This window comes from Sinohyriopsis cumingii, chromosome 6 (genome assembly GCF_028554795.1).
Source record: "Sinohyriopsis cumingii isolate HCF-2022 chromosome 6, ASM2855479v2, whole genome shotgun sequence".
In the NCBI taxonomy this organism is placed as follows: Eukaryota; Metazoa; Mollusca; class Bivalvia; order Unionida; family Unionidae; genus Sinohyriopsis; species Sinohyriopsis cumingii.
Genome location: NC_142966.1, coordinates 91713229 through 91785317, shown reverse-complemented (window position 1 = coordinate 91785317; position 72089 = coordinate 91713229). Strand labels below are relative to the sequence as shown.

The 72089-nt window shown below is 35.4% G+C and overlaps 1 protein-coding gene across 4 annotated transcripts; it reads left to right on the top strand.

Annotated features, from left to right (window-relative positions):
* The first annotated feature begins 11841 nt into the window (after positions 1-11841).
* LOC149797443 (ATP-dependent DNA helicase Q5-like) lies at positions 11842-71221 on the top strand. Of its 4 annotated transcripts, none has more exons than XR_016421821.1 (13): positions 11843-11997; positions 17876-18531; positions 21547-21764; positions 30600-30762; positions 32444-32526; positions 35502-35723; positions 39673-39802; positions 47446-47568; positions 50083-51108; positions 56693-56851; positions 63778-63853; positions 64721-66834; positions 68652-71221. XR_016421821.1 is itself a non-coding variant. In XM_089962253.1 (12 exons), exons 1-12 carry the CDS (start codon positions 11883-11885, stop codon positions 64804-64806), a joined length of 3057 nt encoding a protein of 1018 aa, XP_089818379.1. In that variant the 5' UTR covers positions 11843-11882; the 3' UTR covers positions 64807-71221. The 4 variants fall into 4 exon arrangements, 2 of the variants coding, with proteins under 2 accessions (XP_089818380.1, XP_089818379.1); XR_016421820.1 differs by having other exon boundaries at positions 66885-71221; XM_089962253.1 differs by having other exon boundaries at positions 64721-71221.
* Positions 71222-72089: the final 868 nt, after the last annotated feature.

The following is a 72089-nucleotide window of genomic DNA, read 5'->3' as shown; positions in this document are numbered from 1 at the left end:
AATGCAGTAACCTATAAATTATCAAAGACGTTATGAATGTAATCCCTTTTCGTATGCACATTTTTACGGCTTCTGGAACACACATCTATGAGTTCAGTAGCAAGGAAAGTGGTCCAACAGTAAAGTCATAAGACATGGCAGTGTCTTTGTAATTATACAGTAGTAAAGAAAGTGGTCCGGCAATGTTCTCATATAGGCGTACGATGGTGGAACTATTGTTACTTATTATTTACGTAGAAGTAAGCAATGTAGTCCGGCAGTGAGTAGGTAGCAAATTGGAAAGGTTAAATTAGAAATAATATGTTAATCATGTTTTGTTTCATTTTTTGTACGTGGGCAAGGCCAATGACTAAATTATCTTGAGTATTTTGATATTTCAGAAGCGGTCCAGAAAAATCATTACCAATCGACTGCTAATTATGGCGAAGAAATATTTTGGGGAATGTTTTAAAGAATATAACTGCATACTGTTACATAACATCAAAGTCTCCTATCTCGTCATTATATATTCATAGCTTAGCAGCTAAGGTCGGTGCATGGATAATTAATTGTAAAAACTAAAATAATTTCAAAAGTACAATATCTCAAAATGTAAATGTATTTTAAAAGGTTCCTATCTAAATCACTCCATGCATATTATAGCAAATCAAGCTTTAAAAACAAAGACCCGAATACAGGCTGAAATGCATTTACAAATCAAAAGATGGTGATATAATGGGGTGTTTAGGACAAAAATATCTCATATCCATCGATATTAAATTTATTAGAGGTACAAAAGTTTCTTGTGAGTTGAGATTGTTTAATAATTACATCAGATTTCTACAGATCAAGAATTATATTCGGACAACAGCAGTGTTTATCCCGTATGAGATAATGTGTTTACACTTCATGAACTTTTAAATGCATCCTCCCAGTCAAACAAGGGAACCAGTCCTAACACTTACCTCTTAATGCTGAGCGTCTAGCAAAACAGTTGTTAGTACAACTTTTATAAGTCTTTTGTATGACTCAGCCGGGTTCGAACCCGCGACTTCCCACATCCGAGGCGGACGCTTTTACCACTAGACCACTGCTGGTAAACTATTTCAACTTTTGTGCAAAAGTATAATTATACCTGTTTTTAAAAGTCTTCAAACTAAAATGAATAAACTGTGTGTAACGCATGCTGATTACACGGTTGTTAAAAATTACAAGAAGTATTTAGTTCCTTATCAATATATATTGATTGATGGAATTTAATGGTTAAGACATAGAAAACAAAGATCGTGGTATTTAGAGATGGTTGTGAACTAAATCCAAGGGAAAACTTGTAGCCAAGAGAAAACTTGTATCACAAATAGGATATTATCGAAATTCTCGATAAATTTTCTTTTTTAAACCTGACTGTATGCTATTATTGTAAGACTGGTGTAGCTATAATGATTTCGCATTGCAATGAAATGAGTTATCGTATTATGTTCGCAACAACAAAAAATTAAACGACACTGAAACCAAATGTCATTCCGTGATACTTGTTCTGGAACATGCTTGCGAAGTTTGGAGTTTTAATCATCTTCCAGATATTGTCAGATAAACTTTGTTGATTCTTTGTGACCATAAAATGTCCACAAATAAAACTGGACGTTTGTCATTTTTTTAATAAACAGAAAACGAGAATGTTTGATTCACACTTATTGTTACTAATATCTGTGATATTTGTATTATACTCGCAGTGTTAAAATTAGTTACTATACATCAGTTGACAAAAGTCGTAACGAACAATATTTGGCTAAAAAATAAAATGAACTTTTGTTACAGTTTTGTCAAGAAATGCATCGACAGATTTTTGCGAGATATGAGTAAACTTTTCTCTTTTGCATCAAAATTATTTTTGCATTAATCTCACACTGACATTTTGGTAATAATTATTATTTAATGAAACCCAAGGAACTGGATTTTAAAGGCTTCAGTGTACAGTGCGTATTTCACCAAATGGCCTACTAACAAAACATGGTTGCTGCAACAGTATTCCATTAGAAAATAAGCCTTGTGAGGATAATAGGTTGTTCAATTTGAAGACGAATATGATTTCATTCTAGAAAGCAGAAAGTATATGGAATTAAGAGAATAATAGATGAAACCATGCTTCTGGAAACAGTCAGGTGGTTATAAACTTGAAAAATTTATAAATTTATAAAATATTATGGATTTACCATACTGACTGATAAAAAAAATGTCTGTAAAAGAATTTACAAAATATTCATTTGTCATAATCAGGAGCCAGCCTATATAGCAAAATGGAATAAAGAATTTAAGAATTTAAATAATAACAGATGGTATACGATGTTTTTGCTTGCCTTACATGATAAGCATATGTTCAAGGAATGAAAATACAATATGACACCGTTTTTTGTCAGCTAATAATGTTTTCAAGCATCTGGAAAAGTCTCGAGTTATTGTCTTATATCAGGACATTCGAGAATACTGGAATTCATTCACAACAGTCTATATTATTATATTTTAATATGACATTTAGAATCATTTTTGATTTGATTCACAAAACTGTAAGTGTCTTTTGAATTTTCATTTTGTATTGCAGCGAGAGAAATAATTAGTTGAGTTTGCTTAAACTGTTGGTCTCACATCATTTTGTTATATATTTTATGACCCATTGTAGTAACAGAAATTGGGGCTTGTCCGGGTTATGAGTTTTGTAAAACCTTTCAAAATAATAAAACGCGTTTTTAACATTTGAAATGTACTCATTTCAGATATGTCCCGGGTAAAGAATCTAATTTTAGTTGAGAAATCTTTAGTAAAACCAGAGAACATTTACAATGTCGTCTAAAGTCGACACCTTTGCTGCAAATAATACCAGGATATGATAGAGTTGCAAGAGCTTCCCAGAAATTATGATATTTTTGAAGGGCAAGCATCATTAACAAAGCAAAAGATAATAAATATTTTGATTCAGTATTTGTTGGGAAAGGAAACTTTGGATAATAGTTGTTTTGGTTTTATTGGAAAAAATGAAGTCAGATTTAAAATCCCCAAACTGTAATAAAGAAAGCTTCAGAATGAATTGATGTAAATGCAAAGTCAGGGAGAAGAAGACAAGAATGGAGAATGAAATGCAGATTATGGCTTTGAGAGAGAGAGAGAGAGAGAGAGAGAGAGAGCATTTCCACTTCTTTCACCTGCATCTTTATTCCCCTCTCTCTCCAAAACCTTTGGACACATTTATTCTTGTGCTTAAGCCTGTAACTTTGACCCATAGCCTATCAATACGTCACACATAAACTAACTCATGAATTCTTAGCGGTGAGGACAATGTTCCCATCCTTTGCACCGTAAATGTGTCCAAGGTAATAAACCAACAAACAAAAATATTAAGGTTGGTCTTACACTTAGTGACAGAAAAGATGGACAACCAACAATGTTTTCCCCCATTTTTTAAATATAAAAATCAACATATAATTTCCTTAGAATACAAAGTAAAAAGTAGTACGAAGAATTTATCGATGTGTTAAAAATTCCAGTTCAGTATCGGGTGACCGTTTACATCTAATCAGTCTGTAGAAAACGTAGTATATTCATAACAATTGGAATTATTATAGGATACCTATTATATAATGGCTAATTGTATCATCCAATCAGATGAAGACTTACACGTTGTCATTTGGGAGACTGGGCAGTATGGCAGAAGAGCATCAATGTGTGCCGAACGATGTGATTCACTTTCAAATTTTTGAAAGGTGTATTTCCATTGGTTACTTCAAATGTCACATGACCCTTAAGCGATCACTGTCATATCTTCACGTAGAATAGTGGAGATCTGATTTTAACCAGATTGCATTTAGAGGAGTCCTTTCCTGATCAACATCATTTTCTGGAGCTTTCTTTGCTATGGCTCTGATAACTGCACAAGCTGGTTATAAATCAAGAATTTAATTTTCAATCGGATCTATTTTCTGATGCAAAAAAGGCTTATAAGTTACAAGTGGATTAACCACAACCTTATCTCCAGTTAGATCATTGCCTAGTAATAACTGAATATCGTAGATGGGTAAATATGTCACTGGAACGGGTACTAAGACTAAGTCTGATGACACATTTACATGATGGAGAGGAATATTAGCAAAGACTTCTCAGAAAAATGCAAAGTACCTTATAATAATATATTCTGTGACGCTCTTGTGTCCCTTAATTTTTTAATAGGGATAAGATTGGCAGAATCATTAATAAGTGACCTATAATCTTTCGACATGAATGATTCGTAATTCTCCACAATAAAATCAAACTTGTGTTCAATACTTTACCATGACCTTGACCTCTATAAAATAAGAACATTTGGGAAATCTCTATCCTGATTCTGTTGCTTATTTTTCAGTCTGTTATAATGAGAAATAAGGTGCGTTTTTTCTCGCAATAGGTGCATGTAGGAAGAGATATGGATTTCTGATCACTCTTATCAAAAACCTGATTCCCATTAGTTGTGTCAGATTGAGATGTAAAAGTCTCGCACGAGCCTGAAGTATCATTTTTACCAAAAGACTGCGAAATGGAAAACTTACTGACAAAGTAAACTATGTGAGTCAATGAATAATCAGTATCTGTACGAGCAGCATTATCTAAAGTTTCGACCTTTTGCTCATCTACGTAAATCTTAACGTCACTGTGGACGCAGTTCTTGAACTCTTAAATTAATATTCATTATCTGAGGTTATCATTGCCTTGACCAACCTTCGTGGATGAGCACCAAATAATTATTATTTTTCTCTTGCATATTAGACATGGGTCTGTCCAGTGTTTTTGACAGTTCTTAAATCTTTGTCTAGTGGCTTCAAAACTTTATTGCCTGAAATCACTACAATTCTAATTTAATGTTCCAGTCCAATACTAGTATTGATAAGCAATGTGTATTTCCAGTGAATAATAATTCGAATAAACACCCAAAATGTAAAACTGAGCACAACATATAAAACTGATTCTGCTTCAATATGTTAATGCAAGAATGAATAATCCCAAAGTAAACAAGATCATATACCCCTCTACTTGGGCCAGTCGCTATTTCCCTTATCTGACAATACCGTCCTTAATGGAAACTTGCATTCCAGACGTTTCTAGGGTCAGAATCAAGACAATAAACATGTTCGCCATTAATAATGCTCTGACTGGTTAATCAATAATCATAGAGAAATGACTATAGTTTGAATATAATTTCCCATTTATTTGTACCCCACTAAAGATTTAAAGACGAAAATTACAAATGAGATAAAAGATGCACTGAACTTAGTTCATTTATTGATTTATTATTTAAAATCTGTTTATGCATTGATGGGACCCTAACACCGTTATCGTCTTCGCGTTTAATTCCAAACTGAAGTTTTCAATGTAAAAGACGACCCTGTTCGCCAGTATTTTCATGTTCCTGAACAAGTCCATTTTCAGCGAAGTGGTGTATGCGCGACTAGACATGTATGCACGTAGAAGTAAAATACTATGTCGTCTGCTTCCTATATTTACAACGTCGAATCGAGCAAAGAAGAAGAATGACAATCACAAATTTGTCTTTCACGTGGAATTTACTAGCGGTGTAATTCCTAAGTACATATGTACAAAGGATATAACTCTAAACTCTCAACATTATGGTAATTTACAGAATTATTCGGCAGTACCGAATAAGATATTGTCTGAAAAAATCAATTTGCCCATAGTGTACGCAACATAGTATGAAAATTCCGTTAAACACGAAAGGCGCAGAGAATGCCAGTGTTAGAACCACTCTAGTCACATTCAGGTTAGAAATTATAAATCAACGAATTGATCAAGTCCTGCGTACTTTTAATCACATTAAAGATATCTGTTATGGGAAGGGGGAGGGGTTTACAAACAAGCTGGGAGGTATAGTCAGATTATAGCTATGTATTATGTTGTTTGCAAAATAAATGTCAATGGTCAGGAACACCATGAACTTGACTTTGGACAAGGCCAAGTACAAAATACTGGTATGTATAAGATACATTCATTAAGAAAACCTAACAAATAATACAAATTAAACATACATAACATTATCGACACAAGTAGTAGTTTGCTTTTACAAACACATACAACATATATGGAGCCTACGTGTACTTACTGCCCTTTGCATATCCCTTTCTTTCATTTTGCATTTGCTAATGAGCTGTGTGAAAACTATAGTGTGTTACCTGTGTTGGTTTTGCTATGTGACATATACACATTCATACCGTTATAAAAAATAATAACTTTACCACTTTCATCCATTTTTCTCAATGCGTACTCAACAATGTTCTTTGATAAAGCGCTAAATGTTCGGACAAATATATTTTATTTTGAAGAAAATGATATGCTATGCTAATTAGTCGGCTTGATTCTAAAATTTCAGCAGCAACAGGACATACCATGTAGATTAGCAGCTGCAGACTGTGAACCCAGATGCTGTGCAATCGATGAAAAACAAAGTAAACAAATTCCAGCAGTATTTTTCTTTTCATGTAAATTCATCACTATACAAGAGATTGAAATCGTTCAATGGCCTTCCACTTTTTCTTTACAGAGGTGAGAACTGTATATATGTATTCAGTGAGATGTGTTTTGCAGTTAACCATAAGTGTTATTATACATACATATATGTATCCATGTCAATACAGCAGAGTGCTGAATATGATCTCGTTAAGGAATGCATCTTAAAGGGTAATGACATAGTCCCCGAGGCTTATTGACAGAAATTCAGGAACTATAAAAGAAGAAGCTGGACAAACTCATGTCGAATTTGCCATAGACAAAGAGCAGTTATTTGATAGGTGGTGCCAAGAAAGTTGATCAAGGTTACGAAAATATCGGATAACTCGTATTCCTTGAAGAGTTCAAGAACTGGGTCCATAGTGACATTAAGACTTGTCTTCATGAGCATCAGGTTGAAAACTTGGAAAATGCTGCTCGTTCTGTTGATGAAGTACTTTTAGCTCATAAAGATTCTTATTTAACGGAAGTCTTCCAGTCGGCAGTCTTCTGGTAGGAAAGTATTTCAGCCTAATGCAAGCCCTTCCAAAATTCAATCTGATTTAGAAATCACGTTTTTGCTAAGAATGATCAGAAATCCTTATCTCTTCCCACGTGCACCTATTGAAAGAAGTAAGAGCACGTTATTTCTGATTGCTACAAATTGAAAAATAAGCAACAGAATCAGACAGGCCTATCCAAATGCTCTTATTTCTAAGAGGTCAAGGTCACAGTCATGTATTGAAAGCAATACATTCGTTGGGTCTAATAAACCCCAGTCTGATTTTATTATGAAGAATTATGAACAATTCATGTCGAAGGGTTCTATATCACTCATGAGTGATTCAGCCAGTCCCGTCCCTATTCAAATTGTAAGGTACACGGGAGCTTCTCAGAGTCGTTTATTATCAGGTACTTTGCCTTTTTCACATAGGTCTTCTTCTAATGAGAGTGTTCTTATTCTAGGAGTAGAGTACGGCTTTGTTAATGTTCCTCTCCATTGTGTAAATTTGTCATCAGACTTAGTCTCAGGACTCGTGACAGTCTGACTAGTGTCTGTTTTACGGGTTGAGGGCATTCATTTATTACTAGGCAACGACCTAGCTGGATATAAGGTTGTGGTTAATCCACTTGTGACTGACAATCACTGCTTGGGTCAAAAAGTCGATCCCATTGAAAAATAATTCCCTGATTTATAACCAGCTTATGCAGTTACTAGAGCTATGGCAAAGAAAGCTCTTGAGAATGATGTTGATCAGGAAAGTATTCCTTTAGCTGACACATGTATTGGTCAGGCTTTTGATAAGGTCACTCTCACTCCTTGTTTCAATCAGTCAGAAGGTATTGATCACAGAGATCCTCTTTTAACTACTCATTCTCTTTATTCTAATCAGGCTGACAAACAACAATCACTTGTCGTCAAAGAGGAAAAAGACCCAGAGATCTCCTCTTTGTTTCAAAGAGCCATCAGTGAAGCTGAAGCAACATAAGTATATGTCTGTTATTTCATTAAAAATAGGATTCTTATGAGATAATGGAGACCTATTGAGGTACCTGCTGGTGATGAGTGGTCAGTAAACTATCAAATTGAAGTTCCAAAAGCATACAGACAGGATATTCTTAGTCTGGTCCATGATTTTCTTTTGGCTGGTCATTTAGGGATTAATAAGACATCACAATATCTTTACTCACTTCTATAGTCCAAAAATTAAGTGATGTTTGTAAATACTGTAGATCTTGTCATACTTGTCAAATGGTAGGAAAACTCAGTCAGAAGATACTCAAGGCTCATCTTCAACCTATTCCTGCATTTGACGAACCATTTAGCATAATAATGGTAGATTATGTTGGTCCCTTATCTAAGACCAATTCAGGTAACCAATACTTGTTTGACCATAATATGTGTGTCAACAAGATTCCCAGAGGCAATTCCTTTCTGGAATATTAAAACTAAAACAATAGTAAACGCTTTGATAAAGTTTTTTAAATTCATTTTGGCCTTCCTAAATCTGTCCAATCTGATCTACGGTCAAATTTTATGTCTGGAATATTCCAGCAAGCCATGTACGAATTAGGCATCCAACAATTAAAATCTTCTGCCTATCGCCTGAGAGCCTAGGGGCTTTAGAAAGCTTTTATCAAACTTTGAAAAATATGATTCTGTCATATTGTTTCGATACAGGCAAAGATTGGGATGAAGGCGTTCATTTACTTTTGTTTGCTGTTATGGAATCAGTTCAAGAATCTTTAGGAGCCAGTCAATTTGATCTAGTTTTTGGACATGCGGTCACTAAAACAGATTCATTTCCATTACCAAGAATCGAAGACTGCATTGATAAAATCGGAAATGACAAGTATGCCACCAAATTTGACCTACTGAAAGGATTTATCAACTTCCACTGACGGAAAGGGCAAAGGAAATTTCGGCATTCCTGACTCCAGATGGACTTATTAATATAGAGTGATGCTGTTTGGGATGAAGGGTTCACCAAGTACTTTTCAACGTTTAATAAACATGATTGCTTCGGGTCTAGATAATTCTGATGCTTACATCAATGATGTCATCATGTACAACGACACCTGGAAGAACATTTAGCAACAATTAAGAAATTCTATGACAGACTCACTGATGCAAGTTTGACAATCAGTTTATCCAAAAGTGAGGTCTGCCCTGCTTGTGCAACATTTCTAGGACATAACATGGAACATATACAGATTAAACCTATAGATGTTAAGGTCAAAGCTATTTCTGAATCCGCTGTACCTATCAGTAAAAAGCAACTGATGCGACTTTTAGTTGTGGCTGGATAATATCGGAAATTTTGTTCCAATTTTTCCATAATTGCTGAATCCCTGACAATTTTATTGAGCAAGAAAACCAAGTTTCATTGGACTGAAAACTGTCAGAAGGCCTTTGATAAGTTAAAAGCCATACTTAAGAGTGCACCGGTTCTTAAAGCCCCAAAATTTAGCCAGTCATTTAGTTAAAAGCCATGCTTAAGAGTGTACCGGTTCTTAGAGCTCCAAATTACAGCCAATCATTTAAACTGTCTGTCGATGCAAGTGATGTAGTGGTTGGAGCAGTATGAATTCCAGAAGATAAAAATAGTGTTGATCATCCAGTGTGCTATTTTTTTAAGAAACTAAATAAGCACCAGTTAAATTATTCTACAATCGAGAAAGAATGTTTGGCTTTGATATTGGCATTACAACACTTTGAAGTTTACATTAGTTCGGCTCCTTCTCAGATTATTGTGTTTAGTGATCACAACCACCTTAGTTTTATTGGCAAGATGAAGAACAAAAACCTGAAATTGTTGCGTCATGTTTTTTGTTACAGGAATATAATATTAACCTCGGGCACATCAAGGGAAAGGACAACTTAAACATATGCATTTTCCTGTGTATAGAAACATATTATTTCATGTATACTTTGTATGATTCATAAGATTTCTTATTATGTTATTTTCTATATGAACCACATGCATAATTAACCTATGGTAAAAAAAAGAGCTTTATCATATAAATCTTTCTTTTTCTTTTATGTGGGAAAGTGTTATGTATATTTAATTTAACTGCTTGTCTGTTAGCAATAATTTTTTTATTCCATTACTTGCTATTACTGGATTTGACATTGTCCAGAATAGAAACTTTGTATCTAGTTCCTGACCTTGTTCCAAAATCAGTGACAGTTTTTGGTAAATAACTTTGTTCTTTCTCAGAGTAAGAATCATTAAGTTGAGTCAAAATCATACCTGGACTACGTAATATTTATCAAGTAACAAACTTCTATTTTTTTCCCAGAAGAATGAACTCTTGACCTCTATTCGGGAATCTGTTTTGAGTTTTATTTAGACTTACAACTGGTGTTATGATAAAGGATTGCCAGTCGGACTTAAAACATTTGACACATTACGCTTTATTATGTTGTGACCAGTTCTTGCTGAATTTTTATTTTCTTCAAATTATTGAATTCAAGTGATTATTTTCTCTGGAAATACAAAGTGCTTTGAGATAATTCTTGGATAAAGACATTTATTGGAATTTATAAAGAATTCAAAACTGGAATAATTTTTTCTGTGATTCAACAAGAGACTGTTGACTTATTAATACAACGCTGACTATTACTGACGTCATCCCATTCCATCTTGAATTTCATCGGGATTTGAACTGAGATTCACTTAGAACTATTCATTGATAGGACTTGTGTTTTTGTTAACTCTTGGATTATTTTTGGATTTAACGGTAAGTTCTTTTTTTCATTTTTCACTTTGTATTCTAGGGAAATACATTTTTTTTTTTAATTTTACAAAGCTAGTTTGTCTTCGCTGTTTTTCTGTTACTTATTTTAAGAGCACATGCTCGTAACAAGAGAAGAACATAAATTTATTCCGAGTTTTGTTACAACCTTTCATAACACTCTGTTCAAGCATGAATATTAACGTTCTCATACTTTTGAGTAAAGTAATTTTAATCTTTTCACTCTTGTCTGGAAATACACATTTTGAACCGGATATTTTTCTGTCTTTCGATCGTTTTTGGTGATTTAGTTTGGTACAACGCAGAAAAGTCAATGATGGCTTGATGAATAAAAAAAAATATCTCAGGAGTAAAACAGGCCATATAATATGGTCGTGTGCCTTTAAAGACGGAAATAGCAGAAGGAAATCGAGGGTAATGGATGGAACGAAGTATTTGGAAGTTACGTACCTTCTCTCTTATATAGTATGATAGAGAGGGTCCTATTTCAGAACGGGTCATGGGGGTAATCTTAGGTAGTTCTGTCACTCTGTATGATTTTTTTTCCTTCAGATTATTGTTGTGTTTTTTTTCTCAACATCATGCTCGCGTCGAGCACCTGTGCAAATTTGTTTATTTTTTATGGCACAGATTTTTGTTATCAGGTATAAATTTGATAAAAGAAAATGAAATTGAAAAACAATCTTTAAGTTGATTTTGGATTCGTTTCATGCTCCGGTAAACTATGTTAAATCATTTTCACATATTTTCTCTCTTGTGTACTTGTCTATGAGTACCAATGTTTCTTCTTGGATGTGTTCGGATCCTTTTGGCATTGATCGCTGTTCAAGAAAATTGGTATCCAGATAAGAATAAAATATGAGAAGAAAGAAAAAAAAAAAGAAATGGCCATCCACAAGAGAATATCTGGCAACTATTTTTTTAGTTTGGTCGGTCTTTACTTAGGGGAAAAAAAACCCCCACAACAACAACAACAGCAACAACCGCCGTCAAGTTCTTATGTTCATCCATCAATAGTTTTATAAAGTATTTTGATGGATACCTGTCATTTCGAACAAGCGAGGCTACCAGTCGAACATATACATATACTTTACCGGAAGTTAGATGATCGTCGTGTCAGCATGGAAGGTTATACAGAGAGTGATAACAAACTTCGACATATATTGTCGACTGTTTTTAAACACAACGACTTTAAATCAGACATACAAAGAGAAGCAATTGAAACCATCAGTAGAGGTAAATATATTGATAGATATATATGGGATATATTTATAATAATGACACGGCATGACTGCTCGCCAAGAACGATTACATACCAATTTGAGTAGCTTTATAGTCCTAGAATGTAAGACATCGACCTTGATATTTATGTTTTGGGGTCGACCCACGAAACATAAATATCAGGGTCTTACATTGTGGGACTAGTAATTCGTTTAAAAAAAAAAAGGCAGTGGCAAACGTGAAAAGTGTCAGTTACTATTGCATGCACTCTGTTGTTGGTCAGATTGATACATAATTGTTGCCACATGGGTTCGTTACAAAGAAAATTAGGAGTATCCGTCATTGAATCAAGGGATGGGGCGTCTAACCTGTAGCAACCGCTCCGGTAGCTTAGTGGTTAGAGCGCCCGCCTCGGATGCGGGAGATTGTGGGTTTGATCCCCGGCCGAGTCATACCAAAGACATAAAAATGGTAATAAACAGCTGCTTCGCTTGATGCTCAGTATTAAGAGGTTAGTGTTAGGACTGGTCGGCCTGGTGTCAGGATAATGTGACTGGGTGGGACATCATGCTACATGTCTGTGGCATGATGCCCCAGTGCTAGACATTACTATAAACTGCCACACTGCAGACATCGTAGCGATATGACTGAAAAATTGTTAAAGCTTCGTTAAAAATCCAAATCACATACACACACACACTAACCTGTAGCAATATTGTTACAGGTTAGACACCCCCCACCCATCCCTTGAGTCATTGACGGATACTCCTGATTTTCTTTGTAACGAATCCTGGTGATTGTTGCTATATATTAATAGATTTTTATCCAGCTATATTAACTGCTCATCAGATTTTTGCTGTGACTCATCTTTTATAGTTTGACCCATGATTTTGGGGTGTAGGCTTATTCAGGTATGGCTGGACCAGTGTGTTCATTAATTTTACAAGTATTAGGTTTGTCCACAAATATACGATGTGCTTTTATATATTTTTGTCCGCAAAAATGCTTATTGAGTTACTGAATATAGGCAGGTGCTAATGGCAAAGTTGCGGGGTAAATTCATGGACCCAGGCACCTAAATGACAATACTATCAACATAAGATCATTTAAGTTTGCTGGGTCCTCTAGGCATCGAGCTATCAGAATTTTATGACTTCGCTATCTGGAATGGATCTTCATGCCAAAATGCTTTTGTTCTATTTTCCACTTGCTAGTAATTAATAATTTTATTTTTTGACTGACGGTTGTATGAAGATAGTTAGTGAAATCCTGCTTCTTTTGACCCATAGCATTAAATCCTTCAGAACACATACTTTCTTTGGTAATAATCCCTATCAGAAATGAACACGTGTGTCCATCAGCTGTTGGCCCTTTTTTGAATGGCTGATGTATGCGTGGATTTCAGCATCATCCCAAGGTAAGAGTAATGTGTGCCAACCATCTAGTGAGGACTATATCACTAGGAACTACTTGAGTTACTGTTACCTTAGGGCAATGCTGCCTTCCATGTATGCCTCAGCACTCTACATTTTGGCTGTATGCATGTGTTTTATATTTGGCAGCATGCATTTTATATTTGGCAGCATACATGTGTTTAATATTTGTCACTATACATGTGTTTTACATTTTGGCAGTATGTGTGTATTTTACATTTTGGCAACATGCATGGGTTTTACATTTTGGCAGTATACATGTGTTTTATATTTAGCAGTATGCATGTATTTTACATTTTGGCAGTATGCATGTATTTTACATTTTGGCAATATGTGTGTATTTTACATTTTGGCAGTATGCATGTGTTTTACATTTTGGCAGCATGCATGTGTTCTATATTTGGCAGTATGTTTGTATTTTACATTTTGGCAGCATGCATGTAGTTTACATTTGGCAGTATGTGTGTATTTACATTTTGGCAGTATGCATGTGTTTTACATGTTGTCAATATGTCTTTCACATGTTGGCAGTTTGTCTGTTTTTCATTTAAGCAGAATGTGTTTTACATTTTGGCTGTATGTGTTTTTTTACATTTTGCCAGTATGTTTGTTTATGTTTGGGCAATATGTGTGCTTTATGTTTTGGCAGTATGTTTGTTCTTTGTTTTGGCAGCATGTGTGTTTTATGTTTTGGCAGTATGTGTTTTTTATGTTTTGGCAGTATGTGTGCTTTATGTTTTGGCAGCATGTATGTTTTGTGCTTTGGCAGTATGTGTGTTTTGTTTTGGCAATATGTGTGTTTTATGTTTTGGCAGCATGTATGTTTTGTGTTTTGGCAGTATGTATGTTTTATGTTTTGGCAGCATGTGTGTTTTATGTTTTGGGAATATGTGTGCTTTATGTTTTGGCAGCATGTTTGTTTTGTGTTTTGGCAGTATGTGTGTTTTATGTTTTGGCAATATGTGTGTTTTATGTTTTGGCAGTATGTGTGTTTTATGTTTTGGCAGTATGTGTGTTTTATGTTTTGACAATATGTGTGGTTTATGTTTTGGCAGCATGTATGTTTTGTGTTTTGGCAGCATGTGTTTTATGTTTTGGCAATATGTGTGCTTTATGTTTTGACAGAATGTATGTTTTGTGTTTTGGCAGTATGTGTGTTTTATGTTTTGGCAATATGTGTGGTTTATGTTTTGGCAGCATGTATGTTTTGTGTTTTGGCAGTATGAGTGTTTTATGTTTTGGCAGTATGTGTGTTTTATATTTTGGCAGTATGTGTGTTTTATGTTTTGGCAGTATGTGTGTTTTATGTTTTGACAATATGTGTGGTTTATGTTTTGGCAGCATGTATGTTTTGTGTTTTGGCAGCATGTGTTTTATGTTTTGGCAATATGTGTGCTTTATGTTTTGACAGCATGTATGTTTTGTGTTTTGGCAGTATGTGTGTTTTATGTTTTGGCAATATGTGTAGTTTATGTTTTGGCAGCATGTATGTTTTGTGTTTTGCAGTATGAGTGTTTTATGTTTTGGCAGTATGTGTGTTTTATGTTTTGGCAGTATGTGTGTTTTATGTTTTGGCAGCATGTGTGTTTTATGTTTTGGCAATATGTGTTTCATGTTTTGGCAGTATGTGTGTTCTATGTTTTGGCTATGTGTGTGTTTTATGTTTTGGCAGTGTGTATGTTTTATGTTTTGGCAGTGTGTGTATTTTATGTTTTGGCAGTATGGATGCATTTTGTGATAAAATACTTTAAGTGCTTTTTATACATATTACTGATGCTTTGCTATAACATCACTGGAAAATTTAACACTTAAAAAATGATGCAGGAGCAATAAAATATTGAACATGCATTTTGCAAGTGTTAATTTCAAGACCTAACAGCAACTTGGAAATCCTTGGACATATTCAGCATAATATCATACCTTCTTATAAAAGACTTCATTTGTAGAATTGTATGAAACACGGGGAACATCTGAGCAGCTTCACATACTGTTATGCCTCTAAGTGTGAGAAAACTATCTGACAGAATTTGTTACCAGCTCTGTCTCACTCCTTGAAATGAGTGCCACAGAATATGTTGCAATCACACAGACTTGCTTCTAGAAATCAGTGTAAAACAGAATTTGTTACAATCTCAGACTCCTGGAGATGAGTGTTTCATAGGTTTTGTTTCAATCTCACAAACTCCAACCTTGAGATCAATATGATAAAGAATTTTGTACAATCTAACAGCCTCTCTCCTTGAGATCAGTATGACACTGCATTTCTTATAATCTCACAGAATCACTCTTGAGATCAGTGTAACACAGAATCATATTTGTTATGCAAAGATCTATTCTTCCATGTAATCTTTTAAACCAAAAGAAAATCATTTTCACATTAAGATAATGTTGCTATTTTGACACTAAGATACAAGTTTGAGTAAAACCTGTTATGATTGTGTTGTTCCACCAAATCTAAATTACTAACAAAATACATATTAGGGAATTCAATGGCCAAGTTTTGTGCATTTAGTGTCAGTGCCAATACAGTGCATGACTTCTAAAAAACATCCATATCTCACATAATTTCATGATCTCAAAAGTCAAAAATTAAATCTGAATAAACATTGGTTTTCGATCACCATGACCTCATTGCTGGGGTTGTTCGTTGAGCAAACAGTTTTTCATATGTTGTGTTGAATAAAGAGAAACATGTACATCTTTTTGTAAGAGACACAAAAGTAGACATTGATGCAGATTTGCCCATTGTTAATTTTTATACAAGCATTTCTCTTTCTAATCAGGTATGGCTGTGTTTATATTTTGTATATTCAGTAGGAAAAATAATTATTTTATACTATAGTTTTGAAGATTAGACCTGCCTTTTGTGGCCAATGGGTTTGGTTTTTTGGCATCCTTGCACCAGTCATCTTTCATAACAGTTTGAACCCACAGCAATTCGTGAGACATTTTTCCACTGTTACTTAATTTTCCTTACAACTTGAAGAGATGTATTCTCCATCTCCTTACAATTTGTTACCTACTTTCTGTTGCTTTTTAGTGTGAGAGCCAGAATGATCATCACTGGCAGGTCATTTCTGAGACTGAGACAGTAAAGAAAGTATATTCTTATTTGAGTATTTATGATTTAACTGTTCACAAATATATCTAATATTAAACAATTCCATCTCCTCATTCAGAGGGGCCCCGAGTGGCAGAGTGGTCTAAATTGCTCTCTGTTACGGATCACTGCCATCTCACCTCTGTCTGCATGGGTTCGAGTCTAGGATTCGGCCAATGTGGGTGTTTGAGAAAGCTTGCCAGTAGCTTCTCGTGGGTTGGTGGTTCTTCCCGGGGTTTTCCCGGGTTCTTCCTCCAGCATTAATACTGGCTGCCATGCATAGCCTATCATGTGCTGAAAATGGCATTAAACCCCACAACAACAAAAACAACTCCTCATTCAGTTTTTTGTACTTCCAAATCACAAAATAAATCATGTTAGTATAATATGATGTCTGTTAAATTCTTATTGAATGATACACGTACATGAATCAAAAGACCCAAGTATTTAAACATTTCACCAGTTGAAGCAAGTTAATAACCAATAAATCACAGTTTTAGCTTGTCCATTTACCTTTGATATCTGGTTTTGTGAGTGGCCATATTTTTCAGTTTTTTCTAATTGACTATGATTTATGGGCAATTTAACAAATGCTGATATTTAATCAATAGTTAATATAGTCAAGTCATGTAATTAATTCCCTATTCCTCTATCATAGACATCAAAGATAATCTCAAAATAATCTAACCTTGATTCAGTTATGCCCACCTAAGCATGAAACTAGTGATCTGTTATCTTAGCCCAGTTCGTATTGGCTATACATAGGTGCATTATTATTGGCTGATAAGATGTAGTCTAGCAAATGTCCATCATTAGCACAATCATTAAATTTGTCGTGAACATTGTGCACTCGGTAAGAAATTATGCCTGAGATGAATCAAAGGAAATGAAAACTGATACTCAGGCTAGAATCAACTTGTGTCAGAAAATGTACGGGTTGGATTTGCTGTTTATCAGAAATGGGTTACATTTAAATTTGAAGTGTCAAAACAGAATTGAGAACCATGTGAGAGATTAATTTTTAGTAATTATATTTTATTTCATTGATGACTCTAACAATCAGTGGGACGTGACCTCATATTGGTGCCGGTCAGATCTATTTATAGATAAGAAGATGTTGATTTTAATCAGACTGTAAACACAACATATTTTTATCATACAAATTAGAGTTATTTATTGACGCGTGTTCTTCGACCCAGAAGCTGTCTGTTAAGCACTTACTATTTCCAAAGGCACTCTCTTGCCGGTAAAATAGTATTTATACAGTATACAAGAAGGGAATATATATGATATTGAAACTTGTGCCAAAAGAAATAAAAACTAATAAATAGTATAATTTCTCTATTGATCTTTCTTACAGGGAAGCAAGATGTCTTTGTTTCCATGCCAACAGGAGCAGGCAAATCCTTGTGCTATCAGCTGCCAGCAGTTGCAGCAAGAGGACTTACTTTGGTTGTCTCCCCATTGATAGCTCTTATGCAAGACCAGCTTGATCATTTACATTCCCTTGGCATTCCAGCAGAGACCCTAAATTCTAAACTGTCTGCCACTGATAGAAAACAGATTCTTTCCGATCTTGAAAGTGACAAACCTAAAACCATTCTGCTTTATGTTACCCCAGAGCTTATTGCAACAGATCATTTTAAAAGTCTGACTGAATCATTGATGAAAAAGAAGATTTTGAAATATTTCGTGGTTGATGAGGCTCATTGTGTCTCACAATGGGGTCATGATTTTCGACCTGATTATCTAAAACTGGGGAAGTACCGAAGAAAATATTTGAAGCAAGTGCCATGTATTGCGTTGACCGCTACTGCAACTGCACAGGTTGTTACAGATATTGTTCAGCAACTTGGTCTTCAGCAGCCACTAGCAAAGTTCAAGATAGGCAGCTTTCGTCCTAACCTATATTATGACATTAAGATGAAAGAACTCCTCGAAGACCCATATGAGGACCTGAGGAGTTTTGCAGTAAAGGCATTGGGTGGAGTGGTGGAAGACAAAGGTGACAACTGGGTGAGCTTTGCTTTTGCATTGTTGATGATATAGTTAGGACCATGCATGATAACTAAGTCTGTAACAAGAAAGATAGGGAACTATTGTTTGGTTGGAAAATATTTTAACTCTCATGTTTTTGATACATGGCTATCAGAAGCAGTGTTGTACCTTGAGGGATTCTGAAGAAAATTTTTCTACTAAATTTATCAAATTCATATATCATAATCATTATATGGTAACCAAGGTACATAAACTGTCTCCTGGCAACAAAGGCAAGGTGCAACACCGCAGAACATCAATCTAGTGAGGAATGAGGATAATTCTGTTTTATTTTTTAAATGAGTTAATCATCATCTGTCTCCTTGGCTGTCAAGATTGTGCCATTTTAAGGTTGTATAAATCTTTGTATCTAAAATTGGAATTCTAGATTAAAGATTATTCACTGTGAGATACTGCTTTTGTATCAAAATTGTTTCAGTACATTGTTATGTTTATTTAATTCATGTTGTTTGTTAGTTATTTTTTATTTTTTTTTATGATCTGTGTGGGTTATGTAGAATTGTAATTTTTATAGCTGACCTTGTTCAAAATCAGTGACAGTTTTGTTAATAATTTTGTTTACATTTTTTGGACTGTAGGGTAAGTATTTGGATTATTTTCTGTACCATGTTCTTTAATTTCAATAAAATACCTTCTTATTTTAACTAAGATTTTATCTTGTAAACATTTGGAACCTTTGAGAAGTTTCTATTAGGTAATAGTTTATTTTTTAAATGTTTATTGTGACCTAGGTCAGGTAGAGGAGAATAAAATCTTGTTTATTGGAAAAAATTATTAATTCTGCAATAACATGCAGAAATAACTCATTGTTGTGTTCGGTCTTTCATTTGGGCTGGAATTTATTTATTTAAAAATTATTTATTCACTGGAAATTAATGGGCTTATCTAAAATAATCTTGGAAATAGAGACTTGGATTTATAGTGAAATTCAAATAAGGATATATTCTTGGATATTTTTATTGCAATTCAACAAGGGACTATTGGCACATTGTTACTATTCAGGCCATCACAGGTACATCAAATCTTTCAGCATTGCATTATATTGGAATACAACTAAAGTTTATTCAGAACTTCATTCATTAAGACTTGAGTTAATAATCAAGGATTATTTGGGATTTCATTCACAATACCATAAGTTCATTTTTTCTTACATTTTCACTTTGTTTTCTAGGGAAATAAATTATTTGTTGAATTTTACAAAACTTGTTGGTTTTCTGTCATTTCTTAACTTTGTATAAGACCACAGAGTTATAACAACATGAAGAAATAAGTTTGTGTCTCAAAAAGCATTCTGTGTGTAGATTCCTTGGTGGGTGTATTGTGAACTAATGAAATGAATAATTGAATACATCCTAATACCATTTAAAACAAGATAGGAAGACAAATATTATTGTAGGACAAATTGGAATTAAGTCACTAGATGGTACTTGGTGTATGTATTTGCACATACCTGACATAATTTTTAGCTCACATGGCCAGGTGAGTTTATGGCATGGCCGTGTATCCCAACAACTTGTAAACATTTACTGAACAAAATTTTACCATATATGATTAAAAGCATTCTGGCATAGCTAAGATAAATTTCAGATTTGTACAAGTTAAGCCAAATTGCTGTCAGTAATGGCTACTGTTACTAAAAAAGGAAAATCCCATTGGCAGGAACTTGGCAAAAACCACTCAGCAGAATGTGATCTAATTTGACAGCATACTAGCTTGAAAGCTTTTCACTTTACACATAATATGTTAATCTGTCATCGAGATATAAGGTCACTGTTATTACAAATTGAAAAGCATTTAGACAACACTATTGAAAGAGAAACAAACAGAACACATTTCAACCAGCTTTGATAAAATCATCATGGCTTAAAAGCCTTTTGAAAATGGACAGATACTGTTGATGTACCTTCAAATATGGGTGAAGATACTCTTTAATTTCACTATTAGGCAGAAGTGGGACATGCTGTACAACTTAAAAGGTCGCTTCCTTGCACTGGATATTCATGATCATTACTAATTTACCATAATTCATGATCATTACTAATTTCCCATAATTCATGATCATTACTAATTTCCTATACTCAGAGCATAAATATCTTATGAATTCAAAATTTTCAGCAATGAGGTTAAACAGCTATCCAAACTTCCAGCAAAGCCAGAAAACCCCACCACATAACCAGGATTAGCATAAATAGAATCAACATTGGTCTGCCATATACCCATGGTATATCAGAAGTCCTATGCCATATACCCATGGTATATCAGAAGTCTTATGCCACATACCCATGGTATATCAGAAGTCCTATGCCATATACCCATGGTATATCAGAAGTCATATGCCATATACCCATGGTATATCAGAAGTCATATGCCATATACCTATGGTATATCAGAAGTCATATGCCATATACCCATGGTATATCAGAAGTCCTATCTAGAGTAGTCAGAGAAAATGTATGACACAAACCATACAACTCTTTTAAGACAACTTTTACATGTGAAGGACAAAACAGAAAATTTTTAAAAAAATGGGGTGTCATTTAGTATATCAGCTGTAATGATTTTGAGAATGATTACATTGGGGAAACAGGTAGTGGTTTAGAAACAAGGATTAAGGAACATATCAGTTAAGAGAGTTATCGGTTATGTGATATTCCATTGTTCCTGATCAGACCAAAGTCATCACATTAAATGACACCATAGGAAAAGGAAGGTGAAGGATGTGATTGAAGCCAACACTAAACAGATACAAGTGACTTGAGTAACCAACCATCTACACCAGTCTCGTATCACATGACCATTATAAGTCATGTGATCAACATTAGCTGCTGATGTAGGCAGTATGATATTGCCAACAAATTTAAATTTTTAAGATATTTATGCTCTGAGTATGGAAAATTACCAATGATCATGAGGCATGTTGTGGGTTTTTTCTTTAAATCGATCAGTTGCACTCAGTCTTTTTTTAACTCTTAGAACAAACATGGTTGTGGCATCGTGTACTGTCGGACACGTGATGGATGTGGTGAGATGGCCAACCAACTGAGTCAAAAAGGGCTGCCTGCCAAGGCTTACCATGCAGGTCTGAAGACTGACATACGAGAGCAGGTTCAATTGGAGTGGATGGAAGGAAAGTTTCCAGTCATATGTGCCACCATCAGTTTTGGGATGGGTGTTGATAAGCCCAATGTTAGGTTTGTGATGAAATTATTATCCTCTAATAGGATCTAATTGTTTAACAGATATTTGCTCTTTGAATATCCCTGTAGATAATTAGCAGTGGGAATAGTATGCCGTGAGATATGTGAGAATGCTGGAAAATATATCAAATTAGGGATACCAGTCTTGAATTTGGGTATTTGATGACATTGTTGGTAGTCTTTCTGTCACAAATTGAGGTTGCCTGCAGCATATCAGCAGAGCAGGTGAAATGGATTGTAACAGAAATGTCCACAATCTCAAACCTTTCAGTCCAGTGTTGTTATCTCCATTCTAGGAATCATGCTGGACTTCAGACTGAGTAAAATGACTTCTCTAGTTGAAATAGAGTGATGTGAAAATAGGAGAAGAGGGTTAAGGCTGGATATTTTTAAATGGCACAATAAGTTCTTAAAAAGAGCTGGTGTTTTACTGGCTCTGCAAGTTGCAGTGATACCCCACTATAACACAGTAAACAGGGTCCACACAGAGCTATAACACAATGATCAGGGCCCACTTAGTGCTATAACAAAGTGGTCAGGGTCCACTGAGCACCACTGTGCAATTTAACACATTGTAGTAGCACAAGTCATTTAGCAGAAGAAAATTATGCTTGTGTATCCCATAGCCCCAACAAATAGGAGGGGGTGGGGATATGGGGGGGGACCAAATATATATGCTTTCATTGTTTATTATGGGCTGCATCCAATAAAACAAATGTAAAATATCACTACATTTAATTATAGACTGAAATGTGTGCATCTCAAGCATACTAAATAGAGTGCAGTCATTTAAGAGTTTAATGTTGCTTTTAATGATTTTATCATGGTATAAACCGTCAGTTGCCAAATCACAGAGCAAATAATGCTCGAAGGCATTATGTAAGTTGTGTGAGTTGGCAGTTGCCAGTTTTACAATGATAAACTCAGAATGTTAAACTCTTATAATTGCAATTCTGTATCATTTTATTTATTTTTTATTGTTATTTTCATTTTTTAAAGATATTTCCTGTCAGTTTTAGAGCATTGTTTAAGCATATCAATTGTTGTTGAGGGCCTTAGCTGCATACTATTTATAGAACAGGGGATTCTCCATCTGCAATGTATTAGCTACATCAACATGAAACAAATAATTCTACCAGTGGTTGGTGATCCACGGTTTTGAACATTGCACAGCAGGGCCATAATCTTTTAGCTAAATTGGCATATGTGATCCAAGTTCAATATTAAAAGTAAAGGATATGTTCTTTTGCTTGACATATGAATAACTCATGGATTTGATGCTCTCATGAGTTCATTGTGACTTGGCCAAACTTTTTTTGACCAGACACATGAGTAATTTTGTATTCTTTAAAATTTATCTTCGTGTTCATTGCAGTGTAGGCAACCTACAGGGGCTACTTCCAAAGAAGTAATTATCTTCAGAAAATTTATAAAGATTTGTTATTAGATTCTGTCAAATCAGTTTATTAAATTTTCTAAATAAAATATAAACCCACCATTTTTATTTCATTTCAAAGGCACACAGTGTGTATGCCTTCCGATTCAGTGTTTACATTTGTTACTTTGCACATGACTCTTTTTATAGAAGTATAAAGTTATAAAGTAGTTCCCTGTACAGTTTATACAGAAATAAATGCAGTTGGGTCTGATCACATGGTTATGTTTTGACCAATGGAAGTCTTTCCTACATTTATCAACTGATGCAACTGCAGTTATTACCACAAGCATGTCAGGCATTCAGTTTCATTGACTGACAGAAATATCTCCCAGAACTTGCTTAATTTGGACACAAATCAAGATCAAATGGTTGTTGGTTATTGATAGAAAATGTAAAAGGAAAAGTTGATACCTTCAGCAAACACATGTCTGCAATTTTTTCCAGTTTAGCTTAGAGGGAGGAAAAAAATGCAGACTCAGATGGCCAAAAATAGATTCTAGAAGGAAATTTATTAACCATTACTCACTCATGAGGACTTTCAATCTGTATATAGATTGCTCATGACAGGGGAGTCTGATAGTGATCACATGCAGTCAGGTTGTGTATTTATTTATTAGTTTCTGCAATAAATATTCATGTTTCCAGCATTCTATATACTGAATATGTTGTTTGATCAGACATTTGCATGATTTGCTAATATATCATTGTCTGCTAAAATAACCATGACTTCACCAGTGGACATGGTTATTTTAGCAGACATGAAAAATGTCGAAAATTATGCTGTCTGACTCTATAATAACTTCTTCAAAACATATAACATTTATTGCATTAATTAATAAATTCACCATACAGTTGCCTGTGCTAATGATATTTATTGGAAATTCTTGAAATTAACAAGACAGATACATGTGTCTCTGTCATATGGATCATTGAATTCGTTAAGTCCATTTCCAGCAGGACATTGATTTCAATGAGAGAGTTCATGAAACTCCATGTGACCCAATGCAGCAGGATATCTGATCCCGCTGGGCCACCTTTATGTGTGCCCCATACAGATGACTTTGCTGAATCGATGGTGCCCTTTTTACAGTCTACTTGAGCGTAAAGTCAATATCATGAAGAAGGTGCAATCATTCTTGTGTCAGTGGTGCAACCACTGTTGGCCAACCAGGAATTCCTCTGGAGAAACTCTAGCTGGAAATGGCAGTATATGCAGATGCATTAATTACAGTTGGGGAGCCCAGTTGTTGCCAGACTTTGATAGGGACCAAGGAACTGCATCTTCACATCAACCTTTTAGAAATGAAAGCTGTCGTAAACTCCTTTTAGCTCGGGAAGTACCAACTCTGCAGGAAGTTAGTCCTGATTATGCCTGACAGTTCAGTAGTGGTGACTTACCTCCTCAAACTGGAGTACCAAATTTCCCAACCTGTGCATGCTGGCTTGGCAATATTTTCCCTGGTGTTATTTGTTATGACTGTATGGTCATAAGCTAAGTAACAGGAAGGTGCGAAAACCAACAAGTTTTCTAAACTTGAACAATTTATTTATTTCCCTAACATAGAAGTGAAAGATTAAAAATGACTTTGAGCATGGTTAATGAAATATTAAATAGTCTTAAAGCTTTCATCATAAGTTCAGAAGTATCAGTTATTCCAGATAAATTCCAGAGTGCTGATGTGCCAATAGTCTTGATGTGTCACAGTGATATAATTCAAAATGTCTTTACATTAACCAATCAGAAATTAGGTAACATGGTTTTCCAAGGGAAAATCCCATCAAATTTGTCATCAAGATTTCTTTTACACCTTCCTTGGTCAAAAGGCTACAGTAACATGTTTACCAATTGAAATGACCTCATCAGAACGAACACGGCCACTATCTTAAAGCTATGTAATGTGCTTACTGAAATGACCTCATCTTAAAATACAAACTCACAACCATAAAGAAAATTAATATTTAATAGATTATTTACTAAGTGACCCTTATAATCTATTATTGTAAAAATTAATACACATAAGGTAGATATACATATTTCAGATCAACATGCAAATCAGATACATTTTTGGTAGATTCATTGTTCTGTGGGATGTTCTGTACAGACAGTGTGACAAGGTGTAACTACTAGCTTTATGGAAAGTGGCTTGTTTTCAGGGCTGGTGTAGAGTCAGTAGCATCATCCCTTTGAGTAGCTTGACACCTCATTTGGCTGACTTTTTTATTTGGCTCTATGAGGAGAAAAAGTTAATCTTTAGCAGGGACAAAATCTGGTGGGTCATGTGACTGTGTCCCAGAGGACCACCATACCTAATTACTGTGTCCCAGAGGACCACCAGGCATAATTAAATGAACACAGCCTCTTAGCTTTGCTGGATTTTCCAGTTAATTTTGATAGGATGATTTCATTATTAATCTGATAATGCTATCACAGATCACATAACCATAGGTGTGTTACTTTAAGCAGGAGACCAGGTTATTGCTCACGTAGGGAATCCAATCTTTCTTCCCTAGATGGATACCCAAGGTGTAGGTTGGATGCTTAGCATTCCCTGCTCCCATTGCCTATTTTCCTAATGTTAATGTGATTGGGGAATGTATTCAAAGGACAAAGCAAATTTTATATTAAGTTATGAATTACTTGAGCACATGGAAAAACATTTATTATAATAATTTGTGTCCCAAGAAAATATGATAGTAGAGTGCAGACAGCAATGTTAAGGATGGCAAAATTATCGGAACAAAATAGGTTGTCTCTTTTATTTAATTGCTACTATAGTGCATTGAGTACTTCTATTTTCCTTGCCTTGTCCCTTTAAAATGTTTTCTGAGGGTGTGTGACACTGTCCCTTACCTTTAGTATTCTAGGTGCAACAGTCTATGTACATACACTAATCACACGTAAGCTCGTACTTCATTGATTTTTTGACAAAATCACTGTCAATCAAGTCTCTTTATACACAAATACGTTTATCGTGTAAATAATCCTGAAACTTAAAAATTACACAAGCCCAGCTTTCTCAGTGTTGCAGATCTTTCAGATAATTTTTCACAAGTTATGATTGTCTTTTTTGCATGAATTGGCTTGAGTGTTGATATTTTAATGTCCACTGATAAAATGCATTGATCTTTTTTTTCTTCTGCTTTCTCTTGTGGTCTCCATGACCTTTCTTACATATCAGTCATGGAAATTTAATTTCAGTTTTCATTATGCTTTCTGTCAGATCTAATAGTTGGAGTTTGTCCATTCCCAAAACATGCTCTTAGAAAGGAATAGTTCCATTGTTCTTGAGTTTTCCATGCTCAAAACATGCTCTTAGAAAGGAATAGTTCCATTGTCCTTGAGTTGTCCATACACAAAACAAGCTCAAAGAAAGGAATAGTTACATTGTCTTTGAGTTGTCCATACTCAAAACATGCTCTTAGAAAGGAATAGTTCCATTGTCCTTGAGTTGTCCATAGTCAAAACAAGCTCAAAGAAAGGAATATTTACATTGTCTTTGAGTTGTCCATACTCAAAACAAGCTCAAAGAAAGGAATAGTTACATTGACTTTGAGTTGTCCATACACAAAACATGCTCTTAGAAAGGAATAGTTTCATTGTCCTTGAGTTGTCCATACACAAAACATGCTCTTAGAAAGGAATAGTTTCATTGTCCTTGAGTTGTCCATACACAGAATGTGCTCTTAGAACGCAATAGTTTCATTGTCTTGAGTTGTCCATACACAGAACGTGCTGTTAGAAAGGAACAGTTTCATTGTCCTTGAGTTGTCCAATAACAGAAAGTGCTGTTAGAAAGGAATAGTTACATTGTCTTTGAGTTGTCCATACACAGAACATGCTCTTAGAAAGGAATAGTTTCATTGTCCTTGAGTTGTCCATACTCAAAATATGCTCAAAGAAAGGAATAGTTACACTGTCTTTGAGATGTCCATACACAAAACATGCTCTTAGGAAGGAGTCCCTGAGTGGCCCATACTTGAAGCATGATCAGAGAAAGGATTAGTTCCATTGTCCATGAGTTTAGTTACACTTTCTTCACACTTTTATAGCTTTGTACACTGTAAAGACTGCCTAAGTCTGATGTGCATTAAACTGTTGGTCACATGTTCAGCTCATATATGGAATGATGACATTATCCACTTAATAAATTTTACCACTTTTAAGTAGATTTATTAATGTCATGATCATTGGATTGTACTGATGCTGCAGAAGTTTTAATTTTAAGATTGACTGGAGTCTCTCAGATGTTATTCTTGGTAAGAAAACTTGTACATTTTTCATTACCCACGTTTTGATGTCATGTGTTGCATGACTGTCAATTTTATTACCATTTTATCTTGAAGGATAACCATAGTAAAGGGAGGATGCTCAGCATTTCTTCCTATTTATTCTCTGGATGCTAATGTGATTGAGAAATATATTCAACAGAGAAGTCAATCTTTTAGTCCTGTATATACTCACTTATAATCCGAATAATTTAGGAAAAAATAAAGGCCTGGAAGAAGGAGGTTCAGCTTATCCGTGGGCCAATGTGTAAACTTGACAGTTTTTAGGTCTTTTTGTTGACTACTGTAATGGCTGTACATTTTGGGACACGAAACAATACTTTTTTCCTTGTTCTAAGACATAGGCATGTATAAAAAAGGTAATTTTCGGTGACCCGACAATGACTAAACTGTCATAAATTACTATGATTGATTTTGTTATTATTTTGCATGTGCATATTTTCTGATTTCTCCAACACGAAGTTAAATAAAGGTAAATACAGACTTCATAATTCGCGGGCCAGTTATTTTGCAGGGAGACCATGCTGAACTATAATGTATAGTACTTACACAGTGCAAAGCGTGCTTAGCATCACTTAAATCCATATATATTCCCAAACATAGATGCAGATTTTGCTTTATTCATTGCTTCGACCAAATTGCATTCTTCCAGATAACATTTCAGCTAGTCCTTAATAGCTGTTTTATTTACATTGAATCACGCACTCATGAGTTACTCATTTTCAATGATATAAGTGATCCTACAAACTGGGTAGTATTTTTAAAAATTTAATTTACATGTTCACGAAGAGTGGTCATAATAAAGGCTAAAATTCTCATATATATCAACAAAGATCAACATCAATCAGTTATTGTTTTGTGTTTTAGCTGAACAGACATAACTTTCCACACAATGGAAAGCTTGATGTTTCAGCGTCTCCTATGTTGATAGTCGGCAAATTTGTCTTTGTTTTGTGACAGCAGCACAGACCAGTCAATCAGTAAAACCCTGAATTATTTTGTGATAAGAGGGAATTTTGACCGGTAACTATACCAGTTCAACATTGGTAGTTAGGGTAAAATAAATGCCATGTGTTCACTCATGTAAGTTTCATTCATGGGAATGGAGCTATAACATATGGAGTTACAGCATTCGTAGTGATCATTCTTGGATTAAAACTAATTGTGGACAATTTTATTGTTCTTTTTTATTTTTTGTTCAGGTTTATTTTTTTATTTTGTATTATTATACATGTAGAGATAAAAAAAAATCATTAATTTACATGAATAATGTTTAAATGTAACATTTTATTTAGTGAAGAACCAAATTCTTTATACTAAAAGAATTATTTCGTCACAACAATAATTCACAGGTGATACAACAGAACATATAGGACTTTTCTTGTTTAGAAGAAATGAAAATCGATGACATAATGTAATAATCAGGAGTTCTCTGCAAAAATCAGAAAATATTATGAAATTGGGAGGTAGGTGTGGAGTGACCCCAAAAATCGAGAGTTTTTTTTCCTCTCACGGCATGAAAGTTGACAGGTATTGTGTAAGGTTGCTTACATCAAAGCAAACTACAACTCAGCTTTTATGGTATTAGCATAATTTTCGAAGCATTATTTCTGAAACTTTATTATTGTACTTTGGAGATATCATAAAAGTTGAGTGCAGTGGTACCCATGATTCGACTCCAAAGGATGTACTCAATTCAGAGCATAATCAAACCTACAATGTACATGAAGTGGAACCATTATGTAAATACGTTAAGTAGCCTAATTGCGAGCATTGAATCGAACCATATTGTTTGTTCATTGTGTTGTCATATTGGGATTACATTTTAATGAGTTTAGATATTTACAATTTCAAAGCAAAGTACATGTACAAATATAATTACCAATGCACTGATATAAAATGTCTAATGCAATAATGCATAAAAAACAATAGTTGAGTCAAAAGAGATAGGTAGTGTTACAGGAACTCGTGATTGCTAAATTCTTGTCATCATTCAATTAAATTATACACAGATTTAAATTAGGCAGAAACAATAAGAAAATAGAAAATCAAATTACTTTTCAAACAAGTTTATACCATTTCTTTTTAATAATCCTGCACGCCAACTTCGAGATAATTATACTTGTAATTTTTTTCAATACAAGTTGCCTAAATAAATGCATTTAGAACTTACCTCGTGCATCTTAAGATGCCTCAAAGTTGTAAGTCAGCTAATACGCGGGTCATACACTTTTTAGTGTCTATGGCTGTTCATTTTGGGGGTTGGCTTATATGTGAACATGCCAGTAGCTTCTCGTGGGTTGGTGGTTCTTCCCTGAGTTTTCCAGGGTTCTTCCTTCACCAGTTATACTGGCCGCCATATATAGCCTATCTTGTGCTAAAAAATGGCGTTAAACCCTAGAACAACAACAACAACAACAACATGTGAACATGGCTTATACACGAGTATATACGGTAAATTAATTTTTGCAGAGAATACTTATCCTATCACTTTACTATAAGGACCTCCCACACCTCCTAGCAATGCAAGCATTAGGACCTCCCACACCTCCCAGCAATGCAAGCATTAGGCCCACCCACACCTCCCAGCAATGCAAACATCATCATTGATTTGTCATTCTTCTTTAACTGTTGAATATCTGGTATACAGGTCAATGCAGTAGAAATGCGAGGATTTTTAGAAGAGTTCTTCTCTCAGTCTCTTGAATATATAGACAGACAAGATGACATTTTCTTTCTGAGAGGGCAGGATTTGAGAGGTAGAGGAGTTAATTAATGTTAGTGTTAATGTCATTGGGTAAATATATATTGTTTTTATATTCGCAAAAAAACCATAGTTTACAATGTTTGCCTTACAAATGGTTTTGCATTGATTTTGATGATCATTCCTAACTGTTAATGACATTAATATAGCTTTTTATAACATTGATTCATCTTTAAATGAAAATATTAATAAATATTACCAATTTAAAATTTGTTAAGCCTTTCTTTCTTTTCATGTAATTGAAAAAGGGAGCTCTATAATATTTGATATTAGCTGTAATTTTAGCAGCTTCACTCTCACACTACGGTAAACTTGCCCTTGTTATGTTTCTCAACAACAGATTTGTTGCCCACTGGACTCTGCCAAAATCAATGGCAGGGTATTACCAGGAGTCGGGACGTGCAGGACGAGATGGTAATCCATCATACTGCCGACTGTACTACTCCAGACCGGACAAAGAAACAGTTGATTTTTTTATCCAAATGGAAACCAGCAGATACACTGTAAGTTACATATTGTGTATACATTTATTAGGGATTTATTTAGTCTTTTTATGGTGGGTCCATGAGCATTTGAAATTGAAATTTTTGTGTAACAAGTCTAAATTGAGACTTTTTTATTGATAAAAGAACTGAAAAATCATCAGGGTCTCTTACTTTTTTAATTGTTTTTGTAAAAAGATTTGTCTGCAGTTTATTAAACATTTCAAAATCATTGTCATAAATGTTTCTTTCCTCTTTTATGATGTCATATTTAGATGTTTCTTTCCTCTCTTCCGAGAACGTGCTGCACTTACCATACAAATCATCCCTAAAATATAATCCAGTTTTTAAGATTGAAAATGTAGGTCACTGATACTCATTTGTTTGAATATATGTGTCTGCACATATACTGAGCTCTAAGGTTTAAAATTTATGAACTTGATATATCTCTGGCAACAAAGAGATCATGAGTCATAAGTGACTTAGGATTGAGTCTGTTGTTGTAAAGTTCTTGTCACCAGGGGATACTGCAGTATTTTTCTGTCCATCCATCTGTCCATAGCTGTATCTTCTTCCAGATGATTACTTGGTAATTCACCACACTTTGTACATAGGTTGAACATGCGATAACCACCTGCATGGGGGGTATCGTTTGGTTGGCCCAATCCCAGGTGTCCCAATGAGTTTTTTAGAGGTCAAATACACAAAAACTCCAATAACTTTTACAGTTACATTTTCAGCTCTTTTGGTCATACACCAGAAGAGCTTTTGGTATGGCTGTTGTCCATCATCAGTATCAGATACCAGTCTGATCCAGAGCTCACTTGTAGCAACAGTAATCGGAATAATAGTGAACTTCATTGGATACATCAATTACATACTCTACGGCCAATAGGGATCAATATCTTTGTTTAAATGGGAGTCCAGGCATTTCAGACTTGGTCACCTTGTATAGCCTATCATGTGTTGAAACATGGCATTGCACAAAGCCACAAACCATTGTCTGTCATCCTTACAGCCTCTAGCACCAATTTGTCCTTGCTACATTTCCTAAACTACTTGGAGGATTGCAATTAAACTTTACACACACTTTCGGACCAAAGTCTAGTTGGCCGTAAACAAAGAAGGTGATGCTAAGACATTCAGTTTGGCTGACACAGTTATGATCTTGAAAATCTTATAGCTGATGCAGTTCCTGAAGGGACAGTCATATTAACATGCTCTATTACTAACCGAAAAGAATTTCCAGGAATGCAAGATGAAACCATCTCTCCTTTTTAACTGCTGGGTACTGAAACCATGTGTTATATTTTTAAACAATAACAAGATTTTCAAATTAGCCACTATGGCAGCCATACTGAATGGAAGATTAGCACTGTTTTCATTTATGATCAAATAGACTTCATTAATCAGAGTTACTGCCCTTTTTTAAGTAGAGTCAATCTTCATATTAACCTAATATTTTGGTCATATTGAGTTTGAAGATAGAGAGGAAAAGCCCCCGTAGTCTGAATCCAAAAAGAAAATTTACCCAGGATTATGATCACTGAGTTAAGAGTGTTTTCAATGTTGTTATAATTTTGAATTGATAGTTTTATAAATGTTGATGAATATTCAGATTGTAAATTGTGTTGAAATATTTGCAATAAAGTTGAAATAGGAAAATTTGGTATTTGTTTCAGCTCTAATTTTTATGTTCTAGAGGGATAAAAAGGTAGCAGAGATGAGAAAAAAGTCAGCCCAGGAGAGTTTTGAGGCCCTAGTCAAGTTCTGTGTAGATGTCAAGTAAGAATTTATCGGGAAACACCTATGACAAATACAATAGACTTTCTTTTTCTGACGTCTGACTTATGTACAACAGACGCTTGCATAAATTATAGTCATTTTAAAAGAATAATTATTCAGATTAGATACAATCCTTATTTCTTTGTTAGCTATGTTCTTTTCAAGGCTTTTGTTTTGATTGCAATGTCATGGACTCTTTCCTAATTACAAATTACCAGAGTCATTTAAAAAGAACAGTTTATCAAATGTTCCCATTTTTTTTTGTTAGCTATGTTCTTTTCAAGAACTTTGATCTGATTACCATGTGAGGGACTCTTTCCTATCTCGAAATTACCAGGGTTGTAATAGGTCAAGGCCAGCATGCTTTCAGACAGTTTTTGTTCAGATCGAGGAAAGCAATCTCCTATGCATCAGTTGCAGTGTTTGCGGTAGTGACAATATTTTCTTTAGGCTTTGGTTAAAGTCGTTCATTTCCTCTTAATAGAATCTTGTCATACTTGGCCTCAACATGAATATTGACAAAGCTAAGACAACTCATTCTATGACATGTTTGTTTACCTTGTGGTCAAGGTATCAGTCATACAAAAATTTGCATTCAGTTTTTGGTTATTTGCTTATAAACTCCTTGATAGATTGTTTTTCATATTAGTGATGAATTATAATAAAATTATTAGAAATTGAGACAATTAATTCTGACTGCTCTGGTGGTCCAGTGGTTAGAGCGCCCGCCTCGGAAGTGGGAGGTCATGGGTTCGAACCCTAGCCAAGTCATATCAAAGACTTACAAAATGGTACTGACAGCTGCCTTGCTTGGTGCTCAGCATTAAGAGGTTAGTGTTAGGACTGGTCGGCCTGGTGTCAGGATAATGTGACTGGGTGGGACATCATGCTACATGTCTGCGGCATGATGCCCCAGTGGTAGACATCACTATAAACTGCCACAATGCAGACATCATAGTGATATGACTGAAACATTGTTAAAGCTACGTTAAAAATTCTAATCCCACTAACAATCCCAATTAATTCTGCAACAGATACTCTTGCTTCTCTGATGGTAAGGTCAAATTCACAGTCAGAGAATTTGTTATGCTTTTGGTTAAAGCTTTCGGTGATTGTGTTTCCTTACGCCATGATAGATTTTCTCATGATACCTGCCAGGAATGATTTTATAGTTAAGATAATTCAGTTTATGACACACTTGTTTTCCCTATGATCATAGTCTTGTTCACTGTGATACAAATTTACATTAAGGGTTTGGGTTTTCACTTATGCTCTCCTTTATGGATTTTCTTCGCACTTGGGATAAATCATTATGATAATAAGGCAAATAATTCTGGTGCTTGTTCTCCCATCCCTTGGATCTTAAGGTCACAGTATAGAAAATTTGTGTTAGGGTCTTGGTTAAAGTTTTCTTCATTTGCTTTTGTTTTCTAGTCTCCTTGATGTAATTTCTTCATACTTTGAATTAATTATTATGAAGCTAAGACAATTCATTCTATGACATGCTTTCTTAACTTTTTGATTTTTAGGTCAAGGTCATATGTAGCAATGCTTTAATTATTGGGATCGATGTGCAGACCTGATCTGCCTTGTTCAAATAAACTGTGTTCAAAATGCTCATAACTTATCCCAGTCATAAGTTAGAATTAACACATTTAGAATGCTATAGAGGTTATAGAAAGTGTAGGGTAATGTTACCATGCATAACTTCTAAAATATTACCAAATACATAGGAAATAGAATTAATCACATTCGATGATAACCCTTTGCCCACTCCTCTTTACTTACCACATTGAGAATGAGTGACTGAAATCAAACTGCACTACAAAGACTGAATTCATTATTTTCTTTGGGTGGTTCCCATTTTGTATGAATGTCATGGTTGGTAAAAACCACACAAATACTGTGAATTGACTATTTTGTTGTGATACCAATTCTTTATGGTTATCATGGTTGATAAAAAGACCATACATTTAAAGCCCCAACAAACAGTGATTTTTATGTGGAAACAGTGGGATCCCCATTTCTAATCCATGAAATTAAGTACGAATGAAAGTGATATATTTTGTACAACCACAAAAATGATATCCATTAAAATAAGTGAATTTAACAGTTTGTGAAACTTGATAAATTCTTTTTTCCCATTGGTTAATATTAGAATATAAGAAACTGTGACAAAAATTATCAGCTAAAGTACTCTATTTTGAAAATAAGGTCATCACATAAACTGTGCACACTTTCCCAGATAAGTAAATAAAAGCAAGTAGCTAGAGGAAGTAATATTAGCTGCCATCAGAAAATTGATTACTGTTTATTTATTCATTATTTTATTATTGCCACTTCATTGGTAACTTTTAAAGGCAGAGTTTCAGCACTTCAGTGCCACTGTTTTCAAACAGGTTTAGCTTTAGCATATAGTATTTTACAGATACACATTTTCAGTTACGGATGGGGACAAAATCAAAGTGAAAGTAATGAATAAATAGAGGATATCTACATTATTTTAGAACATATAACAAATCATTATATTGTCGTGAGTGGCAAAATCCCAAGTCATAATACAAACTGTTTCCACTTCATGAACAAAATATTTTTTTATATATACTCAAAAAATTTACAGTCTCTTTCGATTATATATATTTTTTAAGGCAAAAACTGTTGATTTGCATAGATTATTTTCTCCATTGCACATAATGGCTGTATTGCTGCATTGATGGAAAGAAGTTTGAAAATAGCAATAATGTTAGAATAGCAACCTTGTACAAATTGAGCTTTTACAAATAATACTTCAAATTATGCATTTTGTCATATAATAACTGTTTTAAAATGAAAATAAAGAATGTTTTTCTTCTTTTTTTAAAAATTTTTGTTAACACATTTATTATGCAGATTGTTACAATGTGTGTGTGTGTGTGTGTGTGTGAGAGAGAGGTACTGTAGATTTATGTGTGAAAATTAGTGTTTTTCTGATACAGATGCCGACACTGGTGTATAGCAGAGTATTTTGGGGATCAGAAGCCAGACTGTGGATCCCAGTGTGATGCATGCAAAGAACCAAAAAGTGTTGAGAAAAACTTGATAGACCTTCAGAAGGGCTTATACACCTCCATGAGCCAGAGGAAAGGTGCAAGGATTCGCTGTGTGGAAGCTGGGGATGATGATGACATGTATGGAGGGGGACGCACTGGTGCTAAAAGGTAATACGGTACCCCATACTTAAAAGGTCACCTACTTACTTAACAGTATTTTGCGTTTAAGTCACTGATCTGTCATAGCCACAAAGTGTTGCAAAGAAACTGATAAACCTTTAGGAGGCCACATATACCTCCATCGGCAAGAGGAAAGGTGGAAGATATGGATGATGATGACATGAACAAAGGGGGACATATAGAGTTATAAAGGTCTATATAGGCCTAACACGAATGGAGGGTATTGTATAGATGCCTAAAGGTTATACCATAACACAGGCCTAAGATGTACAGAGGGGTGTATATAGATGCCTAAAGGTTATACCATAACACAGGCCTAACATGTACAGAGGGGCGTGTATAGATGCCTAAAGGTTATACATTAACACAGGCCTAACATGTACAGAGAGATGTGTGTAGATGCCTAAAGGTTATACATTAACACAGGCCTAACATGTACAGAGAGGTGTGTGTAGATGCCTAAAGGTTATACAATAACACAGCCTAACATGTACAGAGGGGGTGTATCAATGCCTAAAGGTTATACAGGAACACGGGTCTAGCATGTACAGAGGGGGGTGTATAGATGCCTAAAGGTTTTACTGTAACACGGGCCTAACATGTAAAGAGGAGGGGTGTATAGATGCTTAAATGTTTTTACAGTAACACAGGCCTAACATGCACAGGGGTGTGTATAGATGCTTAAAGGTTTTACTGTAACACGGGCCTAACATGTACAGAGGAAGGGTGTATAGATGCTTAAATGTTTTTACAGTAACACAGGCCTAACATGTAAAGAGGAGGGGTGTATAGATGCTTAAATCTTTTTACAGTAACACAGGCCTAACATGCACAGGGGTGTGTATAGATGCTTAAAGGTTTTACTGTAACACGGTCCTAACATGTACAGAGGAGGGGTGTATAGATGCTTAAATGTTTTTACAGTAACACAGGCCTAACATGTAAAGAGGAGGGGTGTATAGATGCTTAAATGTTTTTACAGTAACACAGGCCTAACATGCACAGGGGTGTGTATAGATGCCTAAAGGTTTTACTGTAACACGGGCCTAACATGTACAGAGGAGGGGTGTATAGATGCTTAAATGTTTTTACTGTAACACGGGCCTAACATGTAAAGAGGAGGGGTGTATAGATGCTTAAATGTTTTTACAGTAACACAGGCCTAACATGCACAGGGGTGTGTATAGATGCTTAAAGGTTTTACTGTAACACGGGCCTAACATGTAAAGAGGAGGGGTGTATAGATGCTTAAATGCTTTTACAGTAACACAGGCCTAACATGCACAGGGGCATGTATAGATGCTTAAAGGTTATACAGTAACACAGGCCTAACATGTACAGGGGCATGTATAGATGCTTAAAGGTTATACAGTAACACAGGCCTAACATGCACAGGGGCATGTATAGATGCTTAAAGGTTATACAGTAACACAGGCCTAACATGCACAGGGGTGTGTATAGATGCTTAAAGGTTTTACTGTAACACGGGCCTAACATGTAAAGAGGAGGGGTGTATAGATGCTTAAATGCTTTTACAGTAACACAGGCCTAACATGCACAGGGGCGTGTATAGATGCTTAAAGGTTATACAGTAACATGGGTCTAAAATGTCACCCATTTGGCAGTAATCTGTCCTAACAGCCAATTATTTACCAGTCACATTCACTTAAGACCATGTCTGTATTTTGCAGGTTTGCTACCTGACAATAATTTGATGCTAATTCCATGATCTATCATATCTTTAAAATATCCTAAACTAGCCAGAGGAACTGACTTATGAGGACATACGGTAGTCTGCTTGAATACGTTGTAGCTCTATAAAGATTTAACAAATAATGTTCTTTTCATATTCACAAGGACTTTTAGGTGTTCTCGTAGGTCAATAATCTGGGCCCCAATACAATTAAGAAATGTTTCAAGATCTTTTGGAATTCCCAGTTTTACTGATTTATTTTTGAAAGTTTTGTTTTGAAGTGGACTTTCTTAATCCAACTCAGAAAATTTATCGGCCCAAGTTCCTTTTCCATCATTTTAGAAACATTTCTGATTCATGAAAAACATGCAGTAGTGTTCATTGCCTTCTGATATTGATAATAATCTCCAGTGAAAATCCATTGCATAAAGACATCTCTTTAATGTGAAAAACAGTACTCGCTATAATGCTGTCCATGGGAGCCGTAGTGTCACAGGCAGATAACTGGTGGTCATATATTAAATGCCATATTTATAAGAAGGAAGGCTGTACATTGTCTGAAAATAAATACCTGTGAAAGTGATTATTTTTCCAGGAGAAGCCAATATATAGGTAAAATGGTTGCAATAGCAGGTTTGAGCCTACAACCATTTTCATTTTATCACTGTCATCACATGTACTACTGCATGTAAATGGTGAAATCTCACAGGCCAAATTTTTATAATGAACTGATACACTGGCATTTTTCTCAAATACAACAGCATACCAGTGGCATCATTTTAAAAGTTTCCTCTTAGATTGTGAATAGGCTGTAAGCATATTTTACCGGTCTTTCCATGAACGCATGGTAATTTGGGCAAATTTTAACACTGCTGTAACTTGGGCAAATAATAAAACTGCTATAACTTGGACAAATATTAACATTACAGTCTTTCCATGAAAGCTTGGTAATTTGGGCAGATATTCACATTACAGTCTTGCCATGAAAGTAATATGGGCAAATGTTAACATTACAGTCTTTGATTGAATGCAGGGTAATTTGGGCAGATATTAACATTACAGTCTTTGATTGAAAGCATGGTAATTTGGGCAAATATTAACATTGCAGTCTTTGATTGAATGCAGGGTAATTTGGCAAATATTAACATTATTTATTTAGTCTTTCCATAAAAGCATGGTAATTTGGGCAAATATTAATACTGCTATAACTTGGACAAATATTAACATTACAATCTTTCCATGAAAGCATGGTAATTTGGGCAGATATTCACATTACAGTCTTTGATCGAAAGCATGGTAATTTGGGCAAATATTAACATTGCAGTCTTTGATTGAATGCAGGGTAATTTGGGCAAATATTAACATTACAGTCTTTCCATGAAAGTAATTTGGGAAAATATAAATGTTACAGTATTTCCGTGAGAGCAGGGTAACTTAGGCAAATATTAATATTACACCCTTTCCATGAAAGCATGGTAATTTGGGCAAATATTAATATTACACCCTTTCCATGAAAGCATGGTAATTTGGGCAAATATTAATATTACACCCTTTCCATGAAAGCATGGTAATTTGGGCAAATATTAACATTACAGTCTTTCCATGAAAGCTGGGTAATTTGGGCAAATATGAACATTACAGTCTTTCCATTAAAGCGTGGTAATTTTGGCAAATATCAACACTACAGTCTTGCCATGAAAGTAATTTTGGCAAATATTAACACTACAGTCTTTAATTGAAAGCATGGTAATTGGGGCAGATGTTAAAATTACAGTCTGTGGGAATCCAAGTTGCTGTATGAGTCCATGACGCATACTGCCTTATAATGGAATATATGATACATATAATTTTAATATCGCTTAATGAACTTTAAATTTGTTCTTTTTTAGCAGCCACAAAATTTACTAAAACTTATACACTTTAAATAAGTATATATTTAAAGGTTATTATAGGTTGAGTCCAACTGCAAACTGCATGGACCCAGATCTGCCATTGCATAGTGTAAAGGCAGATCTGGGTCTTTGAAGTTTGTTATGAGCAATTGGTAGAACAAACAACACAAATACTGATCTGCCAGTGCATTATGTGACAGCAGATCAGGATCTGTGTTGTTGCAGTGGGACTTGACTTACAAGTTATATATATATATATATATATATATATATATATATATATATATATATATATATATATATATACTGATTGTTGCACTGTTCCATTGCCAAATGTTGTTTTTGTTAACAGGGAGTGGAATGATGGTCAGGGAGATGAAGATAGTGACGAGAGTGAATATTACACTCAACAAGCAAAAGAGAAGAAAGAAAAGCAGGAGAGACACAAGTTAATCATGGACGAATTCAAGAAGAGGAGAGGTGTATGTGAAATTGTGTCAAATATTTGTGCTTCTGTCTGGCTTATCTGAATTGCAATAACAATACGTTTTGCAGGGCATAACCCATCTGTTGTCTTACCAGCATAAGCATCGTGAGTTATTGGTGTCACTTTACTAACAGTAACATCAGTATGGTGATGCATAAGTATCACTTTTCTGACAGTGACATTAGTATGGTGAGACAATGGTATTATTTTTCTGACAGTGACAGCAGTATGGTGAGACACTGGTATCACTTTTCTGACAGTGACCGCAGTATGGTGAGAAACTGGTATCACTTTTCTGACAGTGACAGTAGTATGGTGAGACATTGGTATTAATTTTTTGACAGGGACAGCAGTATGTTGATACATTAGTATCACTTTTCTGACAGTGACAGTAGTATGGTGAGACATTGGTATTATTTTTTTGACAGGGACAGCAGTATGTTAATACATTAGTATCACTTTTCTGACAGTGACAGCAGTATGGTGAGATAGTTTATTGCTTTTCTCACAGTGACAGCAGGATGGTGAGACATTGGTATCATTTTTCTGACAGTGACAGCAGTATGGTGAGATATTTTATTGCTTTTCTGACAGTGAGAGCAGGATGGTGAGACATTGGTATCATTTTTCTGACAGTGACAGCAGGATGGTGAGACATTGGTATCATTTTTCTGACAGTGACAGTAGGATGGTGAGACATTTGTATCATTTTTCTGACAGTGACAGCAGGATGGTGAGATATTTTATTGCTTTTCTGACAGTGACAGCAGGATGGTGAGACATTGGTATCATTTTTCTGACAGTGACAGCAGCATTGTCACAGTTGTGATTATGTGTCAGAGTTTAACTATAAAGTATTTGTTAATCAGATCAAGAGGGAATATGTCATAGCTTGGTGTACAGATGACACACTGTTTTCCTACAGAGTTATTGTTTCTGATAAATCTTTGAATTTTAAACTTTCATAAAACCTATAATTTTTTTCTATGCCTGCACTGCAACAGTGGAAAGAGATATGTTGCTTTGCCACTGTCCATCCATACATGTGTTTGCAATGTTTCAAACTTATTGGACTTGGAGCCATCAAATTTGACACACTTTATCATGTGTAGATGACCTGATCATATTTTCAGGCCATGCCAACAATTTGTTTCAATTTTTGCACATATTTGAGACTTTTTTCCAAAAAATTCCATTGCACATTTTTATAGAATCCTTGTAAACACAATGAAACAAAGACCACTTGAGTTAGATAAATTAACTTTTGTAAACATATTTATATTCATATCTAACTAACCTTATTACATTGGCAAGTCATTACAGTAATTATAATATTTTAATTACTTTTTTGAACTTTTTGGAATTTTTATTTTAAAGCAAAATCTTTGGTATACATATTTGCATAAATTACACTTTTTATGGCAGTTTTTCAGATTTTGCTGCGTTTACATTTTTTAGATTTTTATTTATTTGTCTGCAATGTTTTACAAGCATTTGTTTTCATAGAACAGTTGGTGTGTGATTTAAGCATTGACAAGACAAAATTACAATATGAAATCCTTGTTTTTTATCAGACACACATGAATGGAATGTGAGACAGTCATTTATTGCACCCATGTTAATGGAAAGTGAGACAGTCATTTATTGCACCCATGTTAATTAAAAGTGAGACATATTCATTTATTGCCCCCCTGTTAATGGAAAGTGAGACAGTCATTTATTGGATCCATGTTAAAGGAAAGTGAGAGATAGTCATTTATTAGATGGATGTTAATGGAAAGTGAGACAGTCATTTATAGGACCCATGTTAATGGAAAGTGAGACAGTCATTTATTGCACCCATGTTAATTAAAAGTGAGACATATTCATTTATTGCCCCCATGTTAATGGAAAGTGAGACAGTCATTTATTGCACCCATGTTAATTAAAAGTGAGACATATTCATTTATTGCCCCCATGTTAATGGAAAGTGAGACAGTCATTTATTGGATCCATGTTAAAGGAAAGTGAGAGATAGTCATTTATTAGATGGATGTTAATGGAAAGTGAGACAGTTATTTATAGGACCCATGTTAATGGAAAGTGAGACAGTCATTTATTGCACCCATGTTAATTTAAAGTGAGACATATTCATTTATTGCCCCCCATGTTAATGGAAAGTGAGACAGTCATTTATTACACCCATGTTAATTTAAAGTGAGACATGGTCATATTTCCAGCAGCCATTGCATAATCTTTAACAGTTCATTAAGGTTATGGTTAAAGTTTAAAGTCATTTAATTTAAATAGCATTGCCTTCCATTCATTTCATGCAACTAGCATTGCCTTCCATTCATTTCTTGTAAGTAGCATTGCCTTCATTTCATTTTTATAACTAGTATTGCCATCTATTCATTTCTTGTAACCAGCATTGCCTTCCGTTCATTTCATGCAACTAGCATTGTCTTCCATTCATTTCATCTAACTAGCATTGCTGTCTTTTCATTTCTTGTAACTTGCATTGCCTTCCATTCATTTCATGTAACTAGCACTGCCTTCCATTCATTTTTGTAACTAGCATTGCCTTCCATTCATTTTTTGTAACTAGCATTGCTATCTATTCATTTCTTGTAAATAACATTGCCTTCCATTCATTCCTTTTGACTAGCATTGCCATCTATTCATTTATTGTAACTAGCATTGCCATCTATTAATTTCACATTACTTGCTATGCCTTCCATTCATTTCTTCTAACTAGAATTGCCATCTTTTAAATTGATACCATTTGCTGTTATGTTGACTATCTTATCACTGCTAGAAATCCCTGTTTTTTGGGAGAGTGACTCGAGGAAGAAAAGATGGGGTTATTGGGACCTCTGGTGAGTTGGGTCTAAAGATAAACTCACATTTCTTCTATAAAATTATTGCTGCAGCTATGAAAATAAGGTGAAAATGTGAAAATACTCATTTTCCATGTAATAAACATTTATTATTTTTGATTAAATTCCTTTTTCCTTTATAAGACCCTCTCACAGTGAATTTGTAAATTTAAAAATCTGCCTTCTCAGAACCAGTTTTGTATATCAAAGCATAACCACAGCTTTGTCTTTCCAGGGTATAGCAAAAATTTGCACACTTTTTTCACTTTCTTTATTTGTTTGCGTTTCAGGGGAAAATTAAACAACTTGTATAACCAGTTCTTCAGTGATTTTTCTTAGCTCAGTAATATATATCAATTAAAAGATTTTGTTATATATCATTAATTCATATTAATCATTGTCTTTTCTTAATGATTATATGTTATATACATCTGTACTTTGTACTTAACCTTGTCCAAAATCAAGTGCATATTTTACCTGACTAGTGACATTTGTTTGGGAAGCAATATCATACATAACTAATATTTCCCTTTGAGTGTGGATTAAGTATTCAATCATTAATTATCAGTAGAGGTAAGTATGTGGTTTTGAATCTGAGTCTGGGACATCTTTTTCTACTTGGAAATTCCTAAACTTGTTGATAACTTTGATTGTTTTATAGAGGAGACTATCCTACATCCTGGCTCTATTATTGTAACCTAGTTTTTTTTCTATAAAAATTATTCATTGTTGTCTTAATATCTGAAGTAGAATTGGTCTTATTGTTGTGTTCAGTTTTTAATTACTGTTGATTTATTTATTCAAATTATTATTCATTGGAATTATAAAGTGCTCATTAGTATTCTTGGACAGAGAAACATTAATTTGGAATTATAGTAAATTCAGACAAGGACATTTTGTATTATATTATTGTGATACATCAAAAGACTGTTTGCACATTGCCACAATCCAGGTCAATAGCACTTTAGCATATCTGAGACTATAGGCACATCAGCACATACAGTATTGGAATTTTTTTGGAATACCTCTGGAATTCAGTTGGAGCTTCTTACATTTAGACTTGTGATAGAACTTGTATGACCTTTTGGGATTTGATTCACAATACTGTAAATTCTTTTAAAATTTCACTTTGTATTCTAGATAAATAAATTATTTTTTCGATTTTAGAAAACATGCTGGTTTTTGCACTTGTATGTTACATAGTTTAAGACCATAGAGTCATAACAATGTGGAAGTCAACAATACTCTGCAGTTTTTCTTGGATTTGGCAATATGTATTTAGAAGCAGTTGTTGGATTAAGACCTTATGTATACAACAGTACCTCATGGTTGTTGGATTAGGCATATATATATATATATATATATATATATATATATATATATATATATATATATATATATACACACAACAGTATATCGTGGTTGTTGGATTAGGCCATATATATATACAATAGTACCTAATGGTTGTTGGATTAGGCCATCTGTATGCAAGAGTACTTCATGGCTGATTGATTTGGGAATATATTTATGCAACAGTTCATTGTTGGCTTGAATTGTATCATACATCACAATAAATAAGCAGAGTTGGTAACAAAGAAGAGTTGTAGCATCCGGAAGTGTGATTTACCTAAAATAATTACCAGTTTTTAATCAAGATGTTCCAGTAAAACATACTTGGGACCAAGGGAAAGCACTTTCAGTGCAGTGAATTAATCCAAAGATGAATTTTATTATCTGCAGCATTTTATTATTTTTTATCATTTTCATATGAATTATTTGAGTATTTTCTTAAATACTGCCTTCCCTGGGTATGTTGTTGTTGTTTTAAGGTTTAACGCCATTTTTCAGCGGATGATAGGCTATACATGGCGGCCAGTATTAATGGTGGAGGAAGAACCCAGGAAACCCCTGGAAATAACCACCGACCCTCGAGAAGCTACTGGCAAGCTTTCTCACATACCCACATTAGCCGAATCTGAGATTCGAACCCACGCAGACAGAGGTGAGATAGCAGTGATCCGTAATGGTGAGCGCTTTAGACCACTCGGCCACTCAGGGCCCCCTCCCTGGCTATCATCTATACCTTGATGGAACAGCCCATAAAAAATGTTTGAGCATAGAAAGTAGATTCATTTACTACAATGTATTTAGAAGTGATATGAAATAGGTAATCATTTTTACAATTTCGGACTTGCTCCTAATTAAGTTAATTACATTTTACCATTAATTTAATAATGAGGTAAGTTTTAATTAAAATATCTTTAAACCTGGATTAGAACATTTTTGTATGGTTGTTAGCTCATATAGCCATAAGGCAAAGTGAGCCTGTGGTATAGCCCTGCATACATCATGAGTCATCCATTACCAATCTAGATTCCATATTTCAGATCTAATTTGAATTCAGCTTAGAATATGGTTTTATGTATCAAAGTTTTGGACAAATTCAGTAATGAACTAGATCCATGAATATTTATAAGGTGATATTTCTTGTGATTGTCAAACTTTGTTTCCACACTGGAGGCTGTATTTCTGATTTCTGTTTTTATCAAACTTATATGCTTAATTAATACTTTGGTCAAGTTCATCAGTAAATGAGTTTAACACATACTAATGAGATATCTTGCATTTGATTGACTGAGCTTACCATTCTAAGGGTCGTATTTTTGATCCAATATTCATCACACTTGGAATACATGCTTATATAATTACAATCTTGTACAAGTTTGGATCATACTTGTAATACATGCTTTATGATTACAGTCTTGTACAAGTTGAGGTCATACTTGGAATACATGCTTTATGATTACAATCTTGTACTAGTTTGGAGACTTGGAATACATGCTTTATGATTACAATCTTGTATAAATTGAGATCATACTTGGAATACATGCTTTATGATTACATTCTTGTACAAGTTGAGATCATACTTGGAATACATGCTTTATGATTACAATCTTGTACAAGTTGAGATCATACTTGGAATACATGCTTTATGATTACAATCTTGTACAAGTTGAGATCATACTTGGAATACATGCTTTATGATTACAATCTTGTACAAGTTTGGATCAGACTTGGAATACATGCTCATATATTTATGATTTTGTACAAGATTGATAATAAGCTAGATCCACACTTATACATGAGTTGATCTTGTATCTGATAGGCTGAGATTATTAGAACTCTGGAAACCATAATTCTCATCCAGTTTTGATCAAACTTTGAATATGGGCTTATTTTAAAGATCTAGGATGAATCTTGTAACGGGCACAGTCTGTTCATATTAATGATGTGGTCTTTGCATCTGATTGTATGAGCTTGTTGCCATTCAGAAAGCAGTATTTTCGCTCCTGTTTACTTGGATATATGTGTCATCACTATCTGATTAGATAAGCTTCTTTCCCTTCATGAAGTCACATGTTTAATTTGATTTTGATCAAACTTTAAATATAGGCTTTTATGTGAAGATCTCGCTTGAGTTTGATAATGCCTGAGATTCATGCACATAAATAAGGTGATATTCTTGTGCTGAAACTCGTCCATTATCTTGGTGATTTAAGCCTATTTACCTTTACATGCAAGAGCCATGCATATTAATGAGGCAGTTTTGCATCTGATTGGTTGAGCTTGTCAGCTGTTTATTGACACTTTCCGGTATCATTTTATAAAATGTGATAGTCTTATATCTTTAATATATATCTATATATATATATATATATATATCTTATGTTTTATTGTAAGCTACATTTGTACATACTAATGAGGTCATCTATATGGTATTGAGAGGTAATCTTGTGTGTGGTTTTCTGTTCTTGTTACCACTCTGGAGATTGAATTCCAGTCAGCTTTACCCCACCTTGAGTTTATAGTGTCACTGACATAGATGAGTTTTATAATACGCAAGATCTGTGCATATTGGTGAGTGACCATATATTTGATTGAGTAAACTTGTTGCCTCATTAGATATAGATATAGAGATTATTTCTCATCTGCTTTCAGTCAAACTTGGCAAATGGATTTATATCACCAACATTGATTATGAGCATGAGATTTTGCATTTTAAGTATTAATTATGCATTTTAAATATTAATTATGCATTTGTATTAAAAAGGAATGTTTATCAGAATATACTAAAGTACATAAAATTAGCATTATAAAATTTGGGAGATGGTTTATACAGGTTGTGATTTATTCAAATTACATAAACCTGCCATATGAAATGTTCATCTGTTATGACTGTTATGTTATCTAAGCCAGGTAAGCAATATTTGGGCCTCTTGTTACCCAGAGGCAGTTGACTTATCTAGGAGAATATTCACCTAACTTATCTTTAAAATATCAAACTCTAGTGGCTTTAATGTGACAATTTATCATGGTTCTAGGACAAAATATGCCTTCCCAGGGCAATGGTTGAATTTTTTCTTTTTACAAGACCAGATATCGTTTTAGGATATTGCAAGTCACCAGAAGTTTGTTGACTCTTTCTAATGTCTATATTTCCTGTTTTTATTAGCAGATTACACACAGGTACAATATTTTCCAGGTATTGATGTGTAAGATCTGACAAATTATTCCATGACATCAGATATTTTTCTTTTAGATTTCTTCTTCCATGTGAATTGATCTAAAATCTGGGGTTTCACTTTAACCAGATGTGTAGAAGTTACAGATTGCCTGGTGTAGTTACCATGTAGTGAGACAAAGTGTGAATTTTCAATGCAACCTTCAGCTTTAAGTGCTTGCCAAAAAAATCTTTGAATCTGATTGTATTTTACTTCAGGGGACTGCAGACCAAGGTAAAGAGAGACGAGTGGAGGAAGAGAATGATGAGTTCATTCCCCCTGATCCAGATTGCCCATTGAGAGATGCTGGCAGTCAGCGTATTCCAAAATTAACAGTGAAGGTGAGATCAGGCATGTTGTATCTGTGATTTTTATATTTTTATATTTTCTTTCTCCTTTGACCTGAACTATCTTAAGTTCAGATCAGATGGTTCACTGATCCTCATGACACAACCAGGCTCCATGGCCTAGAACCAATTATTTTCTGGGGACAGTCTGAGAATCATCGTTAGGCTCCAGCATCTATAAGTCACGAATATTGACCATGTAAGATCCAGTCCACATCGTCAAGCGCTACCTGAAATGCACAGACTGTGGCAATCACAAAAAAAATCTTTCTGCCTTGGAAAGCAGGATATCATCTCTCAAGCCCTGTGTTCTTTCCTTAAGTGAGTTGTGCACAGGGTACTTGATGTGTCAAAATATCAAAGTTGCCTCATGAGGATTTCAGATTTGAAATCACCATAAACCTTGCAACATTTTGATCTGAGACATCATAGAAGATATTGGCTGGTATGCATATTAACACATTAACCCCTGGAGCTTTTTGCCATTTTTGCCTGAAAATCGAGTAGGAAACACATTTTGAAAGCTATTTCTGAATAGACTTGAAAACACCAAATCCCCAGTCATCTTTCAATAACATACTGCCTAGTTGTGTCAGAAACATCGCTTTTCATTGGCAATTTGACTCGCGCATGAGCAGAAAGGTAAAAGTTGGAGTTCTTTCTTTTTTTATTTCTTTTTTTTTTGGTGTTAAACGGAGCCATTATTTTTGTATGGAGACCACTCTATTCCAAATGCCCATCTTATCCTTCTTTTTGCAAAGGCTCATCTGTCTGTTTGCAGTTCATACCGGTTTGCCTTAGATCTGAGACCAAGAAATCTAAAATCCGGACACAAAATCGGATTCCGACCACGGGCGAATTTTGGGTTTAAAAAAGTCGGGTCCAAGAAATGAGGTTTTTCTATCTGTATTTTGTAGTGCAACTAGATATTCCAGATTATTTGGTATCATTGTAGAGCTACATCTGTCTACCTTTCTATAATGCCACCCACTTTAGTGTATCTTGCTTGACCATGACGCTACAGAGCTCAGCAGTAGGCTACTACCTCCTGCCCCGTAAAGTCGTCGCTAGGGGTTAATGTGTTAAATCAAGTTTTTATCTCAGGGATTTAGCTTTGCAGAGTCAAAATCTGAATATAGTTGGACCTGCATCTGCAACCCAGATGACCATTAGACCTAATTAAACCAGTGCAGCTTCACTGGATTCACCAGGGAATTTTGACAGTAAGGTGATTTTAGTAATCTTCTTAACCTTGTGTTGCTTTAAGCAGGAAAACTCAGCATTCCCTCCACCTGTTACCTATTTACTAAATGTTAATGTGATTGGGAATGCATTCAAAGAAAGCAAATTTTATAGTAAATTATGTTTCTCCAAGAATAAGTACCCAGTCACATTACTTGAGAGTCTCCCAACCTTATTACTATGCAAGTATCCTCATTGGTAGTTCGCTCAGCATAAAAACAAGTGACACCTTTTTTCTTCTTCCCCCCCCCCGCCCCGTTATCAGGGGAGATAATGTGCAAGAGTTGTTGCCCTTTAAATGTTAAAGACACAAAAGACAAAGTTTAGTTTTGTTATGGCAGGTTGATATTCCTTGTGTCAGTGTTAATGTGATCAGGTAAGTATTCTTAGAGAAGCACAATTTACTATAAAATGTGCTTTGTTTTCTCTAACTGAAGTAGTCAAGATTTTTGTGTACTATTTATGAATTTGTTTCCACTCTGATACATGGGATATCTACAAGATAATCACAATTCCAGCCATTAATTTTAGCAAAGATGGTGATAAAAACTCAACATCCTGCTAATACTAATCAGGAATTTCAGTATTGCCACAATATATACATTGGTCTTAAATAAATATCCCAGAAATGAACAACAAAACCCAGGGTCTATTTTACAATTCTAGAACTGAAAATATTTTAGGGAGAGGAATTTTCTGTATTATTTTGTAGAAAGTAGTATGAATACAACAATGTTTATCTTAGAATATACTCTGAAACCAACCATAAGGCTGTTAGAGAAGTGCAAATTGCATGCACTGATTAAACTTTGATTTATTTGATCAATTGAAATACGAACATGGATTTTTTATGTTAGACTTATTAGTAATAATCAATCAAAATATTATTAAGGAAAATTTATCACAAGCATAGCACATTTTGAACTTATGCATTGAAAAGCACTGTTCCTTATACCATTGCAATCATCCGTTTCAATATAAAGTCAATTTTAATACTAAATTGATATTTTAGTAATCTGTTAGTGTAACTGGTATGTACCTTTAGTTTATGTTGGAGCTATACTATTTAATTGCTTGGGGAATTTTACTTTTAGAGAAAGGAAATGACAAAAGAGCTTTTTGAAAGAAATTGTCAGGTATGGAGTCTTCATTTCTGTAAACACAAATTTAACACTGGAAATGTTGATATACAAATTCTTCATTCATTCTGCTACAAAATTTAAAATCTTTCTATGTTCCTTACATACTGTGATTAAAATTTTCCAGGCTCGAGAGCATTGCTTGGGAATGTTAGAATCAGTGCTAAAAGCCAACTTCATTCAGCAGCACCAGGACATACCACATAGATTAGCAGCTGCAGACTATGAACCCAGATGCTGTGCAATCGATCAAGAACATAGGATCTTTCATGCAAACCGATTTGCAAATACATACAAGGCTGGTATCATGAAGGTTGTCACTGAGATCAAGAAATGTACAGCAGCCCAGCAGCTCCATCCCTCTTTGACTCCATCCTGGCAGGAGAGTGGCAGAAGTACGGACTTGTCCACACCTCCAGAGACAAATGGTGTGGAAGAAAGTGAATTGGGTTGTCTAGCAGAGTCATCAGATTCTGAGATGACCAACTCATTGGGGTTACATGATGCCAAACAAAAATGGTCAGTTGTTACAGAAAGATTGTCCAATTCTGTCCCAAACAGTAATTCTGCTGACAAAAGATGTGACTTATCCACAAATGTCATCTCATTTTTAGGGGCAGGTGATGCAGATGACAGGTTTTCAGGTTGTGTAGAAGGAATATCCAAGTCAGATGTAGATAACAAAAACTCTATAACAGAAAATTCAACAACACCAGTTGGAGAAGTTTCTGTTAAAGCTGTTAAAGTAACAGAGAATTCAAACTTAAATGAAAAATTTGTGACAGCAAGGACTTTATTGGAAAATTTACATTCCAGTTCAGACAATTTCAGTTCTGAACCAGGCCCACTTGCTTCAGAATCGTTCATTCCAATAAATACAAATTTACTGAATCCTGATATAGACAGTTCTACGTCCTCTTCAAATGCTGCAATTGGATTTTATCGAGAGCATGAGTTACAGGAGGAAAAAGTAAATGTTAGTGTTATAAATAAAACAGAAATGAAAGATGTTCTAGAAGGTCAGCAAGTTCCAAGAATTAAATACTTCTTTGAGACTGAAGAATACAGAGCACAGCAAAAGCAACGAGGGCTTAAGCAGAGGGAAAAGAAGGAGGACAACAAAGGCAGAAAAAGACCAGCTGAGTTAACAAGGGTAATAAATGAATATTGTAATTATGTTATAAAAGGTAGAAAATTAAAAAATTAATGGTTCAAATGCTGTTAGAAAACCAGATATTACTCTCTTTTTTCAGCCAAATTTTAAACATATTTATGTCCAGCCTTAAAATGATGGTGAGATTAAAGCTGTAGTGGATTATTGTGTCTGCTGTGTGTATTCAAGTGTACATAAGGTTCAAATTGTGTGTATTCAGGCGTAAATAATGTTCATACTGTGTGCACTCAGGTGTACATAGAGTTCACACTGTGTACATTCAGGTTTACATAGAGTTCACACTGTACATTCAGGTGTACATAGAGTTCACACTGTGTACATTCAGGTTTACATAGAGTTCACACTGAGCCCATTCAGGTTTACATAGAGTTCACATTGTGTACATTCAGGTGTACATAGAGTTCACACTGTGTACATTCAGGTTTACATAGAGTTCACACTGAGCTCATTCAGGTTTACATAGAGTTCAGACTGTGTGCATTCAGGTGTACATAGAGTTCACACTGTACATTCAGGTTTACATAGAGTTCACACTGTGCTCATTCAGGTTTACATAGAGTTCACACCGTGCTCATTCAGGTTTACATAGAGATCACACTGTGTACATTCAGGTGTACATAGAGTAAATAGGGTTTACACTGTGTGCATTCAGGTGTACATATGGTTCACACTGCATTCAGGTGCACATAGGGTTCACACTATGTTCATTCAGGTTTACATAGAGTTCACACTGTACATTCAGGTGTACAAAGAGTAAATAGGGTTTACACTGTGCATTTAGGTGTACATAGGGTTCACACTGCATTCAGGTGCACATAGGGTTCACACTATGTTCATTCAGGTGTACATAGGGTTTGTACTGTATGCATTCAGGTGTATATAGAGTTCACACTGTGAATTCCAATCTACATAGGGTTCACACTGCATTCTTGTGTACATAATGTTAACTAAGGTTAACACTGCATTCAGGTGTACAAAGGGTTCACATTATATATTCATTTGTACATAGCGTTCACACTATATATTCAGGTGTAAATATGGTCACACTGTGCATTCAGGTGTACATATGGTTCACACTGTGTGTGTTCCAGTTTACATAGGGTTCACACTGTGCATTCTTGTTTACATAACATTAACTAAGGTTAACATTGCATTCAGGTGTACAAAGGGTTCACATTATATATTCATTTGTACATAGCGTTCACACTATATATGCAGGGGTAAATATGGTCACACTGTGCATTCAGGTTCACATAGGGTTCATCCTGTGTGCATTAAGGTCTACATAGGGTTCACACTGTGCATTCAGGTCTACATAAGGTTCACACTGTATGTATTCAGGTCTACATAGGGTTCATCCTGTGTGCATTCAGGTCTACATAGGGTTCATCCTGTGTGCATTCAGGTCTACACAGGGTTCACACTGAATGTATTCAGGTCTACATAAGGTTCACACTGTATGTTTTCAGGTCTACATAGGGTTCATCCTGTGTGCATTCAGGTCTACATAGGGTTCATCTTGTGTGCATTCAGGTCTACATAGGGTTCATCCTGTGTGCATTCAGGTCTGCATAGGGTCCATCCTGTGTGCATTCAGGTCTACATAGGGTTCATCCTGTGTGCATTCAGGTCTACATAGGGTTCATCCTGTGTGTATTTGGTCTACATAGGGTTCATCCTGTGTGCATTCAGGTCTACATAGGGTTCACACTATGTATTCAGGTCTACAGAAGGTTCACACTGTATGTATTCAGGTCTACGTAGGGTTCATCCTGTGTGCATTCAGGTCTACATATGGTTCATCCTGTGTGCATTCTGGTCTACATAGGGTTCATCCTGTGTGCATTCAGGTCTACATAGGGTTCATCCTGTGTGCATTCAGGTCTACATAGGGTCCATCCTGTGTGCATTCAGGTCTACATAGGGTTCATCCTGTGTGCATTCAGGTCTACATAGGGTTCATTCTGTGTGCATTCAGGTCTACATAGGGTTCATCCTCCGTGCATTCAGATATACATAGGGTTCATCCTGTGTGCATTCAGGTCTACATATGGTTCATCCTGTGTGCATTCAGGTCTACATAGGGTTCATCCTGTGTGCATTCAGGTCTACATAGGGTCCATCCTGTGTGCATTCAGGTCTACATAGGGTTCACACTGTATGTATTCAGGTCTACGTAGGGTTCATCCTGTGTGCATTCAGGTCTACATAGGGTTCATCCTGTGTGCATTCAGGTCTACATAGGGTTCATCCTGTGTGCATTCAGGTCTACATAGGGTTCATTCTGTGTGCATTCAGGTCTACATAGGGTTCATCCTCTGTGCATTCAGATCTACATAGGGTTCATCATGTGTGCATTCAGGTCTACATAGGGTTCATCCTCTGTGCATTCAGATCTACATAGGGTTCACACTGTGTGTATTCAGGTCTACATAAGGTTCATCCTGTGTGCATTCAGATCTACAAGTTCACACTGTGTTCATTAAGGTTCACTTAGAGCTCACAATATGACTGAAAAATTGTTAAAAGCTGCGTTAAAAATCCAAATCACACACTCTTCTGGATTTATAATAAATTAATTTCAGTAATTACTAATCATCAGTGTCAATCTCACTACTAAAATGTTATTACAGTTATGGGGCAGTGATATATACCCGCCACCCCACAATTAAAAACATGAGATAGCCACCAACACGTGTTCGTGGCCTTGTGGTGTTCTCAACCATCATCCAGTCAGTTGACCAGTGATTATTATTCTGCATTTCCTATAAAAATGATCAAATTGTTCCTTAACAGTTATTATTGCCGTAGTTCAAACAAATAGGGATCAAACTATTTATTAGTGCGTAGTCAAAACGGATAATAGGATACATAAATGAGAAGCCTGAATCCCCCATGTAGGATTAAATCGAGGTTAAAATACATGCAATTAGCTTTGAGATATAGTCTTCACAAGTCAGGCAAAGACTCTGCTGGTCTCAAAAAGCTTCTTAACTAGACTTATAAATCAGTTAATTTAGATAATAATAGATTATTGATGTCTGCTCAATCATCCATCATAAATACCCACTAAACAAGTTTATGGACTGAATTGTCAGCAGTTTTGGTCATTGCCACACACATGTGACACATCCAGCAAATATGAATGTTGCAACAGCGACAAAAAAAACCATTTCATAAATTTGTGTACATGTATTAGCAAGAATTTCAGTGGATTCAGATGTATCAGATGTCTTTATTATAGAAATTATGCTTTTTATGGACATTTTTGTTGGAATTACTATTATGGATAAAAACAGATTTGACTGGTGAGTACATGTACACAACTATTTAGGCTTGTGTTACAGATTTCATATACATAAAAATAAATATTAAACATGTAACAACTGTTTTAAGTACTTGTTTAATATAGAACACGTTGATATTTAATATGGATTGATTTTAGATGGTAAATGTGCCAGTGAAGCACATATTTTTGCACCCACTTTTATTACATCTCCCTGCCGATTTTTGGTAAATGCATTATTTTCTTCAGCTAACTGACTTCACTGGTTATAGCATGGTTCAATGCATAATATGGTCTCACCGTCTCATTTTATGGACCCAAACCATTGAGTTATCGACTGCTCTGGTGGCCTTGTGGTTAGAGCGTCCACCTCAGAAGTGGGAGGTTGTGGGTCCAATCCCCGGCCAAAGACGTACAAAAATGGTACTAGGACTGTTTGGCCTGGTGTCAGGATAATGTGACTGGGTGGGACATCATGCCCCAGTGCTAGACATCACTATAAACTGCCACACTGCAGACATCGTACCAGTATAACTGAAAAATCAAACACACACACATTGAGTTGTCATGCGGCCATGCTGTATTATGATCCTTGGAATCATGAAGTAGCAGTGCCTCATAGACATATTTTTGGAAGAATTATTGTGTTTCTGACAGAATGACAAGAAAATTAGCAATAATTGTTTTGTCATGTCAAGGTCAAACAAACTTCACAAATCCAGTAGATTAATGGGAAATTGACCTTCTAGCCCAGTCTCATTTCAGTAAGGTATTTTATGCATTCAGTATTGAAATTCATTTGAATTTAATACATTTGGACTTGTGATTTAACTTTTAAGGACTATTTGGGATTTAATTCACAATACTGTAACTTTATTTTAAATTTTCACTTTGTACCTTAAGGAACTAAATTACTTAATGAATTTGACAAAAGTTGTTGGTTTTTTGCTCTTTTCTTTTACGTAGTTTAAGACCAGATATTTGTAACAGTACTTGGACAGTAGAAGTAGTAAGCATTGCCCTTTCAACTCTATGAATCCCAGTCATCTTTTCCTCAGTCCCGGAAGTATAGTCATGCTCATTATTAATTAAAGCTTTTGGTTAAATATTTATGTATGATTACAAGTCCCAAACCCTCAGAAGGATAGATGTGACAGTTAAATTTGAAATCTGAAAGCTGTAAACTTTCATATTCATGTACTCTTTGGCAAGGTAATGGACATACAGTAAGTCCTAAACCCTGGAAGGGTTAGTTTTCAACGTGGCCATTATAATTACGGATCTGTGTGTCCTTTAATATCCATGTACCTCATCTCACCATTCTTATCCATGTACCTCAACTCTCTTCAGATCCATGTACTTCAGCTTTCCCTTCTTATCCATGTACTTCAACTCTCTCTCTTATCCATGTACCTCAACTCTTCCTTCATATCCATGTACCTCAGCTCTCCCATCATGTACTTCAACTCTCTCTTCATATCCATGTACCTCAACTCTCCTTTCATATCCATGTACCTCATCTCTCCCATCATGTACTTCAACTCTCTCTTCATATCCATGTACCTCATCTCTCCCATCATGCACTTAAACTCTCCCATCATATCCATGTACCTCAACTCTCCCTTCATCTCCATGTACCTCAACTCTTCCATCATGTACTTCAACTCTCTCTTCATATCCATGTACCTCATCTCTCCCATCATGTACTTAAACTCGCCCTTCATATCCATGTACCTCAACTCTTCCCTCATATCCATGTACCTCAACTCTCCCATCATGTACTTCAACTCTCCTTTCATATCCATGTACCTCATCTCTCCCATCATGTACTTCAACTCTCTCTTCATATCCATGTACCTCAACTCTCCCACTATTTACTTAAACTCTTCCTTCATATCCATGTACCTCAACTCTCCCTTCATATCCATGTACCTCAACTCTCTCATAGACTAAAGCAAAGTCATTTCATTTGAAATGATTAGCTGATCTTTTGGTTAAAGTTATTTTGCAAGGTCATTCAGTTAGGCGCAAACCCAGGAAGGGATGGCTATTATAATGTTGAATCTGTTAGCTCTTCCAATTCACTTGTACCCTGCCTTTGACCATCTAGCAAAGTAAAAATCATAGGAAATTGAAAACAGCAATATACATGTTACTGTATGAGGCAGGGAACAGTCAAAATATAAGTCTTATATTTTCTTGTTTTCACATTTCATATTCCTCACCACAATCTTAGATCTAGTAATTGAGTTCATTAATTCATTAATTGTATTCTAGAGTGAAGATAAAAGCAGCAAAAGACCCAAATTGAATGAAAACCAGAAGCCAGGATCTAGCAGTGATGTTAAAATTCAGCCCATCAACCTAAAAGAGTCTGCAGACCTAGTTGTGAAGTACCTCAGTCCATACTTTAAAGCTGGCAAGATTGCTTCAAAGGTAAATTTCTACTGTTCATGCAGGATCATACATGTGATAGTCTGTTGATCATAGTTTCTTACATATGATATTCTGCTGTTCATACAGGATCTTACATGTCATAATCTGTAGTTCATACAGGATCTTACATGTGATATTCTGTTGTTCATACAGGATCTTACATGTGATATTCTGTAGATAATATAGGATCATACATGTGATATTCTGTTGTTCATACCAGATCTTACATGTGATATTCTGTTGTTCATACAGGATCTTACATGTGATATTCTGTTGTTCATACCAGATCTTACATGTGATATTCTGTTGTTCATACCAGATCTTACATGTGATATTCTGTAGATAATATAAGATCATACATGTGATATTCTATTGTTCATACAAAATAATTCATGTGATATTCTGTTGAACAGTGCTTCTTACATGTGATATTCTGTAGTTCATACAGGATCTTACATTTGATATTCTGTTGTTCATACTGGATCTTACATGTGATATTCTGTAGATAATTCAGGATAATTCATGTGATTATCTGTTGTTCATACCGGATCTTACATGTGATATTCAGTTGTTCATACCGGATCTTACATGTGATATTCTGTTGTTCATACAGGATAATTCATGTGATATTATATTGTTCATACCGGATCTTACATGTGATATTCTGTAGATAATACAGGATCATGCATGTGATATTCTGTAGATAATACAGGATCATACATGTGATATTCTGTTGTTCATACAGGATCTTACATGTGATATTTTATTGTTCATACCGGATCTTACATGTGATATTCTGTAGATAATACAGGATCATGCATGTGATATTCTGTTGTTCATACAGGATCATACATGCGATACTCTGTAGTGTATACAGGATCTTACATGTGATACTCTGTTGTTCGTCTGAATCATATATACATAATATTCTGTTGATCATACAGGATATTACACATAATATTCAACTGTTCATACAGGTTCTTACATGTGATATTCTATTGTTCATACAGGAGCTTACTTGTGGTACTCTGTTTTTTAAATGGGACCACTCCAGTGGCCTAGTGGTTGGAGCATGCACATCAGATGTAGGAGGTTGCAGGTTTGAACCCCAGCCAAGTCATACCAGAGACTTATAAAAATGGTACTTACAGCTGCTTCATTTGGCACTATGCATTAAGAGGTTAGTGTTAGGACTGGTCAGACTTCTTAACAGTATATGGTAGATAATCAGAGTGGAGAAGCCAGATGTTATCCCTTATGAACATTTGATTCATCTAGGTATGGAGAGTCTGACTCAAGTCAACCTGATTCATCTAGGTATGGAGAGTCTAACTCAAGTCAGCCTGATTCATCTAGGTATGGAGAGTCTGACTGAAGTCAACCTGATTCATCTAGGTATGGAGAGTCTGACTCAAGTCAACCTGATTCATCTAGGAATGGAGAGTCTGGCTCAATTCAACCTGATTCATCTAGGTATGGAGAGTCTGACTCCAGTCAACCTGATTCATCTAGGTATGGAGAGTCTGACTCAAGTCAACCTGATTCATTTAGGTATGGAGAGTCTAACTCAAGTCAACCTAATTCATCTAGGTATGGAGAGTCTAACTCAAGTCAACCAGATTCATCTAGGTATGGAGAGTCTAACTCAAGTCAACCTGATTCATTTAGGTATGGAGAGTCTGACTCAAGTCAACCTGATTCATCTAGGTATGGAGAGTCTGACTCAAGTCAACCTGATTCATCTAGGTATGGAGAGTCTAACTCAAGTCAACCTGGTTATCTAGGTATGGAGAGTCTCTAATTCAAGTCAACCTGATTCATCTAGGTATGGAGAGTCTCTAGCTCAAGTCAACCTGATTCATCTAGGTATGGAGAGTCTAACTCAAGTCAACCTGATTCATCTTTCTCCCAAAGCATCAGTAGTATCATTCATGCATCAGAAAGGTGGAACAACAGAATGCCCTCCATGGTCTCTCCATTCCCAAACCCAGAAACATGGGCATTCAATCAGCTCAGAGGGAATATGGGTATATGTATTCCCTCCAGCTGTTCTAATGCTTAAACTTGTCCAGAAAGTAAAGGGTATTGCCTGCAAAATAGGGGTATTGCTTGCAAAATAGTTTTAATTGCCCATCTGATGTGACATCCAGAGACATGACAAAGAAAATTGTAGCAACCTCAACCCCGCTGAAGCAGTCAAGATTGCCATTATTCCATCTATGTCAGAAGAAACTCAATGATACCTGGCCCTGCATGAAAAGGAGTTCAGTTCTTTCATTGTGGAGAGAATTATAAAATCTAGACAGCCCTTCACTTTCAAGGCATACGAAGGGAAGTGGTACATTTTCAGTGTCTTGTGTACATTAACAACATCATGGCACTCACAGCCTCTATCCCTCATCCGACATAGTTCATTCTTTTCCTTGTTGAAGATAAGAACCTAGCCCCTGTCACAATCAAGCAATACCGTTCCATAATCTCAGACATGTTAGACATTATGAAATAGATGATATTGGCCACAAAAAGGACCTTTCTGACTTGTTGCCTGATTTCAACATATCCAGACTACACTTGCTAACCCTGTTCACAAATTAGAACCTCAGCTGGGTCATGACTTGACTCAACTCATCTAAATTCAATCCCCAGTCTTCCACATCTCTGAAACATTTATCTTAACACAACTTGCTTCCTGATAGCACTGTCTTCAAATTACAGGGTGAATGAGCTGCATGTACTTCCCATAGATCCAAATGCATTTAGTTCCATTCTGATGGCTCAGTTGTATTATTGACACAATCTGGTTTTGTTACCGTTGATAGGCAACCAACAAATAACTATTTGGTTTCTCACGATCTATCGAGAGAGGTGAAACTGCAAGACCTGGCGCATGCCATCAAATGGGGAGCACGGAGAATGTCTGCAGCAACCATCAATGGCCTTCCTACCGTTAAAGGGAGAGAAGCAAAACATAACCCCACAAGTGCTTGCTGCTTGGCTAAAGGGGGTTACATGATTTACATACAAGGAATTCACAAAGGATCAGGTACAATTGATGAGGATTTTGGCTACAAGATATAAGTGCTTTCCATGAGTCTGACGTTCAAACATAATGTCTCAATTCAAGGCGAAGTCAAGTCCATTGGCTGGCACACCATGTCTATTTTACTCAGCTTTTATTTGCATGACATAGCCTCACAAAGCAGAATCTTGTCTGGCCACTGGTAGCTGCCCAACAGTTACCATGCTTCATTCATGACAGCACAACCTTAGCACCAGGAATGCAGATCCTGCAGGGATCACTTTTGCACATGTACAAATGCATAATATTTGGTTGTGGTTAAGAGAGGTTCATCCTTTCCGAAGAGCAAACCTTGTTCTCTTAAAGATTGATGTGGCTAGAGGTTGGATGCTCAAGTATTTCCTCCTCTTACCTTTTATTCTAATGTTAATTTGATTGGGTAATGCATATGATGGAGAAAGGAATTATTTTTTGAGTAAATTGTATTTCTCCAAATATACTTACCCAATCATATTATTATCAATCCCTCCCACCATTCCCAGCAAATGTGAGCATCCTGTGTCACTTTCACTCAAGCTTAAACTGGTTAAATCCAGAATATAGGTGGCCACCAGAGAGTTAATATGTAAAAGTTACTTCCCTTTGTCCATATTATATATGTATAGATGGAAAGACATTTTTTCTTCTTTCAAGTAAGGTTGGATTAAGAGGTAGCAGATACGTATTTTCAGAGAAACTTAGTTTATTTTAAAATTTCCTATCCATTAATTAGTGTACAGATTAACTTATTTTGACAATGGGGAAGGGGTAAGAGGTCATGATGGGCTTGTACATTAAAAGAAATATATAGGAATTATAGCAAATCAAATCTGTGGGTTTTTATGATAAATTCTGATACAATTGAATGTCCAGCTACTGTATGAGATAATTACACATGTTCTTTGTTGTTGTGCAGATGAAGTTCCCAATGCACTGTAGTATCAAAAGGTGTAATTGTGGAGCATCAGGGAAGCTTTTTTTTAATTTTATAGTGATGTCTAGCACTGGGGCATCATGCTGCAGACATGTAGCATGATGTCCCACCCAGTCCCATTATCCTGACACCAGGCAGACCAGTCCTAACACTAACCTCTTAATGCTAAGCACCTAGCAAGGCTGCTGTTAGTGCCATTTTTTAATAAGTCTTTGGTATGACTAAGCCAGGGTTCAAACCCGTGACCTCCTGCATCCAAGGCAGATGCTCTAATCACTAGGTGCGGCAAGGGAAGCTTATTCATTGTATAGATTTTATTAACCACATAAATATTTCAGTATTAAGTTAAGAATAACCAGATGTTTGTAGAAGTGAGAAGATATAGATAAATTTTGAATTTGCACTGAAAATTTATATTATGTACTTACAGTTCATTGAAAAATGTATTGCCACTCATTGTACTTCAGTAATTCATTTAATTTACCCATTTCTGCCAAATTTTATACATTTTATACATTTTACCCATTTTATACATTTTTATGCATTTATAGCCATGTTTATATAGTTGTACCCATGTTTATACATTTATACAATTTAAATCTAAAAACAAGCTGAATATATGAGCATTAAAAAAGAAATGTTTTCACTGATGTCATCTTTGTCACTGTCTGTTATAAACTGACACAAAATGTATAAGAAAAGTTGATGTTTCTTTTGGTACTGATGCTTGCAAAATATTAAAACTTGATTTAAAATAAGGAGGGTAGAATAAAATAAGTTGCTTTCCATCAGAAATGTTTCAGCAAACTTCATCCTGTTACCTAGGAAAGTATTGGTAGGTTTCTAACGAAAAATTCACCCTATCTTGCTGAACAGACCACTGGAAATCTCATTTGCATAGCAATAGATGGATGATATCTGGCAGCTCTCAGAAGTTTTGAATCCCATTGCTATATGATGTAGGCATAGGGCGATGGGGGTATTTTAAAATTTCTGATCATTTTGTTATAACTTTTTTGTTTCTTTTAACATGTCAATAATGTTAACTTGCATTGATGAGCAGAATAACAGTCTTTAAAATTAAATGCAGCTGGGTACCCTCAGATTTATGCAGGTGACATTACATGCTGTCAAAGAACAATTCTGCTACTGTGCAAAGAACATACTATAAAATCCAGCCCCACCTATTGTACTCTCCAACTGGTATCAAAGCAGACTCCAGTGAAGTTTACAGGTGTAATTATATGTCATATCCTATAATTCTGAGGTAGTCTCATCATTTTATAATGGATGCTGTGACCTACATTCTGAATGTCTAGATTCGTCTGTGAACGATAAGTAAATAGTGGCCACTGTGAAGGATTGATGTAAATTCTTGATACACAGTGGAACATATTTCTTTTATCATGGGAATTAATTCAGCTGCCATTTTTTATTATATTGAAGAATCATTTGAGGTTCAGAAGGACTTGTGCAAGATGGGTCCCAAAAGTTGTGAAACATTAACTGAACCACCTAACCATGCTCTGAGGTATCCATCTACTTATTGACAACACAATGGTGCATGTATCTACCATCATTACAGACTTCCTGAAGGAGCACAGAATCCAAACTTTGCCAAAGCCTCTATACCACCCTGATTTAGCTCCAAGTGATTGTGGCTGAATCTTATCGTTAAAGATTCACAGAGGAGCAGACAATTAGAAAGCCACCATGCAGTTGGAAGTGCAGTTTTCCAGTGTATGAATGACATACCAAAAAGTGAATACAAAAATTACATGTAGTAATTTTAAAAAATCAGATGGAGTAAATATGTATAGGTGCATGCATGCGGAGTGCTTTGAGGGGACACATTGATCTTAAATAATACAAATCTTCATTGTGGAGTGCACTAATATTAAGAAAATTGTATGATTACCCTTTATATACTATCTCAGGTACTAATGCTGTTCTGTTAAATTGTTTTGGTGGAGCATTCATCACTTACATTGACATGACTGATTGACTTCGTGGAGCTTTGGTTACTTTCATTCAAATGTCCAGTTAATTAATTTGGTTGAGCACTGGTTACTTTTCGTTTAAATAACCAATTAATTAATTTGGTGGAGTGTTGGTTACTTTCATTCAGATGACAAATTAATTAATAATGAATAATTAATACATAAGAATAAATCTATGTCAGTAGCAAATGGCAGTAATGTGAATGGTTAAAACAATACTGAACCACTCCGGTGGTCTAGTGGGTAGAACGTCTGCCTCAGATGTGGGAGGTTGTGGGTTCGATCCCTGGCCAAGTCATATCAAAGACATACAAAAATGGTAATAACACTTGCCTCACTTGGCGCTCAGCATTAAGAGGTTAGTGTTAGGACTGGTTGGCCTGGTGTCAGGATAATGGGACTGGGTGGGACATCATGCTTCATGTCTGTAGCATTATGCCCCAGTGCTAAACATCACTATAAACTGCCACACTGCAGACATCACAGCGATATGACTGAAATTTTCTTAAAGCTACATTAAAAATCCAAATCACACACACACATGCAAATTAATTAATACTAGTTACTTTTAGTGAAATTACCAATTAATTATTTATAACTTCTGTGCTTGATTTTTCTCAAAATTTAGTTTGGGGTTTTGAACATTAGCTTCAGTTTTTGGCAAGACAACACATTGAAAAATTAATGGATTGTCAATCAGTCATTAGTCAGTTTGCAATGACTAAAGATCAGTGACAAAATTGTATCCAGTTAGAAACATTGGAAATCCATATATCTGAACCCTGAATATCCCAATAGCCCTCTGATCTGACGGATCACACATCTACCAACAGTATCACACTAAGGTCAGAACATATCCAAATGTATGCCTAATATACAAACTAACTAGGTGTTCCCTGGACTAAGATGTTAATGAAATCTTCTTTTCTTGCAGGATTTGTTCAAGGCTGTAGCACGACAACTCTCTCACAAGTTAGCAAAAGGTACCATTGGTCAGCCCACAAACAAAGGTATTTATAAATTTTTGCATGCTTTTTGTCCGTCTGTATGTACGCATGTGTGTGTATGTATGTAAGTATGTATGTATGTAATATAAAATGGTGCATCTAGGTGTTGCTGCATTGTTCAGAATTTTTTATCTTCTTTTGTTTTGGAAGAGTGGTAGAAGTCCCTTTTAGGCCAATTACGTTACGATATATTTAAACAGAGTTTGCATTTAGGGGTCTTGCATAAAAATAATTTCAGAAGCAGCTCTGGTGTACTCATTCAACTCAGGTATTTGACTAAAGTGCTGCAGATTTATTTTGATTTTCATGAGAATCAGTTGTTTATGGCATTACAAACATTTACTTATTTTAGAGCACTTCATTTTCCTGGTTTAGAGACGGGTTGGATTGTTTAATTAAAAATTCACTGCCTGTTGGGTCTTTAAATTTGTGGTTGCTGAAAACCTCCAAATCCTTAAAAAATGAATATCTCACAAAATAGTGACTCTCTATTCACAGTATTTGTCATGATTTCACCAGAAACACTCATTGGGAAATAGAGACTCCAGTCCTGGAGGAAATGTGTTTTCTTAAAGTACAATTAGTGCATATACCCACTTAGAAGTTAAGCCCAGTTGCAAACATCACATAATGCACCAGCAGATTACTCATAACCAACTGCATAGACCCAGATCTGTTGCTGCACTATGCAACGGAAGATTTGGGTCTGTGCAGTTTGCATTTGGACTCAACTTATAAGGAATTTTTTAAAAAGTTTTTATTGACCTAAAGATGGATAATACACACAAGTAAGAATACATGGTAATAATTCCGAGGCAGCTATTTTTTCAATATTCTGTTGATTTCATGCCTGAAATTATTTCTTTACAGTGAAAGATGAGGCCAAAAAGATGATCAAAGAAGTTTTCACAGGTCTCAAGGAGATCAAGTCAGAGGTTGATATTAAAATTCTCTGAAGACCAATATCATCCTATGCAATAACCTGCTAACAAATGGGTCTGTTAGCAAATGATAGTACCTTTTCTGTGCAAAGAACTTGTTGAGACAATTAGCATGACTTGATGTTCAGGTTTAATTACAAATGGTATCCTCTTGCATCTGAATCTGTACATTATGTGCCAGCCAACGAAAAGTTATTGTGAATAAATTTTTTGTTTATATTGTAAACTTTTTGTAGCTCTATCATTGTAGTGCTTTTCAGTTGTCCATATTTCTGCCAACAGTGTACACATTTGTTTGCTTTCCTCTTTTCCAACCAATTTTTAACAACTGCATTGTTCAGAAACCTAATTTACCCTAAACCTGATACCATTAGCAGCATTCAGCTCTCCAAGTGGCCGAGTATTCTAAAGCGCTCTCCATTACGGATCACTGCCATCTCACCTGTCTGCATGGGTTCGAGTCTCGGATTTGGCTAATGTGATTATGTGAGAAAGCTTACCAGTAGCTTCTCGTGGCTTGGTGGTTCTTTCGGGGGTTTTACCGGGTTCTTCCTCCACCATTAATACTGGCCGCCATGTATAGCCTATCGTGTGCTGAAAAATGGCATTAAAACCTACAACAACAACAACATTCAGCTCTCCAATAGTAGTGTATGTGAGAGAGAGAAAGAGAGAGAGAGCAAGGATTGTGTGATGTAATATTACATGACTTTTCAGAAACCTTTCAAAAGATAGACTTTGAATCTTTCCATATGATTGGGAATGTTCTGCAAATGTGTGAAACAGTTTTTGAATTAATTTATCTATCCCGAGAGGGTGGAGCCAGGGGATTGGGGATGTGGCCTTTAGGTCATCTTCAAAAACTGTAGAGAGCCCAACCCCATATATGTGTTTGTGTGTGTATATATATATATATATATATATATATATATATATATATAGTTGGCCTCTCTACAGATTTTGAGTGATTCTGAAATTCTGATGGCTCAGGCCAGACATTATTAATTGTGATATCGGGTATAAAAACATACAAATGAGATATAATGGCATGTCACAAAGAAGAAAACACTGATGTACATAATTATTAAATGTACCAGAAAATGTGTCATTTCAGTTCTGTTAGCCTACTGTGTCGACCTTTGTTAATGAAAGTATTTATATCAAAGAGGAGATTTATGCTTGCAAGTTTAGTATTGCAACAAAAGATTTGTCATTCATTACAAAATAAGCAAATTCTTATGAAGCACTGTTTGAGTGTTGTGTGTGCAAGTTTTTTTCCCATCAAAATTTAAATCCAGTTCAAGAAAAGTAAACTGTCACCAGAGTATTGATAGATTAGCCTACCCTGACCTGGTTTTGGAGCTAGCGGTATGTTGTGGAATGGTGATGCTTAACTACATTACCAGGTCTTGGAGCCGTGTGTAGCATCACTGTGACATTTAAGTACATTACAAGTTACTGGAGCCGTGTTTAGCAGCACTGTGATATTTAAGTACATTACAAGTTACTGGAGCCGTGTTTAGCAGCACTGTGATATTTAAGTACATTACAAGTTACTGGAGCCGTGTTTAGCAGCACTGTGACATTTAACTATGTCACAAGGTTCTGGAGCCGTGTTTTGCAGCACTGTGACATTTAAGTACATTACAAGTTACTGGAGCCGTGTTTAGCAGCACTGTGACATTTAACTATGTAACAAGGTTCTGGAGCCGTGTTTTGCAGCACTGTGACATTTAAGTACATTACAAGTTACTGGAGCCGTGTTTAGCAGCACTGTGACATTTAACTATGTCACAAGGTTCTGGAGCCGTGTTTTGCAGCACTGTGACATTTAAGTACATTACAAGTTACTGGAGCCGTGTTTAGCAGCACTGTGACATTTAACTATGTCACAAGGTTCTGGAGCCGTGTTTTGCAGCACTGTGACATTTAACTACATTACAAGTTACTGGAGCCGTGTTTAGCAGCATTGTGACATTTAACTATGTCACAAGGTTCTGGAGCCATGTTTAGCAGCACTGTGACATTTAACTACATTACAAGGTCCTAAAGCCATAATTTTGCAGCACTGTGACATTTAACTACATTACAAGGTCCTGGAGCCATGTTTAACAGCACTGTGACATTTAACTACATTGCAAGGTCCTGGAGCCATGTTTATCAGCACTGTGACATTTAACTACATTGCAAGGTCCTGGAGCCATGTATAGCAGCACTGTGACATTTAACTACATTACAAGATCCTGGAGCCGTGTTTAGCAGCACTGTGACATTTAAGTACATTACAAGGTCCTGGAGCCATGTTTAGCAGCACTGTGACATTTAAGTATATTACAAGGTCCTGGAGCCGTGTTAAGCATCACTGTGACATTTAACTACATCACAAGTTCCTGGAACCATATTTTGCAGCACTGTGACATTTAACTATATTACAAGGTCATGGAGCTGTGTTAAGCAGCACTGTGACATTTAACTATGTCACAAGGTTCTGGAGCCGTGTTTAGCAGCACTGTGACATTTAACTACATTACAAGGTCCTGGAACCGTATTTTGCAGCACTGTGACATTTAACTACATTACAAGGTCCTGGAGCTGTGTTTAGCAGCACTGTGACATTTAAGTACATTACAAGGTCCTTGAGGTGTTTTTTTGCAGCACTGTGACATTTAACTACATTGCAAGGTCCTTGAGCCATGTTTAGCAGCACTGTGACATATAAATACATTACAAAGTCATGGAGCTGTGTTTAGCAGCACTGTGACATTTAAGTACATTACAAGGTCCTGGAGCCATGTTTAGCAGCACTGTGACATTTAAGTATATTACAAGGTCCTGGAGCCGTGTTAAGCATCACTGTGACATTTAACTACATCACAAGTTCCTGGAACCATATTTTGCAGCACTGTGACATTTAACTATATTACAAGGTCATGGAGCTGTGTTAAGCAGCACTGTGACATTTAACTATGTCACAAGGTTCTGGAGCCGTGTTTAGCAGCACTGTGACATTTAACTACATTACAAGGTCCTGGAACCGTATTTTGCAGCACTGTGACATTTAACTACATTACAAGGTCCTGGAGCTGTGTTTAGCAGCACTGTGACATTTAAGTACATTACAAGGTCCTTGAGGTGTTTTTTTGCAGCACTGTGACATTTAACTACATTGCAAGGTCCTTGAGCCATGTTTAGCAGCACTGTGACATATAAATACATTACAAAGTCATGGAGCTGTGTTTAGCAGCACTGTGACATTTAAGTACATTACAAGGTCCTGGAGCCATGTTTTGCAGCACTGTGACATTTAAGTACATTACAAGGTCCTGGAGCCGTGTTTAGCAGCACTGTGACATTTAAGTACATTACAAGGTCCTGGAGCCATGTTTTGCAGCACTGTGACATTTAAGTACATTACAAGGTCCTGGAGCCGTGTTTAGCAGCACTGTGACATTTAAGTACATTACAAGGTCCTGGACCCATGTTTTGCAGCACTGTGACATTTAAGTACATTAAAAGGTCCTGGAACTGTGTTTAGCAGCACTGTGACATTTATCTACATTACAAGGTCATGGAGCCGTGTTTAGCAGCACTGTGACATTTAAGTACTTTACAAGGTCCTGGAGCCGTGTGTAGCAGCACTTTGACATTTAAGTATATTACAAGGTCCTGGAGCTGTGTTTAGCAGCACTGTGACATTTAAGTACATTACAAGGTCCTAAAGCCATAATTTTGCAGCATTTTTACACTTAACTACATTGCAAGGTCCTGGAGCCATGTTTAGCAGCACTGTGACATTTAAGTACATTACATGACCCACGAGTTGTATTTTGCAGCACTGTGACATTTAACTACATTACAAGATCCTGGAGCCATGTTTAGCATCATGGTGGCATTTAATTAAATTACAAAGTTCCCAAGCAGTGTTATGTAGCATGGCAGCACTTAACGACATTATAAAGACCCCAAGCAGTGTTTTGTAGCATGGCAGCACTTAACTACATTACAAGGTTCTGGAATGACACACTGTCATTAAAACAATTTACCTGATCCTAAATTAACAACATACTCTTAAAATATATTACTATATTATATAATATCAATTTTTTATCACCCTGTCCTTAAAATAAGCCATATGTGAAACCTACCATCTGGCACTTATTAATACGCTTATGTCAGGATAATGTGACTGGGTAGGACATTATGCTACATGTCTGTGGCATGATGCCCCAGTGCTAGGCATCACTATAAACTGCCACACTGCAGACATTATAGCGATATGACTGAAAAATGATTAAAGCTACGCTATGAAAAATCATTTACACAAACACAAACAAATCTATCAAGCACTCTAAGAAATCTCATAAACAGTTCAGTACCTTAACAGAAATTTCAAACACATTGGTTAAAACATTCTCTAAAAAGTCTTTACCAGAGTTCTGCTACGTAAAACAAACCTGAAATAAAATGTTCCTTTAAATCTGTGAAGAATGAAGATCAGAATAAACCATGAATTCTTTGTTGATCGAGGCCATGACTTTTCAGTAGGACCAGATGATATCCAGGATAAGTTTCTGAAACACTTCCATGATACAGCTATCACAGTGAGTGAGCCATGGTAACTCATTCTGGTAAAGCATCAGACTTGTAATCTGATGGCTGCCATGGTGTGTCCTTTGTAGATGGGTGGACTGTATATGCAGGGTAGTATGTAACAATTAATATTTAAATGAGCTATATTAAAAGACCTATGCAGACCTGTGGTCTACATATGCAGGTGGTCATTGTAGCAGGTCTGACTTATAGAAAGTCAGAATTAGATGTTGCCTTTATTAACTGAATAACCTGTCCTTGGTTGATAAAGCATCGGACTTCTAATCTAAGGGTTGTCGGCTTGATACATTTAGGAATTAGTGATGTTGTAAGTATTGTATCCCCAGCAACATCCTTGAGTATCTTAGTGACTATCCCCAGCAGCATCCTTGAGTATGCTAGTGAATGTACCCCTAGCAATGACCTTGAGTATGTTAGTAAATGTATCCCTAGCAACAATCCCTGAGTATGTTTGTGAATGCATCCCTAGCAACATCAGCGAGTATCTTAGTGAATGTATCCATTGCAACATCCTTGAGTATGTTAGTAAATGTAACACTAGCAACATCCTTGAGTATTTTTGTGAATGCATCCCTAGCAACATCTTTGAGTATGATAGTAAATTATCCCTAGCAATGACCTTGAGTGTGGTAGTAAATGCATCCCTAGCAACATCCTTGAGTATGGTAGTAAATGCATCCATAGCAACATCCAAGAGTATCTTAGTGAGTGTATCCCTAGCAACAACTTTGAATATTTTAGTGAATGTATCCCTACAATCATCCTTAAATATGTTAATGTATCCCTAACAACATCCTTGAGTATGTTAGTATATACATCCCTAGCAACATCCTTGAGTATGTTAGTGAATGTATCCCTAGCAACATCCTTGAGTATGTTAGTAAATATATCCCAAGCAACATGTGTGAGTATGTTAGAGTATGTATCCCTTGAAACATCCATGACTGTATTAGTACTGTTTTGAATATTTAATTTAATTGTTTGTTAGTTTTAAAAAAATGTATATTCCATGTTATTAAAATGTACTATTTACTGAACTTGATTTTTTTTAGAATTAAGTTCAGTTCTGTCTGACTCGAATGACTTTTTTATACTTATTTCATTGATTAAATATTTAACAATTGAAACATTGTATCTAGTTGCTGATCTTAAATTCAGTGACAGTTTTGGTTAACAACTTTTTTAATTTTTTTTTTTATTCTTTCTCAGAGTAAGAATCATTTAGTTGAGTCAAGGTCATACCTGGACTACCTGATGTGAGGCACATGTTAATTTGTAAACAAGCTTCTATTTTTTTCAGTAGGATGAACTCTTGACCCCCATCCGGGAATCTGTTTGACATTTTAGTTAGTCTTATAACTGATGTTATGATAAGAATTCTATCAGTCATGCCTTAACACTTGAGACATCAAGTTATTTTATGTTGTGTCCATTTTGGGGGTGAATTTTTATTTTCTTCAAATTTTTTAATTCAAGTGATTATTTTCCCTGGAAATACAATGCTCGAAATTAATTATTGGACAAAGACATTTTCGAGAATTTATACAGAATTAAAAAACTGGAATATTTTCTGTGATTCAACAAGAGACTGTTGACATATCAGTACAACACTGACTATTGCATACATCATTGCCTTCCATCTTGGATTTTCATTGGGATTGGAACTGTGATTCACTTAGAAGAACTTTTCATTGATAGGACTTGTGTTTTTTAATTCTTGGATTACAATTTGGATTTAATTCACAATTCCGTATGTTCTTTTTCTTATTTATTTTACTTTGTGGTCTAGGGAAATAAATTATTTGTTAAATTTTATAAAGCTTGTTGTCTTTACTCTTTTCTGTTGCTTATTTTAAGAGCATAGACTTGTAACAGTACATTAGAGTATCATCCACAATTTAAAAACAGTCAGCTGTCAGATTTGACCTGTTGAAGGACTGAAACATTATCAAACCTGACTTCATCATTTTCTATCACAGGCCTATAGCACTTGATGTTTGCTAGTATTTTTAATATATTGGAAAGTGGTCACTACCAAAGAGGTTGCCACCTGTGTCCATTGAGAAGTAAAGTTAAAGAGATGGATCACAGATGGGCAAGGATGAAAGGGATTTAGATACATATATGATGTAGCAACAAATAGGCAACAGCTGTGTCATTAAAAGGTTTTTCTTTTTCTTTTTTTCTACTCTTGTTGATTTCTTTGTATGGTGTATTATTATCATGGCCATTAAAGTCAGCAGGATAAACAAACTGGACTGGTAACTGTTCAGTAATATCTTCAAGATCAAACTGGACTGGTAACTGTTCAGTAATATCTTCAGGATCAAACTGGACTGGTAACTGTTCAGTAATATCTTCAGGATCAAACTGGACTGGTAACTGTTCAGTAATATCTTCAGGATCAAACTGGACTGGTAACTGTTCAGTAATATCTTCAAGATCAAACTGGACTGGTAACTGTTCAGTAATATCTTCAGGATCAAAATGGACTGGTAACTGTTCAGTAATATCTTCAGGATCAAAATGGACTGGTAATTGTTCAATAATATCTTCAGGATCAGATTAATTGAATGTAGAGCTGGGGGAAGATATATTGAGCCACGTGTACAGAGCTTTGTGTATGGATGATGAATGGCTACGGCCTGTAATGTAGTATTGTGATTAATTGGCTGTGAGGAGTTTAT

Excerpts from the sequence above, each read along its gene's own strand:
- LOC149797443 (XM_089962253.1), top strand. The coding sequence starts at position 11,883 with ATGGAAGGTTATACAGAGAGTGATAACAAACTTCGACATATATTGTCG. Across the intron at positions 11,998-17,875 it reads AATTGAAACCATCAGTAGAG|GGAAGCAAGATGTCTTTGTT; the intron begins GTAAATATATTG and ends TCTTTCTTACAG. Across the intron at positions 39,803-47,445 it reads AATTCAAGAAGAGGAGAGGT|GGGACTGCAGACCAAGGTAA; the intron begins GTATGTGAAATT and ends ATTTTACTTCAG.